This window comes from Papaver somniferum, unplaced genomic scaffold (assembly GCF_003573695.1).
Source record: "Papaver somniferum cultivar HN1 unplaced genomic scaffold, ASM357369v1 unplaced-scaffold_131, whole genome shotgun sequence".
Lineage (NCBI taxonomy): Eukaryota > Viridiplantae > Streptophyta > Magnoliopsida > Ranunculales > Papaveraceae > Papaver > Papaver somniferum.
Window position 1 is genome coordinate 136,542 of NW_020622270.1, and position 72,089 is coordinate 208,630.

The 72,089-nt window shown below is 35.5% G+C and overlaps 2 protein-coding genes and 4 long non-coding RNA genes across 28 annotated transcripts; 2 read left to right on the top strand and 4 right to left on the bottom strand.

Annotated features, from left to right (window-relative positions):
• Window positions 1–18,920: 18,920 nt before the first annotated feature.
• LOC113332392 lies at window positions 18,921–23,757 on the top strand. Of its 16 annotated transcripts, none has more exons than XR_003351484.1 (10): window positions 18,921–19,037; window positions 19,669–19,915; window positions 20,018–20,143; window positions 20,253–20,341; window positions 20,572–21,837; window positions 22,012–22,128; window positions 22,238–22,601; window positions 22,844–22,908; window positions 23,320–23,432; window positions 23,550–23,757. It is a non-coding gene; the product is annotated as an uncharacterized LOC113332392 (long non-coding RNA). The 16 variants fall into 16 exon arrangements; XR_003351482.1 differs by lacking the exons at window positions 23,320–23,432; window positions 23,550–23,757 and having other exon boundaries at window positions 20,572–21,141; window positions 21,289–21,493; window positions 21,768–21,837; window positions 22,844–23,266; XR_003351486.1 differs by lacking the exon at window positions 23,320–23,432 and having other exon boundaries at window positions 23,550–23,655.
• LOC113332391 lies at window positions 23,692–30,369 on the bottom strand. Of its 5 annotated transcripts, XM_026578939.1 has the most exons (8): window positions 27,492–30,369; window positions 27,135–27,269; window positions 26,961–27,048; window positions 26,615–26,787; window positions 26,297–26,377; window positions 26,141–26,184; window positions 24,335–24,579; window positions 23,692–24,244 (listed from the first exon to the last, which is right to left on the bottom strand). In XM_026578939.1, the coding sequence occupies exon 1, from the start codon at window positions 29,975–29,977 to the stop codon at window positions 28,868–28,870; it is 1,110 nt and encodes a 369-aa protein (XP_026434724.1). In that variant the 5' UTR covers window positions 29,978–30,369; the 3' UTR covers window positions 23,692–24,244; window positions 24,335–24,579; window positions 26,141–26,184; window positions 26,297–26,377; window positions 26,615–26,787; window positions 26,961–27,048; window positions 27,135–27,269; window positions 27,492–28,867. The 5 variants fall into 5 exon arrangements, with proteins under 5 accessions (XP_026434724.1, XP_026434723.1, XP_026434726.1 ...); XM_026578938.1 differs by having other exon boundaries at window positions 26,965–27,048; window positions 27,135–30,369; XM_026578941.1 differs by having other exon boundaries at window positions 26,632–26,787; window positions 27,135–30,369.
• A 3,027-nt stretch (window positions 30,370–33,396) lies between these two features.
• LOC113332265 lies at window positions 33,397–37,145 on the bottom strand. Of its 4 annotated transcripts, XR_003351413.1 has the most exons (7): window positions 36,699–37,145; window positions 36,327–36,396; window positions 36,018–36,183; window positions 34,448–34,516; window positions 34,181–34,350; window positions 33,813–33,894; window positions 33,397–33,595 (listed from the first exon to the last, which is right to left on the bottom strand). It is a non-coding gene; the product is annotated as an uncharacterized LOC113332265 (long non-coding RNA). The 4 variants fall into 4 exon arrangements; XR_003351415.1 differs by having other exon boundaries at window positions 36,018–36,396; window positions 37,050–37,145; XR_003351414.1 differs by having other exon boundaries at window positions 33,817–33,894; window positions 36,018–36,396.
• A 6,181-nt stretch (window positions 37,146–43,326) lies between these two features.
• On the bottom strand, window positions 43,327–45,207 carry LOC113332374. Its single transcript, XM_026578921.1, has 7 exons — window positions 45,081–45,207; window positions 44,878–44,964; window positions 44,528–44,758; window positions 44,293–44,439; window positions 44,158–44,211; window positions 43,884–44,030; window positions 43,327–43,809 (listed from the first exon to the last, which is right to left on the bottom strand). The coding sequence occupies exons 1-7, from the start codon at window positions 45,201–45,203 to the stop codon at window positions 43,426–43,428; spliced, it is 1,173 nt and encodes a 390-aa protein (XP_026434706.1). The 5' UTR covers window positions 45,204–45,207; the 3' UTR covers window positions 43,327–43,425.
• A 2,662-nt stretch (window positions 45,208–47,869) lies between these two features.
• On the bottom strand, window positions 47,870–52,493 carry LOC113332361. Its single transcript, XR_003351459.1, has 5 exons — window positions 52,440–52,493; window positions 50,847–51,662; window positions 50,446–50,518; window positions 49,521–49,636; window positions 47,870–48,187 (listed from the first exon to the last, which is right to left on the bottom strand). It is a non-coding gene; the product is annotated as an uncharacterized LOC113332361 (long non-coding RNA).
• A 7,444-nt stretch (window positions 52,494–59,937) lies between these two features.
• LOC113332257 lies at window positions 59,938–60,905 on the top strand. Its single transcript, XR_003351406.1, has 2 exons — window positions 59,938–60,451; window positions 60,591–60,905. It is a non-coding gene; the product is annotated as an uncharacterized LOC113332257 (long non-coding RNA).
• Window positions 60,906–72,089: the final 11,184 nt, after the last annotated feature.

Below are 72,089 nucleotides of genomic sequence, written 5' to 3' on the forward strand. Positions count from 1 at the left end.
ACCCTTCTTTTGAGAGCCCCGTTTTTGGAAACTTCAGTTTTGAAAATCTGTCTCTTCGTGAGGAAAGTACCCCTAGTACTTCAGCTGTGCCAGCGATGGCAACTTTGAAAGATTACATGTTCCCAACTAGGACCAACCGAGCTTCGTGCATTAAATTTCCAGCCAGTACGGCTAATTTCGAGATAAAACCTAGTATTCTTCAGATGATCCCTATGTTCTTAGGAAAAGATGATGAGAACCCTTATTTTCATATTAGGGACTTTGAGGAAATCTGTGGGACAGTTAGAATAAAATACCTCACCTATGAAGTTTTGAAACTTAAGATGTTTCCCTTTTCCTTGAGAGATAAAGCAACCTACCACCTGAGTCCATTGAAACATGGAAGGAACTTGTTGCTACTTTCTATATGAAATTCTACCCTAAGCATAAAATTGCAGCTGTTAGGCAGAGAATTAGTGCTAGTATGCAACAAGAGGGAGAGTCTCTTTATAGGTTTTTAGAGAGATTCAATGATCTCCTATCCAGTGTCCCCTCCATGGATTTGATAAAATGAAACTTGTTGAGATTATTTATAATGGTTTAGACTATTCGACGAAAGCCATGGTCGAGTCTATGTGCGCTGGTGAGTTCACCAGTAAAAATGTTGATGATGTTTTTACCTTCTTAGGAGCTATCCCTGAAAAATCCCAACAGTGGGAGTCTTGTGTTGAACCCCCTAAAAGACTCTTGGTAAATAGAAGTAGCACCAATGTAATAGATACAAGCTTCGAGTCAGATGCTAAGTTTTCTGCTTTGTCTAGAAGGTTAGAAGCTTTGGAATTGAATCAGCCTAATTATAGGTCTCTTGTTGAACCTGATGAAAGGATTAGAGCCGCTCAAGTCTCTAGTTGTGGAGTGGATCCCAATAACTCGTTTTGGGAAGGTCATGTTAGTGAAGAACAAGCCCATGCTGTCTATAACAACGCTAGGTTTGAGAACCGCCAGAAGTTTGACCCATACTCAGAAACATACAACCCTGGTTGGAGAAACCATCCTAATTTTTCTTGGTCTAAGGGCCAGAATCAAGGTCAGTCTAGTAATTCTCAGCCTCCCCCAGGTTTTGGTTATACTAAGAACTCTTCAGGTCAACCCCAGTTTCAGAACCCTTCGGATAAAAAGATCACAAGTTTAGAAGACACTCTAGCCTCGTTTATTAAAAACTCTGATAAGATCAACCTAATGGTTGCTCTAGGGATAGAAGAAAGTAAAAATATAGGTTATGCTAACTCCCAAGCTATTTCTGAGTTAAAAAACCAGGTTAGTCAGATAAATTAATCTTTGAGGGAAAAAGGTAAGTTTCCTAGTCAAACTCAACCCAATCCTAAAGCAGAGAAATCACACAATCATGTGAACTCTATTACAACCCTTAGGAGTGGAAAGAAAGTTGACAATAAGGTTGCCATGCCTGATAGTGAACATGTTGTAGTTCACCCTTCTGAGCCAGAAAATGAGGAGACTGATAGAGTCTCTAAAAAGACCAATGAGGGTCCTGATGAGACCGGATTTTTTCCCAGAGCCCCGTTCCCCCAGCTGCTAGTTCTGACTAAGAGGGAGTCCAACTTTAATGATATATTGGAGGTTTTTAAGCAGGTAACTATCAACCTTCCACTACTAGATGCAATTAGGCAGATTCCCTCTTATGCCAAGTTCCTTAAGGACATGCGAAAGCGTAAGCTCAGTGTCCAGAAGAAAGTCTTCATAGCTAGTCATGTGAGTTCTACTATTCAGAATACCACTACTCCTAAGTATAAAGATCCAGGGTCCCCTACCATTGCTTGTACAGTAGGTAAATACCGTGTTGAGAAAGCGTTGCTTGACTTAGGAGCCAGTGTGAACTTACTTCCGTACCATGTGTACCTTAAGCTAGGACTTGGTGAGATGAAACCTACCCAGGTAACACTTCAGTTAGCTGATAGGTCCGTTAAAGTTCCTCGTGTTGTGATCGAGGATGTTCTCATATAAGTTGACAAGTTTATTTATCCAGTGGATTTTATTATCCTAGATACCCAACCTGTCCCTGACCCATAGAACCAAATACCAGTGATTTTAGGTCGCCCATTTTTAGCCAAGTCTAATGCGATCATAAACTTTCGAAATGGTATTATGAATCTATCTTTTGGTAATATGACTATTGAGTTGAATATTATTAATGTCAATAAGATACATTATGAGCTAGATGACACGTGCATTGAAGAGGTCAACATGATAGGAACCTTAGTTCCGAAGTCTGTACCAAACACTGAATCGGAAGATCCATTAGAGAGTTGTCTAGCCCGTTTTAGCATGGATTTCGACGATGATAGCAACATTGAACAAGTAAATGCTCTGTTGGATTCCATTCCTATGTTAGATACCGATAGATGGAAATCTAGTTTTGAACCATTACTAGATACCGAATCTACCTTAAGCCCTTATTTCGAAGAGCCTAAATATCCTTCTAAGTTGGACCCCAATTATGCATTTGTAGGCCCATCTGAGATTTTGCCTATAACTTCCGATTTGGATAGTGATCATGAGATTAGGCCAGTAACCGTGCTTCAACACAATAAGGAAACTCTAGGGATGACCATAGAGGATATGAAACATATAAGTCCTATAGCTAGTATACCTCAAAATAATTTAGAGGATGAACCACCTGATTATAACTCAGAGAAAGCAATTGACCTTTTTCAGGAACCGGATGGTCTAGAAAATAGGAATATTGTGACTAGTTTATCTAGAGACACCCAAAACTCTAAGTTTGGGGGTAGTGAACTAGAAGAAGCTCTAGAGTATTTTAAATACTCTCCGGATTCGGAAATTCAATCCATAGTTAAAGGTCTTACGGAGAATAGTGATTACCCTAAATTTGGGGGTAGAGATTGTCAATTATTCCCAGTAGAAGTCCCTAACTTGGGACTCAATCCTAGTGCATCTGAGGTATCGCTTGAGTCTATTCAGACTCCACAACCTGATCCGCCTGATATTTTTCAAGAGGAAATCCATATATTAGAAAACCGTTTTTCGGATGAATCTATTTTTCAAGACACTCTTATGAAGCCCAACTGGAGGCTCTGGATAGATCCGGTTGTCTTGCAAGAAACCTTAGATGAGGATGTGCTCTTTCTGTTCATTTTTATGAACCAGTGCAGTTTTCTCATATTGGTGTTAGCTCTATTTAGTATTATGGACCCACAACTTTTTCGGATATTGGTATATGACTTTGGAAGGTGAAGATCCTTTTTGAGGTATTTGATGTCTGGATGAATACTTTAAACTTAGCACTTCTTGGGAGGTAATCCAATCTCACACAACACGGTAATATCTTTCCTCAACCCTTTATGCTTCAAGTGGTAACAATTTCTCCTCGTTCATGTTGTTAATTTTATCATTGGAAACATTGAGGACAATGTTAGATTTAAGTTTGGGGGTATGGGAAAATCTTTTAGTTGCAATAAATAAATACGCTCCAGTGCCTAGAGATTTATGCGTATTCAGGATGGCACTAACTAATCTAAGTGGATGGAAGCATATTGGTTGTAGGAGTTGAGGAACCAATCTGATTAGATTGAAACATCTATAGAGTCTATTCATAAAAGCACAGAGCTCAGGTGTTATAAATAACATGATAGTTGCACCATATCTCGTTCAGTCCTTTTCATTTCTTTTTTTTATTTTATTTTTTCATTTTAAACTATGTTTCTCTAAGTGATTAGGTGGGGCACACGATTCAAGTTGTTACCACTGCTAGGGTGAATTAGAGTGACTGAGTTACTAAAAAAAAAAGAGACCGGACCAGTTAGACCAATCGGAATAAGTATTAACACTTGGATAGCAATATGTGTGTGTTCTCCCTATTTCCGTCGCCTAAGCAAGTGTGGAATGCAGGACCCGTGGGAACTATCGTGTAATCTGCTGACAAGAAGCATGTGCTTGGATAAAAAAGATCTATTCATGCCGTTAAGTTAAAAAAATGGTTATTGTTCTGTGTAGTCAATTGCTGGTTCCCTTGTATTTGCCAGTTTATTGATCTAGATTTAAGTTATTGACCACTGGTTCCCTTGTATATGCCAGTTGTGTTGATATTAGTCAGACCGGTATCTCAGTCCATTAGGATAGGTTCATTCTGGCAGTAGCCTTCAGACATGTATGTGAAACATCGATCATTTGGTTAACATCAAAACCATCTACGTTTTTCTATTTCCATCTCCTTTTTCTATCCATATGATTAGTTTGACTCCGAATATGATGTCCATAGTGCAACTATCTGAGTAGATCTCTGTCACTTTATATGAATTTGAGTAAGCTCGAGTGTAAACTCGTGTACAACAATTGGAATTTCGCATCAGGGTACTTCCTCCTGTAGTCAGTGATTGTAAGCCAACCAAGGAGATTCTTTAGTGCCTTCCAAGGTTCGACATAGATTGCTAGGGTCTGGAGTAATGGTTTTGTGGGTACACCTCTGATAAACCCACCCGAGATTAACTCGGTCACTTTTCAAAAATAAATTTTGCTCGAGGACTAGCAAATAATAAGTTTGTGGGTATTTGATAGACGCATTTATGTGGGTATTTGATAGACGCATTTATGTGTCTATTTTGTTCTCAATGTTCTGTATTGTTAGACTCGATTAAATACTTATTGTGTTATTTTATATTTTTGTAGATGTTTTTGGAAAACTAAGCTCTTACTGCGAAATTGGCTCGAAAAGTGGTGTTTTACACCCTAGGATAGAGTACTAAAGACACCCCAGAAATGCACCGGAGGAACCCAGAAAAAGTGTTGGAAACACCCAAGAAAAATTACTAAAGGCACCCCAAGGGACATGTATTATTCGGATTCCAGCAACGGATAAGGGGGCGACTATTGGATAAGGGGTGACCTTCTTCACAAATTCAAAAAAATATTTTGGCGGGAAAATATTTGCTCTTCACTGGAAGATTTTCTTGATTGCATTTGGACGTGATTTTGTGCGATTCAATCGCTGAAACTTTGTGGAAAGATGTAATATATCATAATAGAGCTGGTATGGGTGATTGTTTCGACTGAATTTGGTTGGATAATCACGTGGAAGAAATCAGGGCAACACGGGTTTGAAAATGATATTCACGGATTTTCAGCAAGTTTGATGTGTGCTGCTCGTGTTTGGATGACACTTAGTCATTGAAGATGCGTGTAGAAACTAAATAAGGGAGTATCAGAAGCTGTTTACGCGTGGAGAATCATTTCAGGGAAGAAAATATTCGGAAAATATTTTCTTTTAACACCGAGTAATGAAGGATCATGGAGAGTTAATGAGCGTGATTTCTTGTCGTTGTTGGGTATAAATAGGTTCCCTGGGTGTCCTAGAAGGGGTGTCGAGAGTTTGGGTCGATAGGAGAGCTCAGGAGCGAGAAATCAAGAGTTGATGAAACACTTTTTCTTCTCCTGCTGATGATGAAGAACACCAAGAACACGAAGAACAGACTCGCAGGGACAATCATTTATCAACAGTGAAACAGGATCACAAGCGTGGGTCGTAGGTGTGGGTCTTAGAACCACAGGGACAATAGCACTTCTCTTTTATCGTTCTTTTGGGACGCTTGCTGTGGGTCGCACATTAGTTGTTTACACCATTTGCTCTTCTTCTCTTCATTGTAAACACCATTTGAGCAATAAATAAATATTTTGAGCGTGTTTTTATCATGATGAGATAAACCCAACACTGAGACGACGGAGGAGGGTGAATTTCATACACGGGTAAATTTATTTTATTCTTTTTTATGACTTTTGCATTAATTTAAAATTGCAATATGATTTGAATTAATTGGTTGTTATTTAATTTAATGATATATGCTTAGCTTAGGTGTTCTGATACATCATGCTTAGGACTTACAATCGATGTTTTGAAAATCTATCTTGGAAAAATCAGAGTCCATGTTAATTTTATTGAGTTTTAAATTGTCAAAGAATATATGAATGAACCCTGTGTAGTGAATTCGGCCAAATCCTTAGTCCTAGTACCTCTCGCCCATTGTTAATATTTTTTGTATATATATATATTTTTTTTAAATCTAAAAATTTCACTTCCTTCACAAGTCTGAAACGAACCCTTTTATCACTATCTAAAACAACTTTTGGAAAACCATCATTCAATCTGGACTAGGTCCCGAGGTTTTTCTGCATTTACGGTTTCCTCGTTAACAAAACTTCTGGTGTCTGTGTTATTTCTTTTCCGCATTATATTTTGTTATATAATTGAAATAGCACAGGCTGTGCGTTGAATCGATCAATTGGTAAATCCAACCTTTGGTTGTTGATTGAAATTGATTGATCCTTGAACATTGGTCTTTGGTACCATTCAAGTTAATTTCTCTTGTATTCGATTAGACTCGCAGATTGTTATTTGCTTGAGTAAGTATTGAATTGAGAAATCAAGATATAATTCCTTGATATACTTTTCTTAAGATTGAGTCTGACTGTGTAGTTGATTCTCCTGAAAGTATATTCGAGTTAGTCCATACAGATTGCTAAGAGAAATATTGGGTGAGGTTGTTAGACCCCCAATTTTTCAATCGGTTTACACTTGAACTACTATAAACTGATTCTGGGCAAAACTTGTCTAGGATTCATTAAGAATCGGTCTATGTGGACAATAATGTAATCCGACTCCGAATAAAAAAAGCTACAGAAAAACAAACAATTTTTAATTCAATAATCGGACTACATATGGTCTAACATGATCCGATTGTGGACCATTTCCACTTTTAATAAACTCTTAAAATTTAAACTAGCACGGTACTAGACTACCACATTGATCTTGTAACTGCATAAAACGAAATTTCTCTATTTATTAGTGTGAGATTCAAATATAAATGTGGTTTCGAAATGATAAAACAACTCTTTCCTCCACTCGGTATAAGCATCATGTGCCGCAAACCTGTCACCTATGTGCCTAGCGAGAAACTCATTGTACTTGGTGCAAAATTTCTTAACGTGTGGCGTCCTAAAACAAACGTGGGCTGCATCATATCGATAGCATGGTGTTTGGGCTTATCGCCCAACTTGGAACGAAAGGACCCGATGATACCTGGATACAAAATATACTCTCATGTTGATGTTCTTTTGGAAGATCCTTCACTATGTAATAATTTTTAACCCATTTGGTCTCTTCCTCAATATCCTTCAATCTTTCCCTTAGTTGGAATTGGTCTTCACTCCGTTTGTTTGCCTTGAATACGTCTTCTTGTTCCATCACAATAGTTGACGATGATGTGGTAGTTCGTTTGATTCTCTTAATTATGTCTTCAATTGAATTGGTAGCTGAGGATGATGGCGTAGTTCGTTTACATCTTCCAAGTATGTGTTCGAATGAGTTGGTAGTTGATGATGATGATTTTGACATCTTCGAATGAAAAAATAAAAAATGGAGAAAGATTTCTTTGAATAAGGTAGTGAATATAAAATAGGATATCCTCTTTATATATACAAGGGACTAACGGGTATAATTCAAAAAAAAATAATAGTCGTTAACATTAACAATCGGATTATTTAGACGCACGAATAGTCCGATTCTTGATTTCTCTACAATTCTGAACTTGAACCCAGAATCGGTTTATGTAAGCGTTAGCGTAAACCGATTGTGGTTGACGTTCATCACGTCAACCCAGAATCAGTTTATGTAGGTGTACAATATAAACCAATTTTTTGTAACATCAACTACAATCAGAATAATCTAGTGCACACATAAACTGATTCTGGGTTGATTTTCAGAAAATTTGATGAGTGCCTTCCAAAGATTTAGAGTTAAATCATTGTTGAGTTCCTCTTAGAAAAAATGAATTTAACTCAATCACTTGAATTGTTTGTTTTCGAGTTTTTTTTTCAAAACCCAAAAAGAAATTAGAATTCAATAGTTGTTTGTGATTGATTAGTTTTTAGTTTTTGTTAGAGCAGTGCTAGGTCGAACTCGCAAGCGTTGCTATCTCAAGCTTGTTTGTCAAGTTTAGTTGTCAAAACTATAAGTCTTGATTTCTAAGACTTGTTCATCTTCTCGTGCGGACCTTCGTAAGAATAAAGTTCCCCTTGTTATTCATCTGATAGAGATACTTCGAAGCCTGGTCATGGTAAAGGTTGGGATAATTCGTATCATGATTTTTGCCTTCATCTTGGAGAAGCGAACCTCCAGATTTCTAGGCTCGATCATCTGAATTCTGATATCCAACAAACTTTGAATTCTACTATCCTTCAACTGGAAGGTAGCTTTAGGTGTTTGCAGTTAATTTTGTTTATTTGACTTCGCCGTATTTTTAACCCTTTTTCTTTTACATTTGCAGAATCTGAGAAGCACTTTAAGAGTCAAGTCATTCATGTATCTCGTGAGAGAGATGGTCTTCGAACTGAAGTTTGTCAACTTAAAGAAGATATTCAAGGTTTGAATGAGGATCTGGATGAGATGGAGAAGGATGCTGCTAAAGTTTCGAAGATGTCTCGCAATAATACCCAGGACTACATGGTTAAGCTCTTTAGTGAGTATTGTGATAGCCGCGACATTCCTCATGCAGCTCTCAACCTTCAGGTTTTCTCTGATGATGAACAACAAGACGACGAGAAGACTATATCAGGTAGGGAAGATGATGGCAAGGACAATGAATCCGATGGAGATGATGGAAAAAGGAAGCTTGAAGAGGAAGCTTCCAGAGATGTTTTTATTCCTACGAATTCAACTGGTCAATCTTCCAATCCTTATATTCAACCTCAATGTGCTGATGTCGAGGCTGGTGCTGGTGCGAATGGCAAAGTTGGTGATGGTACTCTCGAGATAGAGGTCACTGGAGGTGTCCCTCTTTAGCAACAATCCTGATTCCTCTTTCTTTGTTCTCGTTGGTATACATTATTTTGCTTCTCTTGATAACTTTTACTTAAACTGGGCGCTCCTAAGCTTGGTGGCAGAATATTTTGGATATTCTTTTTCTTGTTCTCAATATATTTTTCGTTCTTTTATAATTACAGTTTGACATATGCTTTCCAACTTTCTAAAAGTAAAAATATTATGCCTACGTTTGTTCTCTTTGCAAGTATATACTTGTGAAGAAATTTCTCAAAAGAATAAAAGACATAGAAGTATATACTTGTCTCTTATTCTTTTGTGAAATTCCTACGTAACCTTATATTTCTTCGTCATATCTTTGTTAGTTACTTTATTTCCCAACTTCTTTCCGTAACAGTCTTACTACTTTGCGAGCTTTTGCTTGGTTCTTACATGAGAGTTTTCTGCCTTTGTCGAATATTTGCCTCGCCTTTTCCTTAAGGATTGAAAAATTTGCGAAGGTAATGCTCAGAAGAATACAAAATATAAAAGTATATACTTGCCTCCGTAGCATATTCACGTCCGTCTTCATTTAATTCATTGCCTTTATCTTGCATTCAATTCTGAGCTCTACTCGCTCTTTGCATTTCGCGTTTTCCTTGACATGATGTGGATTGGTTCACTTCGCAGAATATATCCGGTCTTAACTTGTCTTACTTTTGTTGCCTTAGTCTGATATCGATTTGATCACTTCGTTATCAACTTCGTGACTCTTCTCAGATACCATCTTTTTCTTGTGATATAAGATATTATGGCAGTTTTATATTTTTCTTGTCATTTTTTGTCTTTACGTGATGATCTAGCTTTGATATTCGTTCCATTTCATGTTGATTTTGTTTTTGATGTTATTTCATATTTGCATCTAGTTTGCCTCTTACGGTTATAGTTCTATTGTCTTCTGCTTGTGTTGGATTTTGGTCTTACCAGCCTGTTGAGTAGGACTTATTGTGCCCCTGTCTTCTACTTGTATATGGCTATACGAAGTCTTATTGCGCCTCACCTTGTTTTAAGGTCTTAGGTCGACGAAGTCTCAAGCGCTTGTTATTCTTTCAAATAACAATCCGTCAACCTCGCCTTAATGTTCATTTTGAGGTCTTACTTCGCGACAATACGACAGGCCTAGTTATTCCCATGAATGATAGCCCCGTGATATTGCCGTCTTTTGGTCACGCAGCTCCCTAATCTGGAGGATGTCGTCCCTTTATATTCCCCCTGATTGTCCCTTCAGGGAGGTTAACCCTAACATGCATGTTGGTCTCCTCCCATCTAGTTATTACGATAGTCAGTTGTTTTCGTGACTTCTTATCCCCTTTGCTCCGTCTTATAGTAATTATTTTTTACTTGGATGATATGGCACCTATGGACAATATTTTCTCGTGTTATTCATCATGGCCCTCATCTCTTTTAGCTTCCTTAGTGTTGTTTGGTTGACAATTTGGTCCTCATCTTGTTTCATGGGTCTCTTTAATCTCGCTTCCCTTGTTGTGTGTTCCTGACTACTCCGGCGTAATGCTTCCTGTCTTCTGTATCTTCCCTCCTATGTATGTCTTCGCCTTTCATTCCTTGTATCATCCTTATTTCATTATTTTCTTCATCTCTTTCAGCGCGATGATGTTGATTTTTGGTAGGGTCTCCTCTTTCTCTTTCCTAGTTGTTCTACAGCGCGATTGTCTTTGCCTTGTTGTTCGTACCGATCGTCCCTACGATGTTGTTAGACGCGTTGCTCTGGTATATTGTCTCCTACATTAGGATGTTCAACATAATTGTTGTTCAGTTGTTTCTCCACGCGGTTATCCCTGTTATGCGATCGGCTACGCCTTGACGTGCTTCTGTTTGTCCTTGATGCTGAAGCCGCACGTGTTTTCCTTGATGTCATACGTGATCTTTCCTCATGGAGCCTGTTGTTTTCTTACCTTAGTTCAGCATTTTGTCGCGTTAAGTTTGTTCTTTCCTCCTCTTCTCTTCGTCTTTCTTCAACTAATCTCTACCTTAACTCCCCTATTGTCATATTTTCTTGGTTTTTAGAAAACTGTCCTTCTTCCTGGGTTCTTTCTTCATTTTATACCGTTGTGGCCGTGTCTGTAGTGTGCACGGTCACTTCATCATAGTTGTTCTCTTGCCTATGTTGGGGTGGTAGGTGGTACGTATTGACCTTGGATTTGTATTTCACCCATGGGTGACGTTTCACCGATTTCGCCGCCTCTCCTTCTTGCGATTCCCCTACTCCTCTTGCTTGCTATTACGTGCTCTGCTCTAGATGCTATCCTTACCATCTTGGTACCTGAAATGTTATTTATCTTTTCCTTTGATAGAGTACGGAAAAAATCCCTTTGAAACCTAGAAGAATAACTTGCTGGAATAATAAGAACTTTAAAAAAAAAAAACCAAACTCTTTTCTAGATCAAAAAATCAGTCAAATATTTTAAAAAGAAAGGACACACTTGGATGTTAAAGCACAAACCCAACTATTTTTTTGAACCACTTTTGAAGCTTTAAGGGTGACGAACATTCCTCTTACTCATCCAAGCTATTTCTAGCGTCAAAATGTAATTGCAGAAAATCCTACGAACTACACCCAAATAAGACTATAAAGGAAAGCTAAGACATGTCATAAAAGAAATTCTATTTATATATTAAGAACATGAACTTTTACCGATACAATAAGGGAAAACCCTAACTTGGAAAATAAACAACTTTCTATCTCCTAAATTTCTCACACAAAACCTAAAGAGATCTCTCTCTGTACAAAGGCTTCTAGTCCCTCTTATAGGAAGGTTATATGGTGGAGAACGGTTAATAAAACCCCTTATTTTGGATCTGGGAGCGCGATCTTTTCGCACTCATGTTATCATCGCGCTCGTCTTCACGTGTTAAGTATGATTCTCGTGATGTCATCGCGTGCATCAGGTGTGACGTAATGGACTTCGTTATCTTCACTTTTAAATGGCTGTTTCCAAATGACCTTCTCGCGTATTCATTAGTTGAGCGATAGTTTATATCTACAGTTGGTTCTCATGAGACATTGTTTTACTAGCTTACACGTTGATTTTCTCTGCTTATTCCATCTTCCTGTTAGTTTGGAAAAGAAAACGCTAACACTTATGCAATAGTTTCTGTTGGGGTGCTGTAGGGGGGAAAAGAAAACGTCTAGGGTTGCTTGGACAAAAAAATTGTATTTCGATGGGATTCGGTGGTTTAGGTGTGAGAAGCTCAAGAAGAATTAATCAAAATCTTCCTGCTAAATGGGTATGAAGATATCGGAGAAGTGAGAATGTCCATTGGAGAAAGATAGATGATTCCAACGGTAAATTTTTATGCCAACCACCGACTTTAAAGCCCAAAATAAAAGTGTGTGGAAGAATGTAATTAACATGCTTCGTTTGTTGGGAAACTCTCATGCACCTGTAGTTTCTCTAGAAGAACTTTTCATGACTAAAGTCAGCTTTCCCCACGTCATGTTTGGCTTTTCTAGAACAAAAGTCTTTTAGAAAATCAACCTCTTTGCTAAACAATTAACATACTAAGCATAGGCAGTCTTTTGGAATCAGAGCTCGCAATCCATGCCACTCACCTAAGTTATTACTGGCAGGTGTCATAGCTTTGACCACAGATATTTTGAACACTTAAATTATGACGAGACAATGTTGAATATATCAGGTTCTTTAATGTCAGTTATATGACCGAAATATCATTCTTGCACTTGCCCATTTTAATTAGTATACGAACCTTAAAACACAAAATTGGTCAATTAATCCAATGACGATAATCTCCGGATGAAAAAGACATGTAAATTTTGATACTGTTTAAATAGATAAAAATGTAAAAATAGCCGGATGTAAACAATTTCATCCTACCAATTTTTAAATATTTTTTCTTATTTTTAATTTACATCAGGATGCATCCAGTTTCATCCTCGCTATTTTCTAGGTTTATGGCATGATGAATCCAGTTTCACCTTTGCTATTTTTTGGTGTCTATTTCACTCATACTAATTTTTACTCGTCCATTATAATCATGCTTTAAAAATATTTGGACAAATAACTTATTTTCTGAACTTAAAACAATATACATTTGCTCTCTTTTTGGCTCATCACCATTCACGAGATTCATCAACCGATTACACAAAATAAATTTTGCCTCTCCTATTTCTTCGTGAATAGCTGCTTCTTTAGTAACATACGCAAAATTTCTTTTTAAATTTGTGGTGGCGTGTGTGGCATTTCTTAGAGGCTTACAGCTTTTTGAAAAAGACGTCAATAGTAGAATCAGTTTAGCTTCACACTGACCGATTCCTCTTTCCCATTTTTTTTTTGATCGAAAGGGAAGTTGTATTAAGAAGTAGAATAATGTACATAGTTTCTACCAGAGGTAGATGAAAAAAAGAAAGTTATAGATTACATGAAGATAGAATCCCAGGTATTTAACACGGAACTTGAGAAACTAAAGTGAATATGATGTCCTGTTGCAGCTACCCAAGCTAGGACTGCAGATTTAACTTCGTTAACCAAGTCATCATCTTTTTTATAAAGATATTGAGTTTCGAAACGTCTGCAGTTCCTTTCTCTCCAAATCGTACTAACAATTGTTGTCGGAATCAAATCCCAAATATAATTACCAGAGCTTGAGAATAAATGGTGATGCCACATATCTGCTAAGATCTTCATAGAACCAGGCAGAACCCACACCCAACCTGTTTTAGGGATCAGGATAAACCATATATTGTATGCAATCTTACAATGGAGAAATAAGTGGTCTTGCGACTCACCACCAATTCCACATAAAGCACAAGAATTATACAAGTTCAAACCTTTGTGTAGAAGTACATCTATGGTATTCAGTTTACCATGAATTAGACTCCACATTAAGATATTGATCTTAGGAGGTATTGCAGATTTCCAAATAAAATGATGCGGAAAGTTGTCGACACGAATTCACTAACCAGTTTTGCATAAAGTGATTTGACTGTAAAGACCCCCGTGGTGTTGAGTCTCCATCTTCTCGTGTCTGGCAATATATCCCGAGCTGGTGGGTTGTCGCCAATAACAGTTAGAAGTGCAGCATAATCTTCAACCTCTAAAGAATGAAGTACTCTCTTGAAATCAAACTTCCAATTACCGTTCGAAGATACCATGTCTGCTAACTTGACGTTTCTATCTCTTGATAACTTATAAAAATTTGGATAAACAGTTGCTAGAGGAATTTGACCACACCATACATCATTCCAAAAGGAAATTCCTCTACCTGAATGTAAATACAATGTGCAGTTATCGTAGATTAATCCTGCCATTTCAGTAATGCTCCGCCAACAAGAAACCCCATAAGATTGAGTTATTTTACCGGGATTCCAAAAGGAGAAATCATCCCCATATTTGTCTACTATAATTTTGTACCAGAGTTTATTCTTTTCGACACCATACCTCCAACACCATTTAGCCAATAGTGCTTGATTCATTAGCTTAAGATTGCAAACACCAAGACCACCTCTCTCTTTAGTTGCACGGACCATGTCCCAATTAACTAAATGAGATGTCTTTGCACCATCCTTGTATTCCCACAAGAAATTACGCATCTTCTTTTCTAGGATCCTGATAACTGAAGCAGGGGCCTTAAACAACGAAAAATAATAAGTGGGAAGAGAAGACAAGATACATTTTAAAAGAGCAAGTTTACCTCCTCTAGATAAAGATATCCTTATCCAAACACATAATCTAGCATCAAACTTCTCAAAAATTAGATCCCAAATTACTTTCGAGCCAGACTTTGCACCAAGAGGCATCCCCAGATACATAAAAGGTAAGCAATCAGTTGAACAACCGAATTCCTCATCCCAGATAGCTAAGTCAGGTACATCCCCAACACCAATGAGTCTAGTTTTAGATGTATTTACCTTTAGACCAGCGATGAACTCAAAGCAATGTAAAGCAGAGAATAAGTTAAGTAACTCTTCCTTGTTATTATCCACAAAGAAAATAGTGTCATCTGCATAATGAAGGTGATTGACTATGATGCTTGTAGGGGAAACAGAGAAGCCACTGAATAAACTTTGATTAGCTGCTTTATCCATGAATCTAGAAAAACCTTTCATAGCAATATTAAACAGAAGAGGAGAAACCAGACAACCTTGTCTTACACCTCTAGTACTAGTGAAGTAGCCGAATGAAGACCCATTAATAAGAACCTAAAAGGAAGAAGTAGAGTAGCAAAACCTCAACCAATCACACCATTTCTTGATGAAACTCATTTGTTGTAATACAAATTCGATATATCTCCAGTTTATTCTGTCAAAGGCCTTCTCAAGATCAATTTTGCACACAATTCCAGGTTTCCAGACCTAAGTCTGGAGTCCACCAACTCATTAGCAATTAATGTACCATCAATTATTTGCCTACCTTCAATATATGCACATTGCACCGGAGAGATGAGCTTATCCATAACAAGTTTAAGCCTTGTAGCTAGAACTTTTGCTATGATCTTGTAGACGCTTGTAAGAAGACAAATAGGTCTACAATCATTTATAGTCTCAGTATGATCTTTTTTAGGTACAAGAGTAATGAAAGTAGAGTTATGTTTAGATAAACTCGGCTCGAAATAGCAAATGTGTATAATCAAAGTCTATATAGCAAAACGACTTTTGTCTCAGAATAGGAGATAGAGTAGATAGACTTTTGAGTGACAGATAAGTTCAAATCTACACATACCTTTTAGTCGATGAAGATCCACCAGTTCCTTGAGTAGTCATTCGTCTTGTATGATGATTGTCATGGAGTTCTTGAGCTCAACTACACTTTTTATCCTAGTCCAATACTTAGCTATAGTAGACTAGAAATCAAGACTTATAGTTTTGATCATTAACATTGACAAACATGCTCGAGATAGCAACGCATGCGAGTTCGACCGAGCAATACTCTAACAATCTTAGTTTGATTTTTGTTTGAAAATTATATATACATATTAAAAAGTGGATAAGTAAAATAAATTTTTTTTACCATAATAATAGTGAAAATTAGTAAATTTGATATTATATATATTTATATTTAATAGTCTAAAATTAATTATTTTTAAACTAATAAAGTTGAATAAAACGTTTTTCAGAAAATGTCTGTTTTTGTCATTTGCTACAACAACAATGGTTGAATCTATATTTTACCAAACACACTTTGATTTTTTTTTAATCAGTTTTGGCTTTAATTAATGTAGGAATTACCTATAAATCCTATTATAGTGTTCTTAGTTAGTGGCAGGTCCACCCACTAAAGCCCAGTAACCGGAGGTCCATAATTAAAAGAAAAGAGAAAAATGGACCCAATCTTTTAAGCCTAGGTCCTGCACACGTGTGTAACCTATTACGTGCATTTTAAGAATTCCCAAAATAGCCTTCACTATATATAACAGAAATAAAAACAGCTTTCCTCAATTTTCTTTTTCTTCTTAGATGCGTTTTCTCTCTCTCTCTCTCTCCCTCTCCTCTTCTCTGCTGCTGCCGCTTATGAAGTTTAAACCTAGGGTTTGTGAAGATGTTTAGTGATTTTACAGGTATGTTATTTAATTTTTCTCCAGTTCTTCTTTGTTTTTGTTTTGTTTCTCAACTGAATCATGAAAATTCGATCGATTTCATGATGTTTTCACTTTCTTTTTGCGGTTTTGGTAGTTCGATCTCATGATGCGTCTCTTGTTTTCATGTGCTGCTGATTTTTAGACTATGAATCAACAGTACATATTTGGTATACTGAAATATACTGCTCTAATCTTGTTGTTTTTTATAGTTTTGGAGATTTTTCTTGTTTGATCCAGAAGTACATATGTGGAATACTCAAATAAAAGTGTTTTGATTCTATTTTTTCATAGATTCGTTACTTGTTTTTCACATGCAGCTAAATTTTAGATTATGAATCAGCAGTGCATATATGATGTACTGAAAAATTATGCTTTAATTTTGTTATTTTTGTAGTTTTGGATATTTTTCTTCTTCGATCTAGAAGTATATATATGGAATACTGGAAAAAAAAAGTGTTTCGATTCTGTTTTTTATGGATTCATTACTTGGTTTTCACATACAGCTGATTTTAGTTTCATTTTGGTTGTTTTTTATATGCTTTTGAGTTGCTTTTGTGTATCAATCATCGGTACGTATATGATATACTGGTGGATTTTGATGAAACAAGTTCATATCTAAATAAAAAATCATGTTTTATGTTTATTTCATTAGTAGATCTGATATTTTTATGGTTTTGGTTTGTTTTTCAGTTTTTTTTTTGTGTATTAACCATCAGTACATATATGACGTACTGTTTATTTTTGTGTTTACTATGAATTTATAGATTTTTTCTTATTTTTTTGGTTTTATCCAGGAGTACATATATGGAATACTGAAATATGTGCTTTGATTCGGTTAGATTTTACGGATTCATCACTTCTTCTTGACATTCAGTTAAGTTTTTCTCTACCTGATCAGGTGCGTATTAACTTTGATTCTTCGTTTTTATTTACTTCTTTAAAAAAATGAGTTCGATAGACTTACAAAATGAGTCTTTACAGGGATACTAGGTAACCCTAGATTTGTTAATTTTCAAAGCACCAAATTTGAAATTTTGAAGTTTCGTTCAAAACCCTAATTTTGATTTCCTTGGATGAGCAAATTAGTTCTGAGCTACTAGAGGCATTATATGAGAAATTTCAGTCTGAATGTGCAAAGTTCTCGCAATATCAGGTCAATTAAGGAATGCGGGACAATTTTCAGGTCTTAACATTACTTTGTTCTCATTTACTTGATTTCCTCTTGGAATCCACTTTGAATAACGATATTTTACCTTGATTTGTTCTTATGGGTATTTTATTTTGCAGTTTGATTTTCTTGCTTCTAGCTAATTTAGGATATCGATCCCGATGCAATAGGATTTCTCGGAATGTACTGCCTTTCTATTGGAGCTTAACAATAATTTTTCTGTTTGACTAGATATTTCCCGGCATATGTTTAAGAATTACACATCATATACCAACTTGAACGAGTTCCCTAAGTTGCATGATGCTAGGTCATGTTTGAGGTGATTCACACTAAGGAAAATGTGGTTTTGGTTCTGATTTGATGCGATTATTTTCGACTTAGCAGACCATCATTCTCAGATGTGAATGATGAATACAAATACAAAGGGTAATATCCGCCATCAGACGACATTCCATGTACAAAAAACTTTGCTCTCATTTAGAAAAATTTGTAATATTGTAGGTTTAGAAATCATATTCTATTGTGTTCATAATTATAAGCATAAATTTGGTGCATATCAAAGCACTTAAATGAATCTTAATTAGAGATTGCATAGGACGGACACAGAAATGACATGAGTTATTGCGAGATAAATTAATCATCTTTTAGATGCCTATATGATAACGATGTTTTACTTGCATTTGATAGTCTGTGTTGCAGCAGAATTGAAATGACAATGGTGTTGATGTAGCTGTTGCAGTTGTGGTTTAAGCTAAGAATATTGTGATGCAGCAAGATAGAAGATTACTGAGAAGATGGAGCTGAAGGAAGTGGTGAATGGTTGACTGCAGAGGTGCTGGTGCTGCAATAAAGTAAAGTGAATTGAGGAGTACTCAGATTCCTAAGTAGTGTAGCAGATGTGTACTCATATTTGTAAGCAGTGTGGCAGATATGTACTCAAATTTGTAAACAATGTAGCAGATATGTACTCAAATTTGTAAACAGTGTATCGGTTATGTACTCAAATCTATGGTAGTATGTTATTTCACACGTACTTAAACATTGGGTATATTAGTCATTTCCATGTTTTCAAATAACTTTGGACCTTAGAATAAGAGTAAAATCTAGTTGGACCCTGCTATAAATAACCTTATGGGCTTAGGACCAAACAAGAAATTTTTCTTAATTAATTTCTTACCAAACGTCTAACTGCTTTTCTCCCACAGCGCAACACAGAAAAGTGCTTTTACAAAAGTGTCGGCAATACCAAACTAAGATGGTAAGTCTCAAACAGGCCAGGCCCAACAGATAAGAGTAGATAATTTTACATTTGAAGAGTTGCAAATGGTAGAACTAGAGTAGAAACCCTATATTTCCTTAATCTCTCTCAGCTGTTTTCCTTCGTCTCTTTGAGATCATCTTCTATTACGTTCGTTCTAAACCTAAGATGAGAGACGCTGTTAAAGTTGGGTAAGTTGATTTTTGATAATTGCTTGTAGTTTCTATTGGATTGATTAAAGTTTGGATTTTTATGATTTGGGGTGGTGCTAATTTGATCTTGTTGGGTTGTAGTGGTTTATTAGGTTAATTGCATTAAAGGGTTTTGGGGTTTTAATTTGGGGATTAGAGGGAATTGGGTTTAAATTCGATTAGGCTACTGTTCAATTTACATAAACGAACGAGGATGGTAGAGATATTTTTTTTTGTATGATTGGGCGGAGTTTATGTCTGGGGATGATGTCTTACTAACTAGTGTGCCCTGCATTTGACTGGAATTGTTCATTGGGAATAGACGTCGGAGATATAAGCTAGTGACAACTACAGTGATGGGCGGGACATTAGAAATTGTAGTCAAGTTTAGAAATAATGAGATAATGCCAAGTGATAGTGCTGTGAAACCTTAAGAAATCGTAGTGAAATTGGAAAAAAAATCGACAAATTCTAGCGAAAGTGCTGTTATATTTTGTTGTTTGTGACTGACAGGAATTACTTTAGTTGGAATGTCAATGCAATATTTTTTGGTTGTGTAGTAGTTTTCTTTTCTAGATGTGTATAATTACTGTCTTGATTGAGTAGTCGAGTTGATTTTCCCCCACGACAGATCTGTTGTGCAGAGGATGATGATCGTGGAATTGTTCACATAGTCGAGCATCCTGCTTTCAGTACAACAAAGAAATACACAAATCATGATGTTGTTAAGTTTCTAGAAATTGTTGGGGCAGAGTTTGGTGCGTGTCAAAAATGCTGCAGCGTCAGCTGATGAAACGATGTATGAATTGCTTGTGCCTGTCGACAAGCCTGAACTATTATCGCAAGCTATATCAGTCCTAGCAGAGTTTGGCTCTGAGGTATTGATAATTCGTTTTCGGTAATTTTTGATCTACCATGTCTAAAATGCAAATTTATCGTGAACTGCAATGTGTACTTGTTTATTCATCTATGCAATGTAGGTTCGAATTTCAGCAGAAGATTTGGAAAAAGAAAGAGGTGATGTTCTGGAAGAATATAGAGGAACTCGCAATGCCAATGGTCGGATGCAAGATGCACACTGGAATTTGATGATGGAAGGATCAAAGGTACTACTAGTCTGCTGTATCATATACTTGTCTTGTTGCTTCTCTAGGATTAGGCTGTATCTATATTTTTTCCCATAGTAGTCACACATCAATCGAAATGGGTATGCAGTAAGCATCTCTCCATGGGATGATGAACACATCCCGCATCAGATTGTCAGCACAAGGACAGATCCAGGGAAAATTTTGTTTTCGTACAATGTAAGGTTCTAGCTCATTCTAAACTTCTTTGTGCAAGATTATATGGAGTATGAACCCTACATATCTACTGCTCTGACTTAAGCTCGAGTTTAAGATTCCTTCATACATCTCTTTCTGTACTATATCGTCTACATTTTGTTGAAAGCCTAATTTTCTGGAGCATTGTGGAACAGACATTGTCCAGTCAAGGCTTCGCCTTTCTTATTCTTTTTTCTTTTAATGTTCAACAGGTTTTGTTCACTGGGATATGCTGGCCGGAAAGATAGCTGAAGTTAGTACCAGGATTGTAGCCTACATGAGGTCGTTTTCTGGTGACTGCTCACCTTGTGTCCTTGAAAGTGCCTTGCAGCAGGGGCAGAGCCAGCCAATTGCAAGGGGTTGCACTTGCACCCCCTGCCCAGCTGGCTCCAAAGCCCATTTTAGGCCTGATAAGATTTTTTTTTTAATTAACAAGCCCATTTTTGCACTTTTGCACCCTCTAGAATTTTTGGTTGCACCCATACTAAATTTTTGCACCCCCTTCTTATGATTCTTGCCTCCGCCCCTGCCTTGCAGGTTTGTTTATTACTCTGTAATCCTTACTGAGTCAGACCCAGATGTCTCGGGTGACTTTAGCCAGATCCAGACAAGCAGGAGTCAGTAAATGTTCATGGAAACACATAGCATTCGCAATTAATCTTTATCATTATGTTCGTATTTTTCTGCACACTGACACCAAAAAGATATCCGCTATATCTATGTTTTTTGAGAAAACGCCATACCGATTAGATGAGAGCACTGGTTACATTGATTTTAGTCAGGTACTTTGTTTTGAAAGCTGTTGCTCACCTTTTTCAAATTTAATTATTGGTCGTAACACAAGTTCACAAGCATAGGAGTAACTATCTGAACAGAAAGTAACGCTGAAGTTAATAATTTCTTTTATTTGTTCGGATTTCAATTACCAGTTGGAGAAAAGCGCTACACTCTTAAGGCCAAAACTGATAGTGCTGGTGCAAGTGGTTATTCATGCTTGTATGATTATGCATGCATTCGCCAGGCAAACTACAAGCTCAGTTGACCTTTTTTTTCAGTTTGGATTATTCTTTGGCGTCTTTGGGCTTTGGCAATGTAAAATCATTGCCAGTTGATCATACTCTCTAGTCCGCAGTGGTATCATTTCACTGAACTTTGCCATCTCGCTCATATATTCTCATCATTTTCGTAGGATAGAATAAGGATAATTTAAGGGCCAAGTTTTCCTATCTTTCTGTCATACCTGTATATTTACTTTTATACGGGTCTGCCTACTAACTGAAAATTAATCTTTTCACAGTTCGCCAAGTAAGGCTTTACATGGTTATTATCGTTGGAATTAGATACTGCTACCATGCACTCTCTTAAGTAACATTCATTTTCTTACGTTGTGACATGTTAACTCTTGAAGACGTTGAATGCGTTGGGGTATGACCTTGTTTCCGCTGGTACCGAATATCTTGGTCAATCTGAAAAGCAAGGTTAGTAAGGAAAAAGTTCCACTCTAACTCCTCCTTGTTCAGAAGGAACATTGCCGTGGCATAAAAAAGAGTGGAAGTTTTTTACTCTATGGCCGTGTCTTGTCAATATGTGGCATGTCCAACAGCTCGGTGGAAGTAGATACTCATGACTTTCCTTTTTTACGTCTTAAATAGTGCAGGGCATTGATGGCTCAAGAGTTTAGAAAGTAATGGAATTAGTTCATATTGCTGCTAACAAGAACACTGTTTCCGAGGATGTGTCTGCCGTGGTTCCTTGTGGCATACGAATGGGTAAACTTTTCCTTTAAATTTAGAGTACATTGTATTGAATATTGACATACAATTTGGTAAACTGCTAAAATCTGGCTTAATGAATTTCCTTGTCTATTTTGTGATTCAGGAACTCCTGCTCTCACATCAAGGGGATTCCTTGAGGAAGATTTTGCTAAAGTAGCAGAGTTCTTTGATGCAAAAAAGTTCCCTAATTTTACCTTCTTGTCTTGGATGTGTGCTTTTTATATGTTGAGAGCTTTCCAACCACATCTATCTGCTAAGTATACTTGTTTCGCATTTCTGATAATAATATGTGACATCTGTAGGTGGAAAATTGAAGGACTTTATGGCCGCAGTTGAAAATAGTGCTAGCATTCAGTCTGAAAATAAACAGCTCCGTCACGACGTCGAGGAATACGCAAATCGATTCCCTACAATCCGGTTCTGCAAAACAACAATGAAATACGAGCAATGAATTCCACTATTATAAGGTGCATATATTCTTGCCCTTAGAACCTTCACTCACATTCGGCACACACTTGAGCACCGAAACCTTTCTGAGAAGTCTACCAGTTATATCTAGTTCATAATTGTACTGGATAAAGACAACTTTGTATTATGCTTTTTGCTTTGTAGTCTTAACAGACAACTTGATACACATGACTGTGGAGTCAAAAAAAAAATAAAAAAAACCGAATCTGCTCTAATCTATTTGGCATTCATGTTGAAACAGTAGGCGTATATGCTTCAATAGTGCAGTGGAGTATCTACAGAAGGCGAAAAGACAAACAGAAAGAGGTATAATGTAGATGAACACGCAAGAAGAAAGCACCACCTGGTTTAAATTTCATTTTCTTCACTCAACAACTGGCTTTTATGTGTATTAAACTTGATTGATTATGATGGGAATATAAAGCTTGTCCCGAAATTTAGGATTAGCAGAAGAATGAAAAAGAAAAACCAATTGGTAAGATTGGTGTTGCCCGGATTACTCACCCTGAGCCATATATGAGTGCCCCAGGGACGAGATGCGTGTTACCAGAGGATGGCCGGTTAAGTGTTTCCAAGAGTAACCAAGCTTTCCAAGCCTTACCAATTGGCTGATATCATGTCCGACAATATTTCCTTATAAACTATATTAACAAACCTGGAATAACGGATGTGGGACTATTAATTTTGTTAATTTTTAATTTTGTTAATTGTGTCTAGGGGCCAAATAGGGAGACCATGGCACGTGAGTGAATATATTAAGACCCCCACCAAACAGGCCAGGCCCAATAAAGACGAGTAACAAAAACAGACTTTACATCTCACTCGTTCGGGTAAGAAATTGACACGAAGTATTTACTTTTTTCTGACTCCACTCCCGATTTGCATATCGGTATTTTGGTCTGTCTAATTGGAGATCTGACTCGGAATTATTTTGGTTTGTCTAATAGGAGATCAGACTCATAATTATTGGAAGCACACAGCTGATTGGGTTCCGTAATTCAAAATAGCTGACAGCCACAAACCTCCACCATATGTGTGCGTTTCTTGCTTAATATCTGAAGAGAAGTGGCAAGGGTTAAAAAATCTCAATTAGATGAAAACCCAACATGTAAGGTTAACAAAATGATTCGTAAATTACAAGACTACTTCAGAGTTCGATCTGCCCGTATCATAGGTACAACAAGACTACATGTCGAAGCTAGAAATTAAGCGTGTTTTTTTCTTACAATTCTTGTAGAAGGCACTATCTTTGAGTTGTTGCCATCCATAGGTTCTTCAATCAGACCCGTCGACCCCATCAAGACGAAAGAAAAATAGAGCCTCCGAAAGCATGAGTCTAAAACCCCTAAAGGTCATGTCCAACCGCACTTTACAGAGTGAATGAGCACATACATAGAAATAGTAGTTATCAATGCAGAAACCCATTCACAAAATCGCAAACTCTCCTGTTAAAATCGAACTAAGCTGGAGTAATCAGTATGATTTAAGTACACAATTAACTACTGTTTAGGAACTATTATCATCCCCAGTGTGATTCTTTTCATTAAGAGGCGACAGGAGTAGTTGGAAGTTGATCTTCAACCCACTTAAGCTTAAGCTCAAGTTCCGAAGATTCTGCAACATAAAGTCTCACGCAGACAGCCTGCACAATCACCCCATTTACATAACTTAGTACAGCTTTCTCTAACTAGACTCCTATCAGGACATGTTGTCCTTATCTTAGTCGACTCACCTGATCACGCCTTTATTACTTGTTGCTACCTTTCTGCTGACGCTATCTTTTTGAAGATTTAAGTGTGCATTTCCTGTTTTGCCATCTGATTTGAACCGATCACCTTTGTCAAAGACCTCTAGATTGAGCACACCAGCTGACTGAGTAACATTCAATGTCAACTCCTCCTTCAAAATGGGATCAAGGCAACTGACAATTATTTTGGCCTTGACATGTTAACTTTCTCTCCGATTTATTTGTTCCTTCTAAAACATGAAACCCAAAAATTCAAGAATTAATAAACAATGCAGAAAACTAGAAAGCATATATAATAGAAGGAAAGTGTTACTTTGATCGAGAACATGAATATGCCCCCTTAAGAAATACTGTACCTTTAAACCTACATAGTGGCGATTCTAAACCTAGGTTTAATCGTATTTTATGAACAGTTTCAACAATGAAAGAGTCGGACTCATAGGAGACTTTCCAGAGTTTCCTTGCAGCATATTTTTACGGCTAAACAGTGCAAATGACAATCAGTATACAAAATGATCAATGGAAGTGGGAATACTATAATTGAATCATATACGTAAGTGCTTGACTTGTGATGGTTCCACCACCACCAAGGTGCTTTTTCTGAGAACATTTTGTGCTGTCAAAAGAAGAAAAAAAACTGACAGAAATGAAAGAAAGAAAAATCCCCTAATAACTGTGTTATTATCATGTCATGAAATTGTGAATAACTCTACAGCCCGACCATGCAATCCATGTGTGATAATGACTAAATGAAGCCTAGAAACACTATTTCCAGTGAGAAACAAACTTATGAATGAAAGCTTGATAGGTTTAAAGACAGTGCAGGACATGTAAAGGTATTCAATGAGATACCTGTCAAACAAATTGACATGAATAGGAAAAAGATTCACTTTCTAAGTAATTCAGTAGTTTGGTTGCCAAAATTCTAAAGTCCAATCAATTTTTCCTTCATGTTAACAGTTCTTAATTACTGGAAAAGAAAGACAAGTTCAACTAATTTTTTATCTATTTCCCAGTGACACATCCAGGTTATTGTTTGCTAATTAAACAATTTAGTTGTCACCTTATCGGCAAAGATGTGCATAAAACTGAGCAGAATTGTTAAAGATGTTTCCTTGGTTGTATCAACTGTGGAGAATTGTAAAAGATGTCTCCCATGCTAGAAGTTCAGACATATTTTAAAGTTCAATCAAATAGAGAGCGAAGAGCATGCAGTTTGAGAACCAAATCTTAACATAAAGAAAGCCATCTGACTACAACAAGCTCATACAACAGGAAAGTGAAGTTCGTCCGTCAGGGTGTCTTTTTTATCTTAAACTAGAAGACAACAGTTACATTCTTAACATTTGTGCAAGAACAACCATCTATGTGTCTTCGGAATTGGGGCTCTATCCCTTGCCAATTTCAGACACAAACTTTAAATATTAGAACCACCAATAAATCTTATGGTTCTACCAATGCAATTTCAAGCTCAAGCAAGGGTGAATCTGAAATTTATACGTTCTTGGTCAAGTTTCATACTCTTTCCTAGGAAACAAGAATAGCACGTTGAAAGTTCCCCCACAATTACAAAAGACTAGCATTATATAACAGCCAAGCGGGCTAAATTCAGAGAATTTTATTGGTCAGTCAAGTCTTTGTGTGTTCCGTCTTATTCTGCTGAAATAAGTTTATTTACACTAAAGTTTATTCTTAGATTTACATGTATAAACAATAACGTGAAACTAAACTTCCTATAGTCTATAGAATGAACTTCTAAAAGCTGAGAATTATGAGAGAAATTAAACATACCATCTCAGACGAACTTTGAGACGCTTCAAAGAGTCAAGTAACACCTGGAGAAACCCGATTATAAATTTAAGTACGAGGGGATTGTTTGATTCCTACTACAAGACTAACTAGAGAACAAATGTACCTCGTACGCAAAAAACTAGAGAAAAAATGTACCTCATATGCATTCTGAAGTTTCTCGAAGGCCTCCACAGCCTTCTCATCCCTCATATTTTTATCAGGGTGGACCAGCATTGCCTGGACAGAGCAAAGTTCAGTCACTTTAGTCTTTTCAATAAAATTCAGTCACTTATTCACTGACCTTTACATGAACCTAATAAGTAAAGGTTCCTTTTGATAATAAAAGCTTAGTTCATACTAGTTCAGAAAATTTCCAATTATCAATTTGCCAAAAATCATCTCAGGCACATGACCCCTGAGTTTTTTATCGCATCCAGTAAATTATTCAAGAGACGATAATTTCATGGTGACTACCTTTTTGCTGTACTCACACTTGAGTGACGACATATCAATGTTCTCATAACGAGCCAATACCAGGGCTGAATAGAGATCGGAAAAATTTAACAGCCTACCAACTTCTTCTTCATACGTCAGCTCAATCTCAGACCCAGACCCAGTACTTGAAGGTTCTCCTGCATTTCTATCCGCTGCAAAAGGAGATGAATTCATGCACTCAGCAAAGAAGGAACCTAGTGAGCCTTTCATATTGTGCTTACGTTTAAATGATCTTCCATGCTCGCTTACGTTGTTTTAAGAAAGTGTATCAGAACATAACTTGAGATAAAAAATACATTCAAGGCCAAAAGCAAACCAAGCTAACCTACATGTACCCAAGCACAGTAGAAGAAATTTATAGCTGTTTGTCAGAGAGCAAAGCATTCACATTCACTTTTTAAAAAACCCCACTCCTGCATTTAAAACAACCTAGGTTTGAACAAGCTTAAGAAAAATGAGCCCAATAATATCAATTGAAAGAGAATACGAAACGACCAACCTCCAACAACTATGACAAGTCCTGTTGTCCAGAAAGCTCCCACATATCCATAGAGAAACAGTTGCAGAAATGGCAATTCCCAAAGTTTCAGGTTTCAATGAAGCCCACAAAAAGTGCTAATACAAACGCAAGCCCCTGTACATCATGAATTTGCATAGAAACAACAGTTGGCTTAGAGTAGATCCAACGTAATAATTGACAATGATCAAGGGAAAGAAGCATTATGTTACATAAGAGATAACCTATGAAAGGAACCTTGCTTTAAAATCAAGATTCATTCATCTGTTTTACAAGTTCCAAATAAACAACTAACCAAGAAAAAAGACTCTGTGCCAGGGCAACAGGAGCATAGCTTACCGTGATCATAAGAAACTTCCATATTCCTATCATTACAAGTACAGAGAAAATGCTACATCAAATGATGGCAAAAAAGAATGTTGTACCCAATCGCAAAAACAAACCGAAGCACCAGAGATACAAGCATAATAAGATTCCCCGAATGCATGAGCCACCTGCAAACAATTGGGCATGCTTGCAAAATCTTGAGATGAACATGATTGTGGGATCCTGTAACATGGTTGTCATACAAGTAAGCAATGGCTTCTTCCTCTCTGGCCATCCATTGACTACCAAAGGGATAAAACTAATCTCCCAAATTTCTACCAAGCATGGTATCTGAAGACCTTCCTGAACTTTCTCTCATATTTGCTGAGTGAAACCATGCCTTACGCTGTCCAATGGAATTCACAAATTCTAGTCACCACTAACTGATGTTCTGTTCTTTCCAACAAAATCAGAAGCATCAGACCTGTCCACATGTCCATCAACTTCTCTTGGTTCATTAGAGATAGATGCTGATTGCAGAATATCCGCCTTTGTATTTACCCTCTGCTTATCTTCCACATAAGTTTCTTCCAGTCTCTTTTCGTTATCTTTTTCCTTCTTCCGCACTTCTTTTCTTATTCCATCTCTTTGCATTTGAACCACCATTTGGAAGTTGCTCACTACTACCAACTTAGCCATTTGGTTCCACTACATTGTTGATTGCCCTTTCGTTCCATGACGTGAAAAATTCCCAACTCAAGTTTCCCGTTAGGACCTAGTTAGTCTATCAAAGATGTCATTCACAGCAATAAAATTTTAAGGGTTAACTAAATACCTGTCATTCAAAGCTAGAGGCAGTTTAGAACTTCGACCATGATATACTAACCAGATGAATTTAACTAAATAATTGCCAAATTGTATCATAAATAAATGTAAACCGTCCAAAGCATGGGTACTGTTCAACAATTCAAATAACACTACCACTGTTAATTCTATCAAATCATCCTTCATTAACAAACCATATAGAAGTTGATACAGATAACACATTCAACAATATGCTTTCAAGTGATGACTAAAAATTGAATGCTGAATTTTGAATTTATCTTTGATTAAGGAATATAAGTGTTGTAACTTTCTTACATAACAAAACAAGTCAAGATTAGTGCCTCGTCCTTTTCTTTTTAGGGTGAAGGCCACCCTTCCGAAGATTACACAAGCATGAAACTATCAGTGCTTACTAGAGTTATACAGAAGAAGATAAAAAGATAAAAAGAAAAGAAAAGATTGCACCTCTATTGGAGACCAAAACGTTTCTAAATTGCTGAACTTTGTTTATTTCCCTCCAAAGCTAGTATTGAACAAAAAGCTGAAGGTACAGTGTATTGACAAAAAGGGCAGAAACTTCTCGCTCAAAGTCGTTGTTGAGACTCAACAAGCAATGCATTGAGCATCACATGAATTGCAGCTTCATAAACAGCTCCATCGTAATGCATCCCATCCACTGTACACCTTCCCCCACAGTTCCCACTCAATGAATTGATATCCAATAACAGTAATGGTCCCCCATTTTGACGTAAGAGCTTACTCTTGAAAAGCTCCCTCTCATAAGCATTTCTCACAGAAAAGTTCATCTTTTCCCTTTTCTCCTCCGTATTCAACATAGATTCTACCAATGTTGGCATCCCAAGCCAAAACATATGAGGTGACTGTATAGAAATTGAACCTGTTACAGGCCCATCATTCCCAAATTCTGAAGAAAAAGGTAATAGCATCATAACCAATTGCCTCGCCAACCCTAAAGAAACTCCATACTCAGATGCATTATTGATATGCAACATATCCCACAGCCCTGTCCCCATAACCAAAACATCAGGATAGCGACGATTCCGCTTATATTCCATGAGTAAATTAGTTAGATTTGCAGTATAAGGAGCCCAAACAAAATCCAATTTTACCCCAATCTTCTCAATTACAGTCTGATAATCACTGTGACGTTTGAATAAATCCCCTCTTGCTAATTCCATTTCACTTGGTTCCAAAACCAACTCCAACAAAGAAAGAACAAACAAACGAGCCTGTGAATCCCCGGCAACAACCACCCAAGACCCGTTAAGCAGATCAGAAGCATCAGAACGACCTAATTTTTGAAACCCACAAGCAATTACAGGTGTAGACTTCGCCCAAGTCCATGAATTTACAAAACCAGAAGAAACATTACTTGGTTTTTCATCAACCTTGTTCATAATTGGTTGTTGTACATGATGATCCCAAACAATTTCATGAAGAAACGAAATACATGAAGTATGATTCTCTAATACAAGAGATGATGAAAAAGATGAAACATAATTAGTAACTATAGGAAAATAAGGAGTAAGATGAACACCTACTGCAAGACTGATGAACAGAGCTCCACTGAAAAACAGAATTTTATTGCGACTGAGATGATATCCAGCTAAGCCCATTGGAACAAACAGAACTATACAAGCAGCTAAGGCACCAAATTGAACGGTACCCACCATTGATATCAGATCCTAACTGAATCACATTATTGGATAATCTAGAGAAATACAAATTAGGGTTAAGCTAAGGAAATAAATGAAGGGTTTGAAAAGTGAAATGGTGAGTTGCTTTCGTTGCTGTTGGGTGCTGGTAGAGAGAGGATTCTTTGATTCTAAGTTCCACAACAACAACAAGAGATACTTCGTGGATGAAAAATACGAAAATCCCCCCAAATCTGTATACCCAATCAATGGAGATATGAAATTAGGGCACAAGATCGATAAGGGTGTTGAGAAATTGGTAACTTTGTAATGGTGGATCTTTCGATTACAGAATTTGATTGATTTTTTTCCCAAGATTTTTCAGAGAGAGGAAATGAAAACTGGTGGAGTGTGACGGTGGATGTGCGAGAAGGAAATGAGGAGCGGAGATATATTGGTCCAACCAACAAGGGACATAGTTAACGAGCGTTTAGCCCAAATGAAAAGGTTATGCCCATTTGTCACCCACTTTAAAATTCTAAAATACCTTTTTTTTGTTTTTTTGTAATGTATTTATTATTAGATAAAGAGTGTTATAAGAAACTAAATTGAAAACAGGACGAGCGAAAATCCAACAACGTACTATTACATTAGTTGAACATGCTGTCATGCAAGCTTATCAGTGAGCCTCACGAGGAATTAGTCAAGGAATCCGAAGCGGATATGGGGTTGATTATATCGCAAATATGCACTGTATGAATGCTGAAAAATGTACATTCTTCACTGTGATACGAAGGAGTTGCTTTGAAGCTAATAGAAGTCTTATTTCTTATCTTCTCAACTGTAATCTTGAACGCACCTTCCTACCCCGACATGGTAGTGATGAAATTACTAATAAGGCTCAAATTGCTGAAATTCTTGGTGGGGGAACCTGGGAAGGAAAAAATCTTCTTATCAAGGAACTTCCAGAGAGTATCTTAAATTCTTTGGAAAACTTATTGTACCAAATCTGGCACCCAACAACATGCACAAATTAAAATGGATTCAAGACATGGCTATGTTAACATATAATATGTTATTTGGTACTCCTAACTTTGATTTTTGTGGTTTCATTATCAAAAAGATGATAAGAATCTGGATAAGTGGGAAAAGCATGGGTTTTCCATGTCATATTACCAGGATTTGCAACAATTTTTAGATAGTTGTCAATGATTCTCAAAGTCTGGTTCCTAAACCTCACATTTATTCAATTATCAACAAAATGAGGGGTCAAGGAGAACGTAAAATGCATGCTAATGTTCCTTATGGACGCACTCCACAAGATCCAGACATTGAAACCTTTTATCGAAGGATTCAAAGAAGAAATAAAAGTCTTGAACATCAACTTGAGTATACTTCAAACAAATTTTCAGAACTTTCCCCAGGTCTACACACGATTGCTCGATGATACAAGGACACTGATGACCACGAAGAATTTGAATTAAGTGATCTCAGCTCCAATTCCAGCTCTTAGTTCTTTTTCTTCAAAAAGAATGTTCTCTTTATTTGTTATTACTGTAGGATTAAGTTAGTACCGTTTTAAATACTGTGTTAGAGAACTGCTCGGTCGAACTCGCAAGCGTTGCTATCTCAAGCTTGTTGTTCAAGTTTAGTTGATCAAAACTATATACTTGATTTCTAGTCTACTCATAGATAAGTCTCGGACTAGGATAGAATATGTAGTTAAGTTGTAGACTTCACGACGTTCATCAATTGAAGACGAAGATCTACTGAGGAGATCTTTGAGGAACTTCATCACCAAAAGGTATGTGAAGACTAAACTTATCTATCAGTCATAAGTCTATTATATTTTATCTACTAATGAGACTAAGTCGTATAGCTATATATACTTTTACATTATACTCATTTGATATTTCGAGCTGAGTTTAACTCGCTTATCTATTTCTCGAAATAGTTGATGGAAAGCTTTGTCTTAGCTATGTTCTTCGTATTTTTGACAAGTTTAGTTGGAGACTAAATAATAAGTCAAAAGATGATCATGTGAAAATTGCCTTGAAACATCTTACCTGATTTGTGTGAGACAGTCATTTGATGTCGACTTGGAAAGTTTCGTATTGATCACTCGATAACTTGAAAATTACTTGAAGCTAATAGTATGTGTGATGTTACTATTGTTGTCTTTTAAGGATATTTCAATAATTGAAATGGGAGTTTATAACAAATAACCATGTATGGATATAACACAGTATGCGTACCTAGTATGCGAACTGTTTTGTAGTAATTCAGGCCCGGGAACTTCGTATGCATACCTAGTATGCAGACGGTTTTACCTGTAAAGTTCCGGGAACTTAGTATGCGTACCTAGTATGCGAACGGTTTCATCTGAGTTGGGTCCGGGATAGCTGGTCGCGTACCTGGTATGCGAATGGTTGGACAGACCAAGGTCCAGAGCTGGTGTTTGCGTACTTGGTATGCGAACTCAGTGGTTAAGTTCTAAAATTGGTTAAGTATGATTCTCATACTCATGAACAAAAAAATTTATGAATTAAGGAATGCAATCTTTGCAAACCGTGGATTAATGTTCATAAATTGATTCATGTATTAGTACTTTGTACGATTACGAATCAATCCGATTTTCTTTCAATTTGTTCATATATATTTCTATAAGATAGTGAACAATTGAATAACTCTATTTGAAACACAATTAGATTCATTTGATTATCTATCATGATTGATTGATCATCATATTTGATCTAGAAGTGTTAGACGAACAAGGTTAAGATAAAAGTGTTCATATGGCTAACTTCGGTTAACTGTTTTGAGCCAACTTAATATACACGTTTAGGTACGGTTACCCATATCTAAATGAAGGTATATTTCATTTGTGTGTAACAAGCTAAGACCATCTAACGGTGGGAATGAATTCTTATTTTCTAAGCAAACTTAGCTTGAATCTTAAATCAGGATTTCATCTAATGGAGAATATTGAATGCTTTGTTACTAAGCTATTTTAGCTTTGACCGTAAGCAAACCCTGATTTGACAGGCTATATAAGGAAGAAAACCATTTTTAATGATTAGCAATTGCATATTCAGTTGCAAATCGGGGTTGCAACAGGGCGAACTTTTACGAAAGTAGATTATGTAATATTTCGCAACGGCCTGAGAGCTGTTGTGAACTTTAGGTCGCAACAGTTTTAAACAATTGCAACGCTGTTTGTCGCAACAGTGTTAAAAGAGATGCGAAATTTGGAGGTCGCAACATTTTTACAGTTGCGAAAGTGGAATTTCGCAACAACCTGCAGCAGTTACGAATTTTTATGCAACAAACAAAAAATAGTGGTTTTGACTGGTCAAACCTGGTTTTGACGTGGTCAAATCAAGTCAAAATCAGGTCTTGAACGTCAAAACCACTTTTTTAAAATGAAAAAAAATCTGATTTTAGTTCTTCATTTGGATTTCATTCTTTGCAACAATTTCAGGCGGATTTACAGTGAAATTCTTCAGTTCTTAGGCAAAACATTCAAAGCATAGAACCATAAGTTTCTAAGAGACGTAACAATACATGGTCATTTCATACATTGAATTATAAACACTAACCGTTGTTGAACTTAGGTAATTCATGAAATCATAAACTAAAGAGTTCTCCCGTATACCTCTGAAAAGGATGACAAAGAACAAGTTAGGCAATACATGTGAATTGTTTAAGTTCCAAGATGTAGCTAGAAGTATTTCTTAAGTTCCAAGGACATATACAAATTCTGTGCAGTATCAAAAGAATGACAAGTATATAAATATTTCCTATGTGTAATAGCAGTAGTATATACAATCTGAAAGGCACAAGACGTGAAGACAAGCTCAACATCATTCATTACCTACATGCTCAAACAAGTATAGTTTCTTGTTGCTTCATAACCAGCCTTGTAAATAGTCGCACTTATTACTCATATCTGCGACCTGCATATCCCATATACACCATGAGAGTAGCCATTGTCAAAAAGAATTGCAACAGTAATACGAGGACACAAATAACAGATTTCCCATATGCTTAAACTACAAAAGGTTAGCTAAAAAGATTAGTGGTAACATTATTTTTTTGTGGTTCTAAGTGATTTCAGAACTCGAGGACCATTGTTTTTCTTCCATATCTAAGTTTAATAGATCTGAAAAATGTTAACTAAAACGAAAACTAGCGGCAAATTATTTGTTTGCCTGTTTCAAAGTAGTTTCAGAACTCACATACCTATTTAGCCAAACCAATAGCTTTTAGGATGATAAGTTTCCTTCATTAGTCGTACCCCACTCTTCATCAGCTTTATTACTGTTCACAAGTACAGCGCCATCTGTAGAATCAACATCGACCTCAACAACCTCTTCTTCCTGGGTTCGCTGCTCTCCGTTCTCTTCTACCTCCTGAGACAAGAAAGTGAAAAAAATCAACATCTAATTACCATCACAGAAGATAAGAATAAGAAAATGGAGCACAAGGATAGCTTGTGAGGCAAATCACCATTTCATTGTTTGGATATTTGAATTCTCTTTGTAGCTTAGATAATCTGCAGCAGGAGGATGAATTCCTCTACAGGGAACAACCAAAAATGTTAGCAATGACTGCACAGTGCATACAACAAGCATATATGTCCATAAATAATGGCTCTTATTAGCCTATGCATTTTGAGTAAGAACTGCAAACAAATACTTAAAACTGAAAACTGGTAGTCGCTTATTAAGATAATATACTAATGCCCAAAAAATCATACCGGGATAACGTATTTTAAGGTTACAAAATAGTGTAGTGTTCGTTTGTTCTCGATAACATGTGAAGAAGCACGTGAGCATCAAACTAAACACGCGCACTAACGAACACCATAAGGGTAATGTAAAATGGACACGCCGCTGCAACAAATCACTATACGCATTTCCTTGCTTCCTCTAGCATATCAAGCACAAGCCAAGTTTTGACATAACTCCATTACGATTTTGATAGAGGAACAACAGAACTCTCAAGTCAGGATCACGACATTGACACTCATACAAACGGCGTAGTCCTGCTTAGCATGCTACTGATTCCTATGAGATACATTTTATCATTTCTTTATTGTCACAAACAGTCGACACTAACCATTTCACAAGACAATATACCAACTATACTTGCTTTTCAAGAAATCTCATAGTAGATGCTAAACGGCAGACGACTCAAAGTACCGTTAAGTAAGAATCTTAGAGTAAGAGACTGATTGGAAATGTACGTCAGCAATATATAGATATTCACAAATGTTAGCAAGTGCAAATGATAAAATGATTTACGCAACGATACGGACACCCAAACTATGATCAACTGTAGAACAATCAAATTAAGATTAAGAAAGACCCCATACGTAACACAATAATTATCCACCTATTAATTATACATCAAACTGTTAATTTTATTATATTGATATAGGCATATTGAAATTGTTCTTAATATGCTGATCAACATCAAAGTTTGTTCGTCCCTATTAACAAGACTACTATTAACAGGACTATTAAAAATTCAAAATATACAAAGTTAACTTTGTACTTTACATCCCACAAGTTCAATAAAACAAAATCAATCAAATTATGACTGCAACCACTGAATATGCATTTACCGGCAACCAGAAACAGTCCTACATGGAGTACAAATTTGACATTTCAACCGCAAGACATAATTATTTAGAAAACGTAACCCTTTGCTATTGAAATGATAATTTAAAGTCCCAAGAACAGAAACTCATATTTCACAAGTTGGGTTTCAAAAATTAAGGTCAAATCTTAGACATAATCTTAAGATTCTTAAAAAACCAGCGATTGGGAGACAAGCACGTATCATTTTTTATATGTGGTTAACAATCTTAGATGTCATAAATGGTCACCGTATATATTAACGGAGTTACTCGGACAAACCCATCATTAAATTTGCAAAATAGTAAACAATTCTTTTGAGTCATTTCATACATAAAACTAAATCACTACAACTACTGAAGTTAAATAGTATCACAAAAGCATCGTATAAAAGATTAAGTAATCCAAATTGAACTTGACTGAGATTGAGATTAAACCTCATAAATTGAGTAGATGAAATCTGCCTCCTTTTACTCTTTGGATTGAAAACACATATGATCCAACCTGAGTAGGGAAGTAAAGGATGACATTGGTTGTGTTTCCTCTCCACAATGATCCAAACCCTTTTTCCTTGATTATTCGTCCAAAACACTCTCCAATTCCCTTGTAGGATTCAATGAGCCAAAACACAATAACATTTATCTACTGAAAGGCGAATTTTCAAAACACAATAGACATGTATCCACAGCACCAATCAAACGTTCCACAACAACTGAAGTTAACCAAGATAAAAAAACACAACATACCCATGTGCCTCATTAAATTTCAAGATTTTATCCATGTACCAGTTCTTTCACTACCTATCATATCTCTCCCCTGCATCACAAACAAAAAATTAGCCACATCATACATCACTTCCCTCCAAGCTTTCAAGGTAACAGTCGTGGACATCTTCCAATCACATTCATATGCAGCAAAAATCAAATCTTTAATTGATTATACTGCAATAACAAATTGTATCATCAACTAAAACAAAATTAAGACATCTTTACCATCAATTTGACATTATTGCAGTAAAATCAAACAAATCATAGCTTGCCTTTATATCTAATTGAAAAGATAAATCAAAACTAGGGTTCGACTTACATTTGAAGGGAAAAAAAACCTCCCAAAATTACCTGAAAGAGTTGATGACTCAAGTGGGTTTCTAAGAAATCTTCTGAAAAAAGAGAAGGGATTTTGGGGGAAATCTCGTGCCAACAACACCCACAGAACAGAGAAAAACACTTGCAATCGATTAACTCTGATTTCCCTCATTAGGTCGAAAATTTGTAAATTGTAGATGATTTGAGAATAAAAACATGTTATGGGTAATCCAGATTATAGCATGGTGAGCATATATCATCTTAGATTATAATCGGGTTAAAGATTTTGAAGTGGAAGATAAAAAAATTTGAATCTTGGGTTTACTTCATAAAAGTGAAATAAAAATGGAGAAGAAACAATTCATCTTCTGGCAATGAGGATACCTTTCTTCTTCGACGACAATGAAGGTTTGGTTCTGATGAAGATGATAACGATGTCGGTTGTAATAGAAAGAGGGAAAGTAGCCAGGGAAAAGGAGAGAGAAATAAGAGAATGAGATGGAGAATGGTTGTTTACGATAATAAAAGAGATAGAGAACTGAGTCAGATTTCTCAAGTATCTGAATGGGCTGAATAGTGAGTCAGCCAAAAAGTGTGGGCAGCCAGACTCCCGATCGCACACATACAAGTCCAATCTGTTGGGAATCGTAGCAAATTTCAACAGTTGCGAGGTTTGTAACAAATATCTACTGTTGCAAAAATTTGGAAACTCAAATTCGAACTGAAAATTCGCATCAGAGACAGAGCTGTTGCGAAATCTAGTTACTAATCCTTGAATTTGGTGTGGTGACTCTAGCAACTGGAAAAGCTAATCCCGACACTTTCATGTGTTCTAGTTGCAAAACTAGAGTCGTTCTCCATTAACCTAGTGTTTCCAAAACCCTATTAGGTCAACAACTTGAAGACTACATTTGGGATTCGCGAAGCCAGATCCAACTATTTTCTTTGTAGTTGTGTACTATGATCTTACTTCTTCTATCGTATTTGAGTACTATCTCTCTAAGATTTTATTGAGACTTATCTCCGATAATTAAGATATAAAAAATAATTACATCAGTTACCCGTCTCAGACTTTTGTGATCCGGCAGTAACTTCTTCTACTACCATATAGTTAAGTTATTGTGAGGTGACTAATATTACTAGGTTGCTCTTCAGGAGTATAAAACCAGTGGATTAGTTGGTTCATGTTCACCTTGATTTATAAAAAAAGAGAACAAAAGAATAAAGGATACACATGTCTTTGGGAGACAGACTTGTTTATAAGTCTTTGGTTTTACGTCGTAGTAACTATTAGTTGTGGGTGAGATCATCTAAGGGAATCAAGTGCGCAGAATCCGGCGTGGTTCAAAAGGCGTAAGGAGCGTGAATGTACCTTAATCGGTGTGAGACTTGGTTAGGGCTCAACTACATTCATGTCTGAAGTTAACTTGTAATAGGCTAGTATCTGTAGCGGCTTAATACAGCGTGGTGTTCAAAGCTGGACTAGGTCCCCGGGTTTTTCTGCATTTGCGGTTTTCCTCCTTAACAAATTTTTTGGTGTCTGTGTTATTTCTTTTCTGCATTATATTTGTTTATATAATTGAAACATGTTGTGCATTATTCAATCATTGATATCTTTCTTTATTAAGATCGCTTCATAAGTTGGTGCTCTCGGAATTATACTGTATTTTTAGTCCATACAAATTGTCGAACGAATTATTTGGTGTGGTTGTTATACCATCGCTTTTTCAATTGGTATCAGAGCAGGAAAACACGCTAAGACCTCATAAGTACGTGCTATGGACAGAAGTGCCATCTCTATAAACGTCCCGCCGGTCTTTGAAGGCTCGAATTACTTATGGTGGAAAATTGTTATGCGCGTCTCCAAGCGCGTGATTTTAAATAATGGGTTTGTGTAGTTAATGGATATAATCCTCCAATGGTTACAGTAGATGGTGTATCTATTAATTGCAAAGAATATTGGTGCGTATGATGATGTTGAGATTCTTGCTGCAAAGCAAAATTCTGACATATTAAATGCAATCACCCATGACATTATCCCAGATCTTCAGCACCATGTGACTATGAGCACTCGGTATAAATATGCTTTGAGATATCTTAGAAACTGTATTTGAAGAGAATACCTCTGAGAAAGAAGCTAGGCTAAAATACCTAAATTTTTTATTGGGAAAACCTTCGAATGGCTGATGAAGATTCATTTGATGATTTTAATCACAAAGTGTCTGAAATTGTTAATGCATTTTTTGCATTAGGTAAGACTATTCCTAAAAAGGACATTGTGATGAAAATTCTCAGATCGCTGCCAGCTAGATACGATTCTAAGAAACATGCCATCGTTGAGGGAAATAACCTTGAAGAACTTTCCATAAATACTCTTGAAGCATTTTCCAGAAATACTCTTGTTGGAAAGCTAAAGATTTTTGATCTTGAACTAAGTAAGACAGAAAAACTCGTGTGTCGTGCAATACGATTATTGCACCTGATGTAAATTCTCTATATTCTAATTTGATTGATATGAAGGATGATAATTTCTTTAACTCTACTCTTTCATTGTTCGTATAACATCTAAAGAAAACGCTTAGGCGAAGAAAAAGAAAGTCCCGCAAAAAATCTTCCTCATCAATCAATGAAATAGATAAAAAAAGGTTCATAAAGATTATGATAATGGAACTTGTTCCAAGTGCTACATATATGGTCATCATATATTTAGTTGTCCCAATAAGGAGGCGAGTGAGAAAACAAAAGCATGGATGGAAACCCTTGACTACTGTCTCGAGGAAGAAGGATGTGAAAGTTCTCTCACTTCTGATTTTGAAAAGTATATAAGTTGAACTTTGATGCAGTATACAAGTTCCTATAAATAATTCTCCAAGCTTTGTTTTCTTTGATTTGAGCATTGATTCTCTGTCAACTATGATTTATGACACAAACCCTAGTCTTTATTTTGTAAATCAAAGTTGTCAAGACAAGTATAATTTGATTGACGGAAAGGAAATTATTTTTGAAATGAAATATATATTTGTTGAAATTCCAGATTACGTAAGTCAGATTGATAGCAGAGACTTGGGTTATGTACATGATGGTGGTTATCAAGGTTCTCCAAATCTTGTTAAGGAATTTTATGCAATATGCATTGTATGAATGCTGACAAATATAAATTCTTCACTGTGATACGAAGGCGTTGCTTTGAATTTAACAGAAGTGTTATTGCTTTTCTTTAACTGTAATCTTGAACACACCTTCCTACCCCGGCATGATAGTGAAGAAATTACTAACAAGGACAAAATTGCTGAAATTCTTGGTGGGGGAACCTGGGAAGGAAAAAAATCTTCTTATCAAGGAACTTCCAGAGAGTATCTTAAATTCTTTGGAAAAATTATTTTACCAAATCTGGCACCCAACAATATGCACAAAGTAAAATGGAGTCAAGACGTGGTTATGTTAACATATAATATGTTAATTGGTACTCCTAACTTTGATTTTTGTGGTTTCATTATCAGACAGATGATAAGAATCTGGAGAAGCGGGAAAAGCATGGGTTTTCCATGTCATATTACCAGGATTTATAACAATTTTTAGATTGTTTCCAATGATTCTCAAAGTCTGGTTCCTAAACCTCACAATTATTCAATCATCAACAAAATGAGAGGTCAAGGAGAATGTAGAATGCATGTTGATGTTCCTTCTGGAGGCACTCCACAAGATCCAGACATTGAAACCTTTTATTGAAGGCTTCAAAGAAGAAATGAACGTCTTGAACATCAACTTGAGTATGTGTTAAAGCATAGCTCGGTTGAACCCACCAAGCGTTGGTATGTCAAGTTTGATTGTCATATTTTAGTGAATCAAAACTCATCTAAGAGTCGCTTGATTATTTATTAGAGACAACTTCTTTTAGGTTAGACTAGAAATTCTAGGAATGTTGAGACATACAAGTATTACTCGAATATTTAAAGAACGTGAAGAAGCAACAAACTATAATGACGACATCATCCTTCCTCTTGAGGTTAGTTATATTGACTTGAACTGTTTCATTCCTAACGTATCTTTCAAGTTGTGATATATTGAAAACATAATTGCGAAGTTGTGTATGAGACATATTACTCTAGTAGTGAGACATGATCATATGATCATAATATTAGGGAATTAGACTACGAAGTATAACGCATATCTTTTGGACTTCGTAGATATGACATCGACATAATCTTATATTTTTGTTATGATTATGTGAATGGATTATATATGGTGAAGATTTCATCATATGAAATAATGTTTTACATTCGTTTAAAGGAAGTACATTCATGAATTTATTTAATTATGAATCAAAAGGGAATAACTAGGATTATTGGTACGGCTATTCATTGCAAATCTTTGGATTACCAATATGTGTGAGATGGTAGAACCGATAGTAACTTTGTTATTTATCTTGGTATAACTAATCACAATGCCGGACTTATGATTTTGTATGACTAGTTTTAACTAATTAGTGTAACCGATCCTAAGTAATCACCATGAGATGGTATGATCAATATTTGTAATTGGTGTGACCGATCCTAGTAATTAGTGTGACTGATCACAGAGAGTTGTGTAATCGATCCTTGTAATTGGTGTAAGCGGTCCTAGTAATTGCTGTAACTGATCCTGGTAATTGGTGTAACCAATCCTAGTATAACTGGTGTGACCAATCACAAGCAATACCATCAATATATAGTAACCGGTCCTGGTAAATGATGTAACTGATCCTGGTAACTTGTGTGACTGATCACAAGTGTTTCCATAAGTAAGGTATAACCGATCCTTGTGTTTGTTAGAACTGATTGAACCCATGAATGTGTTTTGATAGTTTGATGAATCACATAGTAGTCTTGGAATACAGACGAACCAATTCTAAACTTGTTTGGAAGTGTGGAATAATCGACTCCAAGAATGTAAATATGAAAGAGGATTTACATAAATAAATGTCAACATACTTTGGATAACCAAAAAAGAAAAGAAAAAAAATGTCAACATACTTTGAACGTATACAATACATGTTATCTTTTATTGTTCAAAGATATTCCTAGTACATAAGGAGATCTTGTTCAAAATAAAGTAAGAATCTTTTAATTAAGGTTGTTAGTTTTATATGCTTTAATTACCAGCAATTAAATGCACATCTCTAGAGAATAAAAATTAGTAATGTGCATTTACTAATTGGATATTTCTATTGAGAAATTTCGAAAATATTGGAAAACGCATTTATTGGAATTGGGAAAACCGAATGGCATTTATTGCATATCTTGAGTAAAATTTCGGTTTTGGAAATTTCTTGTTGTCCAAACATCCTTGGTCTATAAATACCTAAGTTTGCATTTCTAGCAAATTATCCTAAGAGTCAGGCGAACTTCATCTTTTTGTTGTTTCTGGTGCAGCCGTCTATCCGGAGTGGAAAGTACCTTAATTAGGCGAAATCTCTTACGACCGCTCGTTTAAAGACTTCTGTAGGATCAAAAATCTCTACGAGTACCGTTGGTGGGAAACTAGATAATTGCAATGTTATTAATTTTCGATTGATTTGATTGACTAACGGTTGTTGAAACTTTTATTGCACATAGTTTGTTTATGTTTGAGAATCTTCTCTTCTGATATATTAATACATTTTTGTCACTAAAATTGACAAAGGAGGATATTGTTAGAGAATATCTTCGTTGAACCCACCAAGTTGTCACTAAAATTCACTTAACTTAAAAATGACCCCACCGCTTAGTAACAATGAATATAAGTTGTTAGCAATCTTCTAATATAGTCGTTGAAAACACAGCCGACTGCCTGCCCTCTGCCAGATCGAGTAGCTAGATGACTCTTTATCCAATTGATCGATAACAAACTTCCAAATATTAAATAGAGTCATTCAAAACCTAAGCAACCACATGGACACTCCTTATTTTCGAAGTATCAAGTTTATGTCACATCCAATTTTTCTCACAAACTTATAGTGGGCCAAATTTTGGGCGACTACCGTGTTGGACAGGGACTATCGCATGGTATCCTTACCTGATAACTCTGAATGTCAAATTCACTCGACAAAGCCCATCCTTAGCTAAAATCGACTTTAGACAACGATTTTGGCGGGTCGACTAATTAAGGTTTTCTTTTAGTGGTAAATATTTCTAGCATGTAAACAATGATCCGCAATAAGTACCTTTTTTTTCTTCAAATATAAGACCCTCAAAAAAGACATCTCATTTAGTCTAGCATTGTATGATTTTGATTTCTCAAATCGAGAGTACTCTTTTGGCAGTACATTTTTTCCCCCTAAAACACCAAACTATACTCTATCCATATAACTTTAACCTAGAAGGAAGGGTTTCCCAATACTCATACCGTGTCAAGTAGCTAAGGATGATAATCTGAAATCTCCCTCAATTGAGCTATCTGTGTAATTAATTAAACTTTAATCTCGAATTCAAAATAAATCACAAATTTTTCTAGCCTGCAACCTGCGTAAATTAGGATCTTCTTTACCGTTCGTCCAAAATTCTTGATCATTTAAAGGGATTGTCTATCTACACATGCTGAATAGATATTTAGACGAATATTTAATAGTAAATAAACCTAGTATATATAGATTCACGAGTTCTTATAATAACGTTGATTAAGAAACCTCAATTATAAATAAAGGCAAGAGTTTATAAATAATAATGTTGGGCCAAATGTATAAAATTCATCAATCCTGATGTTGAAATTTCAAGAAATACACTTTTAGATCATGTATGTTTAATCACTGACACTTATCATTATAACCGGGGCCTCCATAGTAAAAACCGTAACCATTTGTACCATATTTGTCGTCGTCAATCTTCAAACCATAGCAATCTGGGTTCGTAACTTGTATCACAATATTTTCTGGGTCCTTGGCCATAAAATTTTCATTAACTACTTGAACCCAATTAAAATAACTCGATGTTTCCAAACCACCTTCCGAAGGGAAATGACCGCTGCCCATTTGAGTCGATGTATGTCGTCCTTTACTTTTCCAATTAGTGATTTCTCCACCCCAAATTACTCGTGTTGCCCTTTTTGATAATTCTGTGAAGAGAATACTTGGATAATAACCAACAAAAATACCTTGTAATTGTACCCACCAGTGTCCACGACTTTGGTCCTGCCAAATCATGAATGTTTACTTTTAGAAGTTGATAATAGGATATGTGAGTTTGATCACTTCTATTTTGTTACCTTGTGTATACTAAAGGTGGCATCTTTTTGGCTACCGTTGAAGGTGGACACCTCAGTGAAATTGCATCCAAGGCCAATAATTGACGATATGTGCACAAAACCATCACAAATGAGGTCGTAACAACCCGAGCTCTTGTATCCATCATTCTAAAACAAATTAAAATTAACAGCGAGATCTTTTTAAGAAAACAATACTAAAAAATAATCAATGGCCTTCCAAGACATCTTTGTCACCAGGCGATATCATATAACAAAAGAGGTGATTTTAACTTACCGTCCAGGATATGAAAAACCTGGTATAGTCGTCACCGTGTAGTTTCCGAGAAACCTAATTAAGAAGGTGGAAGTTTAATGGTACCCTATAGGAGGTTATAAATTCGTTTATATATTATTTTGAATGGATACTTACTTGCCATCCAGTTTCAATAGTGTCGGGACCGGCTTTAACCCAAATTTGGGATGTACTCATTTCATCGTATATTTCAGTAACTGGTTGCCAAAGATTGATTTTTGCTTGTGCTCCTAGAAAATTTCCCCCCACCTCAATGGTTGTGTACTGTGAAAACACATATGTGGATTAATACTACTATATATGCACACACAAAAAATAAATAATAACAACAATGATATGTGACTATATATACCTCATGACCATGGCCGCGATCAACATCGTCTTGTGATGTCACATTAGTCTTATAAGGTGAAAATTTTAGAGGGATATGTTTACGCGAAAGTGTGGGATCGTAGTTTTTTACTTTCCTTCGAATAGGGATAGTTCCTTCTGGACATATTCCATAATTATGCCAAGTTTGTGTAAGTTGATATGTCCCGAAATTATCCGATTTCATTCCTTTCGGATGCGAACTTGGTGCCATCTGTTTCATTAAATAAAAATAAGGTAAATTCTTAGGAAGTTTTTTCGTAAGAAATTTTTTACAATCTTGAAAACATATATTATGAGGAAAAATATATAAAGTAAAAACAAGTATCAAACCTGTATTGTGTGATTACAAAGCAAAGGATGACTAAGACTCGGTTGTCTATAAATATCATAACAATCAATAATCTCATCAGTTTCAACCTGTAAGATAAAAATCAACGAGATAAGTATGTGCGCAAAAGTTAAAGTATACGTCTGGAAGCATCAAATTAATAGGACATATACTCCTCGGTGTAACTAAAAATAATACATTTCACCTTAATTGTTTTGATTATTGATTTATTCACTACATTTTGAATTATTTTTCCTTGAATTAACTCCTCATGAGTGAGACTCATTAATATGAGAATCCAAAATACTAAGTCGATAAACGTCAACATTATAATTATTCAGTAAAATTCACAAATGCAATATGGTTTATGGAAAAGAGTGATCATAAGATTATATATATGTAAGATGTGTATGATTCGTATAAAATCTTATTCATTTATGTAGTATCTGATTTTATATAGATTACATCTTTATTTAATTTTGATATATTAATATTCAAAAAGATATATGACATAAATTTCATAAGATTCTTGAATTAAAAATTAAACAATAACTAGTATGTAACCCGTGATGCGCATTGAGTGTAGAAATCCTATAGATTCTTCTCTCTTCTAGAAGTTATAAACTTTATAACAAAATATAAACAACAATAAACCCTAGAATTTTTCTGCTTAAACAAACATAAAAAGCAAACAAAATGGAAACAGATTTTGTTTCACTTTCTCAACACAATTATCAATGTGATGATCAACATCCAAGTTAGAAAAGTCGTGGACGTCCAATTCAATGGTCTTTTGCAATACCACACCAAGTTCGTCCTCTTGACTGAATTCCACTAGTTGTTTCCCTAATGAATCAACCACATCAATGGAGTAAACGGAATGCACATCAGTTGGGTAGAGTATAGCTTCAAATATGTTTAAGTGTACTATCTCCTTGTCAATTTACATAGTAAGTGTACCCTTATCAACATCAATCTTCGTCTACACGGTCTTCATAAGCAGCCTCCCAAGAAGTAAAGAAGAAGATAACCGATTCTCATTGTTGTTCATATCCACCACAAAGAAATCAACCGGAAAAATTAGATCATTCACTTGCACTATACGAACATCATCTACAAGTCCCTTTGGATATATGTTGGACCTGTTTTCTAATTGGATAATATCTCTTGTCTCTTTCAACGGTCCAAGATTCAAAGAGTCATAAATATCAGCTGGCATCACACGTATAGAAGCTCCCAAGTCAAGTAAAGCATGTTCAAACCTTTTGGTACGAATAGTAATTGGCACCATGAAACCGTCGGGATCCGTGTACTTTGTAGGCATCTTCTTCAATAGCATATCCGACACACTCTCGCCAACTTTGGTAATTTCATTATCAATCAATACATCCTTTCGTGTGCACAATTCCTTCATAAACTTGGCATACCTTGGTATTGTCTTGATGGCCTTTATTAACAGAATGTTGATTTCTAGTTTCTTGAAGATGTCCATGAGTTCCTCGTCTAGAGTTTCTTTCTTGGACTTAGCAAAATGACTAGGAAAAGAAGTGGAGTACTGAAAGTAGGTTACCTACCATCTCTTGTAACTTTGATTTTGATTCTTAATAATAATTATATATTGATTTATTATCTTATTTCTTTTTTTTTTCCGAAAAAAGAAAAAGAAAAAGAAAATTAACTTAGATATACTAATTGGTTGGGATGTGTTTGTGTTTTCTCGAAAAGAATAATAACGGGAGTCTAATTTCAATTATTTTATTTTTTAGGGAAAGAAAAATGTCACAAAAATCTGATTTTATTGCATGCATTATAATAAGTCTTCACCTACTTTGATTTAATTTTGTCCTAAAGTTCGATTTTCGGCGCATTTCTCTAGACCGAGTCTTATGGTGTGTTTTTTTTTTGGACAATCAACATATTTCAATTCATTCAAATAAAAATCGTGATTACATGTTCACTTACAAGAATAACAAAAACATCAAAATACAAAATAATCAAAAACCTAATACAAATAAGGACATCAAGTACAAGTAGATCGCGAAGAGAAAGAGCGATAAACCGCAAAGATATCCAAAAGAATTTTATCTATAAGGGAGAGATGATGGTAAATCCGGAATTAAAATCCGACCATTTAATATGATTACATTCTTCTTCTTCAATAAGAGATGCTCCTGATACAAAGGAGTACTTTGCCCATAAATTTGTCTGTCGATCCACACAAACACGGATGCCGATACAAAACGATGTCGTGCTGAATCGTTGATGTTTTTGAATCAAGAATAGCAAGCCACGAACTAGCCATTAAAATTGGAAGAACTCGCCCCACAACGACGAAGAAAAATCGTCCCAAAACGACGAAGAAATATGTCAAAAGACACTAAAAACGATGTAAAAACATCTTATTCAATTACCTACTACCAAAAACTTTAAAAAAAAAAACGAGTTCTTGCTCAAATCTGGTCCAAAAGGACCAAATCTGAGCAAGACGGTTCTAGGGTTTTTTTTTGATTTTTTGAGAAAGGGAAGAGGAAGAGAGAAGTGCGTTTTCTTGCAAAATCTCACAAAACTGATAATTATGGTGAAAAATTCAATCTTCCAGATTTATGTCGACTCAACACTTGGAAGACCCTGAAAGTGCAAATTTTTTATTAGAGACTTCCAAAGAAACAAGTGAAATAATACTTGGGAAAAATACGGTTTAGTCCAAAAACGCGTCAAAAAGTATAATTTAGTCCAGGTTGAGTCAACCAGGTACAAATTAATCCAAAAGTTATTTAAAATATGAAAAATACACAAATAACCTTCCTGATTTACAATTTAGTCCAAATATTTACAATTTAGTCCAAAGTGACTCATGATGATGTCAGCAACTTTAAATAATATAAAAATAATTAAAAACCAATTTATCTTTTGAACCGTTCATCCAAAATTCACAAACTTTATATATTCGGAAAGCTCTTTCCGAGATCTACAAAAACAGTACCCATATGACTACACAACTTTCATTTTTTTTAAATGTTAATTTACACTAGTGTGTACAACTATGTTTGACGGTGAATATAGGCAGTGAGTTAAAATAATGCCTACCCATCAACTGCTACCTCTGCATGGCCTCTAATAGTAATTAACAAAGATTCAGTGAGACAGCGATATCCTTGTTCAGGGGCGATAAGATGTGATTGGTAATCATCTGCTTCATTAATTATCTTTCATACATTCTCCATCACGAGTTGCTTATCAAATTTCAATTTTTTCAAAACTGCAGGAAGTTGATTGTTGAAAACATTGTAGATTTTATCAGCACCTGGGCGTCTGCAGAAAAATGTGAAAATGAAACAAAAAAGTAGGCAACACTTTGTAAAGATAACAAAAAAAGTAGAGAATAAAGAAAAACTGCAGTTACATATATGTCGTCAAGATGTTCTTTGTAATTTCCATCGAAAAGAAACATATACAAAACGAGATTGATCAGGTTATTTCATCCCATAAGTCACCCCCAATGTATGAGATTGAAGTCCAATTTTCGACCGTAATCACAAAAGTCAGGTCAAGGGATTCATAATTCAAAAACTATGGTCAGCTTCAAAAAGAATCAACATGTGCACAACTATGTACACATTAACAATAAACATATATAAAACTATCTACACATGTCGGATAAAGAGTGAACACTTTTCGGGGAAAGAACGACAACTAACAAGAATTGAGAACATATAAAGCTATAAGTATGCCAAAGGTGATATGAAATGAAAAAGTTGTAAATAAACTCAAGCTATTATGTATCATGCTCCTACAGAAATCTTACGAAGATCAAGACATTGTTTTACCTTAGCATTGCAATAAGATTTCAAATTGAACATACAAGATTATGTTTATACTTCAAGTACCAAAGAGATCTTAAAGTACTTCATTCTTGAGATAAAGCTATCATTGAAAATTTGCAAGATATATGTTAATAAAAAATGTTAAAAAATGATGTTGTCTTCCTTATTTAATCACATTTATTTATTAACATGTGTGCTTATTAAAAATCAACAGGTGTGCAATCATGTGAACGTCAAAGATCAAGTGTGACAATTACGTGCACATTAAGAATCAACAAGTATACAATTATGTACACATTAAGAATCGAAATGTGTATAACTATGTACACATTAAACAACATGTGCACATATACATGCATACAAGTATGACATAATTCATCAGTGTACAAGTATGTACACACCTACAGAAATGGCACAAATCCAACATTGAAAACTACAAAACAGGTCTTGTGTCCATGGCATGATGCATCGGTGTACAATTAATGTACACGTCTACAAATCTAACAAGTTTAACATCCACGCTCACACAAAACAGGCTAGATCTATTTTCATCCATGGCATAATACACTGGAGTACAAATTTGTACACGTCTACAAAAATCTAATAAAATCCAAGAATAATAATATAAACCAAGAAAAATAAAAGCAAATTTCAATTTTTCAGTTTAGTAACTGCTTGCAGATCTTCGGGATGAGAAAGTACCACCCCAATAGGAGGATTGTCAAAAAGGTCAATATCAACTACTCTCACGTCTCTTATTTCCAATGTTAGTCGATCCTAACCAAACAAAAGAAACTGAATATGCAAACACTCTTACATACCTGAAATTGAAACACTAATGCAGAGATTGGACCAACATCAACCAAGTCGTTGGAGTTTAAACCGTTCATTACCACCTCCATGTATGACCGCTTTGACATTCCAATAAATGCTTCATCTGTAAGATGAGAATTCATCGACTAGTCATTTTAGAGAATCACTGATTTATACAAAATCATAAAGACCAAAAGTCCAGACCCAGAAATGAAAAAAAATTGTTTACTAAAAATTATACACATGTAATTTTTGTTACTCGTGTACAACAATGTACACTTGTATTATAGGTGTACTAATATGTACACATGTAAGCTCTATCACATGTGTAAAACAATGTACACTTATAAATTGAACCACACTTTCAACAAACCAAAGCTAGAGGTCCTTTAATCCCTGACATACAATGAAAAATGCTACTTCCCTTGCGCAAATATATTTCATATTATTTACCTTATGCTGGGAAAAAACTCATGTGATGCAACAAAGGTACCAAGATGAATTCTATTACTCATGTGGTTGATCACCATGTCTTTACTTCAACTACAATCATATCACCATCTTTGCTTCCCCTATTAGCATGTGAAAGCAATACATTTCCTATCAGGAACAGTCAACAACTAGCATAAGGTAGGTATATGGGAAGTGTACGACTCCAAAATCATTATGCAATACATCAAGTAGGAAAATACTTAACAATAAACATGTGTACAACTACGTACACATTAACAATCAACATGTGTATATAGTTGTACAAATGTTGTCCGCACGTGTATCCAAGACCTATATATATAACCAAATGAGGGATGAATATGTAAGATAAAATTTAATAAATTAGATATCAATTTACTACTTATTGAAAGTAAGAATCTATGCTATTACAGTTGGTAAAATGGACTATAATGCTAGGGAGAAAAAGGAAAAAAAATCTACCTTTATTTATCACTACCAGTCCTTAGTGTAGCAAGAATCTTCTTGGATGATGGGACATCTTCAACAAAGCCACCTACAACATATAAGCTCTTAGAATGTGCACACACACCAGAGACTTGTAATACAAAACAATAAAATTCTACTACTGGTCATATTTACTACATATATTATTTTTTTTTCTTTTCTTTTTTCAGGTGGTAGTATTTACATTCATTGCGTCTGAATCGTCTGACATTTGTAGTGGGAGATTTACATTCACAGTCTTGAATGAAGAACATTTGCTATAAGTAATCTTATTATCGTGTGATTCAAGCGGCCTAATTATATCAAAAAACTGGATAGAATATTTATTTTAACATGGACAAAAAACTCATTTGAATTATTTTTAATAATCCGCATACCGTAAACGTTCAAGCATCGCAACCCTCTGTCCTAACAATAGCAATTCGTCGATAGCCTTTCTTTCGTTCACCTAACCATGATTTTACAGTGAATAAACAGAAGTCTAAACTCAACAATATGAACATAATGAATTAAGAAAGATTCAAGAAAGAAAAATCTGGGAACCACCCCATCAACATCATTTTTTAAGTGCATCAGTTTGTTGTAAAGCATGCACTCTTCAACCCACCATCCCAACACCATCAACACATCCATGTTATTGAATATTTTCATATGATTTGCATAAACTAGTGCATATATGTTGTACAAACATATGTACTTACCTACTAGAACATTTTTGTGTCCTTTCATTATGTTCTTATACAATCTATCTCATAAAATTTACAGCATCAGCAAATACACGTACAAGTACCCAACATCACCCCCAAATACTCCTTCGTGGAGTATCGATACTAAGCAGTACTTACCTACTTCAAACACAAACTAAGCATCAGTACAAACACTCGTTCTCACTAAATTTCCCATATTAAACATTGTCCTTATGCCATTATCCAAACTCTATCATGCCACCACCACATCCACTAACAAAAGATTGCCTATTAAGTTGATAATATTCTACATCAACAAACTGATCTCAGATTTTCCAAATTATATAGCTAAGTGAGTCTTCTTTTTTTTCCTGGTACAAGTTGAGGCATCAGTTATGCATTGCTTCCAAATGGACAAAGACTATAAAAATGATAACAATAACTTATCTCTATGACAAAGAAGTTCAAGAACCCCCGCTCTAAACGGCATAACCAGCATCCTCTAGCCTACACAGAGTTATCAACAAAATGTCAAATAAAGAGTTTAATTATATAATAAAAAATTAGGTTCATATATTTGGTGACTATTAGATTATCCAAGCTAGATCAATACGTTACAAAGACAATTCACGATGGAATATTCAATATTGTCTAATTAATCACTACTTAAAGTAGCCTAATTAAGCACTACTTGAAGGATTGTGCAATCTAGCCCAATCAAGCACTACTTGAAGAAAGAGAAATTACAGGAAAACAAAAAGAAATTTATACATATTCTTTTCAAAATTTATCGTTCCCAAATCAAAATCGTTACATAGTAAAAATGTGATTTAATATCTTATTTAATGAAATTATACAACCTTCAAATCCTTCCAATCAAAATAAACTTCTATTAATTGAGTCTAAATCATTAAACAAATTAGAATCATGCGATATCTACTCAAAAAATTGTTCTTCAAGTTGAACCTGAAAAACACAAAAAGGCTAGATATATCATCTGTTTTCTTCAAATTAAGCTTAAAATAAAATAAATCCAAAACAAATCGCAGATCTCTCAAAATCTAAAACCTAAAAAAGAAATTAAATCGAAAATAGTAGGCAAAAAACAAATTAATCATAAAAATAGAAAACAAGAAACCAATCGAAGACCAAATTAATAATAGTAACCAAAAGACAAACAAAAATAAAAAAAATCGATAAAAGATCCAGATATGAAAAACAAAATCGAAGAAGAAGAAAAGAAAAAATAAATAAAAACACTCTAATCAAAGATCAAACACTAACCTGAAGAAAATGAATCTTTAGTTTCAAAACACTCAAGACGAAGTCTCCCCTTTATCTCTCGGCCATGAGAATTACCCAAAATTTCTTCTTCATATATGAAATGGAAGAAAAGAAATGACGAAGAAGCACCAGGTTTAGTTGTTGGGCATATTTGTCATACAAAAAATCCATTTTGACCTGAATCGTTCGAAAATGGACCGAGTCGTCTAGAATTAGGTAAATTTGGATCTCCTAGTACTAGGCTTGAGAAGACAGGACTAGATTGTCTAAATCCCAACTCAAATGGGAGTAAACGTTAATTTCTACATAATACTTAATGTCGAGCATGAGTTGGGTCGACGCTCAACGCTATCGAATTAGTGGTTTCTTTCGGAGCATTGGATCTACATCGGATCAACGGTTATTTGTAATGCAAAATGGTCCGACGGTTTGACACAATTCTGATTAATTTTTTTTTCAAAGCATTGGATCTACGTAAAATCAACATTTATATTAGCGCAAGATGGACAAATCAAGTTATTTTGCTTGATGGTGAACGTCAATTGGATTTGGGATTTCTTTGGGTTACACGCTCATTTTCACCGGACATTAGAAGATGACTTGGGAAAAATTGTGGAAAACCCCTATTTAGAAGCTTAGAATAACTTGGATTCCATCTGGTGACGTAGGCATGTGGGGACAGATGGCATCCACCAACCACACTTGATTTTGAAATCCTCCTGATTTAGGCTTTCTATTTTTGTAATTTACGTTATTACGGGGGAAAATTTGGGGCCAAAACTATAAAACACATATTTATTTATTTTTGATGGAAACATGGGTTCAAAAAATCCCTAAAATTTATTAGAATACCTCATTCAAATTGAGGTTTGAAAGATTACATTGATCAATTACATCAATAAACAGGACAATACAGATGGTACAAGATTTACAATCGAAATATGAAAATCCTACTAAACTTCTGCAGCCCTTTGAAGGATTGAAAATCCTTATAATGATTTTAAACCATTTTGTTTCTTGATCATCAAAAATATCAGATGCTTCCATAAAAGGGAAGTAATATGCCCAAATTAATTTCTTTAGAAACGATCTCCATATCTGACGAAGTAGATCGTTTTCACCCGAATAATGCAAATCCAAATCCACCAAAAGAACCTAACTAGAGAATATGAAAACAAGTCCTGATAGTTTTGTGAAAGACCGATTAGAGAACCATAAAAATTGTTTAGAAACAATTTTTTTTATTGGAAATAAATATATACAAGGAAACAGACTTGATCCGTCCGGTAGATCTGAAAATTCAAACCAAAACCGGACGGATCAAGGATTTAAGTTTTTGAAGAAAGTATTCTTTTTTTCCACTTTGGTTTAGAAAGAAAAGGGAGAGAGAAAGGATAAAAATACATCAAACGTATGACGTAAGCATAGAAAACGATCTAAAAAACTATGCCTAATTTTATTTTCACCTTAGTTAATTTTAAAAATCAATTAAAATGTCAAAAAAAAAATAATGGGCGCCCTTCACCGCTTATCCACTAGTATGCACATATTTTTACCATATGAATTTGCCATGTCTTTAGAAAAGGTATGGGTCTGTCACTGATTCCACCAATCTAATCGTATCTACAACACATCGTAAAATCCTTCCATGGTTTAATTTTAATTATAAGACACATGGGTAGTTAGGCCAGTAGAACTGAACAAAAACCGACCAATCAGATGTGAATACCATATATTTTTAAGAACTACGAACATAATTGGGTCTGTTTAGGGGTGTCAATATAGTACAATTTTTTTTGAAGCATGAAATTTTATTAAAATGCTAAAGGGCTATTACAAGATTGTATATGATACGCATATGATCAAATACAGTTAGACCGATATGCTAAGAAATCACAGTAACATGGTTTTGAGCTGAAATGCGAGAAGCATTCTCCAGATACGAATTGCAGCGGTAGTAGATGGTAGTGGCGAGAATGAGGTTGTCAAGGATCTGTGGGGCTTCGACGAATGCTTTCCACAAGAAAAGCTGTATTTTTGATGGAAACGGGTCATATGGCTGTATCCATAAGAACTTGGTTGGTGGTGATGTGGTTCGTTGCAACTGATCCGAGATGCTGGTTAGTTCTTTGTCTCCAGATGATGCGGAGTATTGCTCAATTGATTTCTGCATATCCTCTTGATTAACGGCTTTGTCCATTACTTCAAGCTATGATTTTAGTTTTGAGTGTATGTTGAAGTAGAATCCAATCTTTGCCCTCGACAGAAGAAGCTAATAAACAAAGTACTACCTACTAAAGATACTACCTACTGTTACTTACAAATGAAAACTGAACTGAAAATTGCAAGCTAGATTACAAACTAGACTGACTTAAATTAAGGAAATTAAAAGAGTACAACTTTGCTGGAGCAGTAAAATAACTAAATTGAGAAACAGATTGTCGAATTCACCGGCGGACTCGCAACCAATTAGGTTTTATGCTTGCTGCTAAAAGATACAATGAAGCTGTTGTGATCTAATCTTAGGATTTCAAACACCCAAATATTTCAACATATGTAGGTGCTGAATATGACACTTTGTCAAGACTGACAGATGATTTGGAAATCTTTAAGAGAACCACAGTGAGAAAATGGCTTGCCAAAGGTTCCATTTATGAATACATTATATGAGGTTATGTATGAATCTCAAGTCGAGTATTGTCAATCTAGATGTGTGAAGGAACTGGAAAGCTTTTGGGTAAAATCTGAATAAGTGAAAGTATGATGGGCATGAAAGCACACTGGTTAAAACTCAATATTGTTTCCCAGGGACTAAAAAAGTTAAACCTAAATCATGAAAGGCCTCCAAAAAGGACTCAATTGATACCAAAAACAAACTATAATAAACAGGCCATGATCTTGGAAAAGAAACAAAGTACGAAAACACGAAACCATCGCAAAACACCTTCTGAAATCCAAATTCACATAGAAATTTGTAACACAATGCAAAAGACACAAGGCAAAGAGATGAAACTAACAAAAAGATCACCACCAACAAAACTAAAAAAGAAAAGAAAAAACTTTAACCTGAAACTAGTCTGGTGGATTTAAACAATTGCCTTTCAACATTCAAAACATGATCATAGATGAAACCAAACGGGTAACAAAGAAACATCACAAGCTAAGGAAAGGCTTTGCAGGAAATCAGACAACAAACCCAAAAGATACAAGGTTTTACAAATTACAAAAAAGTAAAAGAGAGATCAAAAGCAAGAGAGTCCTAACATATCAAAGTTTAATAAAATAAGAAGGTAATTTTGGTTCCCCCTGCGAGATAGACATGGAAGTCAAAACGTCTCACAGGGTTAAAGAAACTCTAAAATTAAACATCAATAAACTCTGGGAAAACAACAAGAGATGATTACTGAGAATTTCAAACACCATATTATGATAATAGACAAAGGATGTTCCTTCCGCGATGAGATTGAGGAGGTACCAGTCTAATATTACCTCATAATTGAACAGAGAAGAAGTTGTTGCATCTGAGAACCATACCGGATATGGTGTTGATGAAGACCGAAGCCCCTGAAACTCAGGTGAAAACCCAAATCTCATCCAGTAGCACCAAAATTAGGTTAAAATCACAGGTAATAGGTGGGGTATCACAAAGTATCAATCAAGCAAACCAATTGATTTTGTAAGCCGGTGAATCGAGGATTTAGCCGATGATGATTGCTAAATCCATGGCGGTTGTATTTAGGGTTTTGTTGTTGAAGGTGAAGATTGAGTTATGGAATACGGTTTACTATCTCCGTTCTTACTCGAAAAGGTTAAATCAAAGATGAAAACGGAAGATTGGATTGCTACTGCCCAGATCTAAAAAGATCTGAGCAGTTAAGGGTGTCAGAAAAAAATTCCCTCCCTGCCGGAAATCGCTTGTTTTAGAGAGGAGAGAGAAAAAGAAAAAGCTGGTTCGAGAAAAAGAAGAAAAATCTTATAGTACAATGATGTATTCTTTAGTTGAAATTAAACATAAATAAAAAATAATCTAACTTTTTAGCAACAACAACGTATCCTAAAAAGTTTTGCTATGATCATGATATAAAGAAAGAAGAAACGGAAATAAGGAGCTTGAAAGAAAGTCACACGACTGACAGCTAGTGTTAATTTTTAAAATACTGCGAATAATTAATCCACAGCATAAGAGAAAGAATAATCCTAAAATCATATAATTAACCGAAAATGGATCATTTGTCCAAATATTTTTAAAACATGTTTAAATGGACGAGTAAAAATTATTATGGGTGAAATGGACACAAAAAAGAAATAGTAAGGATGAAAGTGGATTCATCCTGACTTAATCTTAAAAAATAGCAAGGATGAAACTGGATGCATCCTGATGTAAAGTTAAAAATAAGAAAAAGTATTTGAAAATGGGTAGGATGAAACTGTTTACATCCTGACTATTTTTACATTTTTGTCCATTTAAATAGTATCAAAATTTAAATGTCATTTTCACCTAGGAATTGTTGATTTTGGTCTTTTTAAACTGTTTACATCCTGACTATTTAAATAATTAATCCACACAATGCATAAGAGAAAGAATAATCCCAAAATCATATAATTAACCATATTTTATTTTATTTTCAGAAAAGAAAAACAGGTAAACCTAAAAGGGGAAAAAAAAAAGTAAACATAAAAGGGAAGATCTAATGACCCATCCCCGGACTTGGCACAAAACCTAAAAATCTTGCACGTAAACTTGAGCTATATGCTAGTGCACTCGATCTACATGGATCCCTTGCAGATATCGGTATAAACTTTTGTTTATTACTAGGTCCTGAATCTCCGGATACTAGGATACGAGCTTTTGGAAGGACTTCAAAGCGAGAACGCGGCAAGGATGATGATAAATATATCTTTGCCTTTTGATGTGATATGTCCATCAATGCCGAAGCTGATTCACCGTGGTGGACTGGCAGAGTTGAGATACCAGATCGGGATGCCACGATACCGCCTGTCATGATTAAGATGAGTAGAATAGTGAGGTTGAAAGAGAGACTCACAGGAGCTATGGAGAAGGTAGCCATGGAATCCTTGCAGAGATGGTTGTTTTTGAGACACAAATTTTTTTAAACGATTGGTTATTTATACAAGGAAAAAGAAATATTGATTAATTAATGTCATGCTTAAACAAAAGGAATGTTCAATCAATGTTTTGATTACAATAAAGATATGTGGTACCAATTTGAAATCCGTTAGTTATAAGGAAAAAGAAATACTCCTAATTAATGTTTAGATTACATTTCATTAATGTTACCGATTTGAAATGGAAATGTTTAGATTACATTTCATTGTGCGAATTTATTTCAGTTCACGACTTGCTTAGTATTTCTCGTCAACGAATTTATTTCATTAATGTTACCGTTGAAGTATCCCACGTATATGCTATCATGGTGCAACTGAAATGAAGACCGTGGACTAGATTCAAGATAAGTGAAGTGAAGTGCAGTCAAGTCAAGTCACCTACTAGAAAATAGGATCAAGTCAGTTGTAAATCCTGCATTCTAGATATACTAGTTTTACCTTTAGTATCCTATCCAATGTAGTTAATATCGGATATCGGTTCATCTCGGCCGGGACCGATACACTGGTACGATTTTATATCGGGGATATTATCGTTGAAATATCGGTATAATATCGGTTCTAGATTTAAAGACTATAATTTTATATTAAACATTTTCTCCACACATTTTCGGATAAGATATAATAGATAACATCAATTTTATCAAAAAAATAAAAGAGTAACTTTAGTAACTTGCTTCGAGAGCTACATGCACCTCTACTACCACCTGGAAGACTTTCTTCGCCAAAATTAACCTTAAACTTTATAGAAAACGACCAATACCGTCTCATATCGGGAAATGTAGGAAAATTTCGTATCGACCGATACGGCCGATATTTGACCGAAACGGCCGATATTCGACCGATACGGCCGATATTATCGGGCGAATATCGTATCCCCGATATCCTTCTTATCGTATCGTTCTGGACCGATATCCGAAATATCCCCAATATATCGGCCGATACGGCCGATATTGACTACATTGATCCTATCATCTATAAATAGGATTAACTAAAGCGAATGTAATTATCCCAGAATGACCAAACTCTCTGGAGATTATTAATTCAATTCACCCTACGAGGTTTTTATCCGTGGACGTAGACGTTAGGACCGAACCACGTCAATCGCTGTTTATTTGTTTGTGTTTGATTTCGTTTGCTTAATCGATGATCCGTCTCGATACCCATAAATTATTACTATGCCTCGTCAATGAAGAAAATAAATAAGGACATATCTTCTGGTGAACTGAGCATGTTGGGCTCTAGTCTAGTGCGAGTATCTCTTTCAGTTAGCTGTACCTTTTTTTTTTCTCTCCCAGCATTACATCATTAGTCAAGTGAGTCTTTGCGGCCATCATGGTGGGGCAACAACCTTTTTACAATCGGTCCTTCACTCCTTCCACGGCCACCGTGAGCTGTGTCATGCAGGTTGTACCGTAAGACACAGCCTTTGAAACCCCTCACAAATCTATAACGGTTGAGTTTTCAGACGGGTGAGTCGCGATTTTTCGTTTTATAAACCCCCATAATTAACCGTAGGTGTACCTTTGAGCATCATTTTTCTTTTTCTCTCTATGTTTGCTTTCTTGGTCTATTATGAATTTTCGTTTTACATAAGAAAAAATATGCCTAAGGTTGACGTTATACTTGCCGACTAAATATCCGAAAAAAATTCTGAGAGGAGATCCAAGAGTAATATGGGATTCCACTTTGACATTGGAGGTGTAGGTAAAGTGGGATCTATCTGCCCTCGCATTCAGAAATTTAGTCCGGATTTCTTGCCGACAAGTGTAGTATTTTCGTCTTCATAATCGTGTTTTTCTCTGTGAATATAAAACAGTTTGTACAAACATATTATCAACAAAAGGTTGAACATTTAAAAGCAAAAACTTACGCCCATGGAGCAACACCAAGTCAATGCATAGCGGCACTGATATAATAGTCGGTTTTATTGGAGATTTAGAAGGTGTTTGGATACTCCCAGAAATATGATACAAAAATTTGTTTTACGATCAATCTTTTGCTTCTAGAAGTATATATGCAACTTTTTAAGTGGTATCCAAATATGCTATTACCAAAAACTACAAGCAACAACTTTTCCTCATATATTATATAGGGATAATTAGAGTTTGGTATTAGGATTTAGACCAAACACTAAGGGTTGGTACCTGGACTGGACGTTGACCTTCACTGACTGTTTATGACTAGATTTTAATTAATTTTGTAAAATAAAAAAAACTATAAAATTCTAGCTTACAAATTCACCCCTGAAGTAGGTCTAGGATCCGACGGTTATAATCTAAATACTTCAACCTACGGTCTAGATTAATCCATTCTTTTTTTCTAATATTATATTAACTTCGGTTTATTCACATGAGATTCTTCTCTTCTCTCTTTTTTCTCTCTCCTCTCTTAATTTCCCTGGTACTTCCATTTCCACCATTATTTCTCTGCTCTGCTGTTTCTTTTTTTTTGTTATTTCGTTCAAACCCATCACAGAAAAGTATGAGGATTTGATTTATTTGAATCAAATGATAAAGAAAACTATTGCTGCAGAGATTTACAATACAAGGTTTGATTTTGATTTTGATGAAAGAAGAAGGAAACAAAAGATTATATGATTTATTATTATTGTTACGAAATTCATTAGAGTTCGGTTAGGGTTTTGATGTCTTGAAGAATTGAGGTTTCAAATGAAAACTGAAATTAGGGTTTCGATTAAGCTCGTGAAATTTGATTCAATAAGGGTTTCAGTTGAGATTCAATGGGGGTTTAAGTTGAGATTCATGACACAATCGATTTAATTTGAGTTGATGGCATACTCGATTGAATATGGGTTTCAGGTTTTAGTTAAAATTTCAATTTGGGTTCATGACCCTTCGATATCAAATGCTCAGATTTTGCTACTTGTAAGTATTGATAATCATGGTTTCTTTTGAGTTGATTACATACCCGCTGATAACATACATTTTGATATCAAATTCCCAGATTTAGTTTGAGTTGATGACATACCCGCTGAATTTTTTTTATTTGATTTTTCTGTTTCAGAGATTAGACATGGGTTTTGATAAATTAGGGGTTTAATTCTGGTGGTGTACGGTGTGAACAATAAGAAGAATTAGAAGTTGGGTCTTGTTTGATTGATAATGGTGACAGAGAAGAATGTAAGGATTTTATTGCTTTTATGGTCGCTGCTTTTGGTTGTGATGTTCAATAATCAGTAGTCGAGAAGCAAAAATGGTGAATCAAATGGAGACATGAATCTCAGCAAGAAGAACAAGTTGGTAATTTTGTAAATGTTAGGAAAAATAAAGGTTGTGATAATAAACTGTTTAATAAAAAAAATTATATAATTTTTTTTAATAATTATTAAACAAAAGTTAGGACTTAACCTAGTCAAGACCGGTCAACGTCCAATCCAGATACCAAGCCCTAACGTTAGACAAATGTTAGACCAAACACTAGTGTTGGTCTAAAACTGAATACCAAACTCCAATTAACCCCATTATATAAGGTATATTCCTCCCAAAGTTAAATTAAGTTTTTGTTTGGTCTATAATGCACAACACAATCCCCACAATCAGTAATCTATCGAGAAGATAAAATAAAAAAACTCGATGTAGCTTGTGCAAAAATGTGGATGAGGAGGTGGGTCATTTGTTAATGTATTGTAGATTAATTCTCCAAACAAGTATGAGAATACTTCATATCACAATATGCGATATATATAATGACACTACAAAGCAACAATGAAAAAGCATCTAAAAGACTGGTTGGACCGTAAAAGAGAACGAGGTCAAAGAAAATAATCAAAGTTAATAAAATAAAATTGGAAGGAAAGTAAAGATGCAGTGAATTCATCAGCGTCATCATTAAATGAAGATGTTGAACTTGAAACAGAAGTTAATACTGTAAAAATGGTTGTTATAAGATTATAATCGAAAAACCCACCATCTATTTCTGCTAGGAGTCCGTTTTCCCAACCTTAAACCATCTCTTATGACTGGAAAAATATGATTTTCTAGTCGTAATTGCCTGCCTACGGCTAGTAATTCCTAACCGTTTGTAATTTTGTTTTCCACAATAAAGTTAGAAATTGCTTTAACGACTAGGTATTTCTCAATCGTAATAGATAAAATTCTCCGCCTGTAATGTTTATGTCCTGGCCGCACATAGCAAATTACGGAGAGCAAGTTTAAATTTCCAACCATAGAAATTCATACCTGCCAGCTTTCTTAATAAAACGGTTGGTATTATAAATCATACCTGACAGTTTTATTAGTAAAACAGCTTGGTAGCATGAAGTCCCCAAAAAATAAACGGCGATTTTGCAATAACGATCAGGAATTTCCGTCCATAATTCATATTTATAGCTAGGAGTGCTCATTTCCCAGCCTTATGTCATACTTACGGGTGGGAGTGCTTCATTTCTTAGCCGTAAGGACGTGTTATGGCTGGGTCGGCATTATTTCCCAGCCATAACTGCAAAAAAATAAATATGTTTTAACGCATTTTAAGGAATTAGAATCAACAAAATTGTAATTGGCGGATTTAAGTACGAGGTTTTCTTAACTATTTTAATATGTTTCATCATATGATTCTAAGGTTTTCGAAATTTTTTAGAAAAATATACTTCTCTTTCTTCTAAAAAGAAAGAAAAAAAGGAACTTCAAATTTTTTATATTTAAAAAGAAGTATAAACTAAATCATTAATCATAATTAATTTTGTAATTCGAATAGAGAATATATACAAGTTATGGATTTCATAATCCTATTTTTTCATTTTAATTAATTTTATAATCATATTCAAACCGAGAATATGTACAGGTTAGAGCAACCGTAACATTGTTGCCAAAAGCTATACTTGTTGTCAAAATCTTATATTGTCAAATGAAGTTTCTATATATGAAATTCTTTTTCATCAATTCTCAAATATAACATCACGCTATTGTAAAGTCCATCACATGAAGCGCAATCTTAAATAACGTCCATTACTAAACGCATTTTTTAATTATATTTTCAAACTGTGAAGTGATTTATAAACCCGTCTAGTGTGGAAGGTTATTAAAATTGCGTTTATAAAACGTTTTTATAAAACGAGTTTCAGTTAAATGGAGTTCATGATTACTTTTACAGAGAAACTCAATTGTAAACTACTTTGTTGAATAGAATTCGATCTCCCAGTACGTCACACAATAAAATTTCCAAATAAAAAACCATATATTGGGAATAGAGAACCTCAACACCAAAATTGCTCTTATGGACTTCGTAGTCCTATTTTTTTCATTTTGTGAACCCAAAAACTCGCCTATCGCAGCCCGGATAATAGGATTCTTCTCTAAAATCTGAATCCACACAGGCACACATCTTAGCCTTAGGCACATACCTTAGGCCCGTGCCCATGCCCGTGCCCGAATAATCCTTTTAAAAGAAGGGAAAATTAGGCTAAGGCCCAACCCATGGATAACCCATAGTATAAGGCCCCTAGTTAAAAGAAGTTTAAATCTAGGCCCGAGTTATTAAAAGACATCCATACCCTTTTCTATATTTTCAAACCCCAAATTATATAAAATTTAAATTTAAGCTCAAAATATTAAAATATACTAAACATGATGTCACAACCATCTTTAACGACCGCCACCACCACCAACCACCACCTCCGACGACCGCCGCACCAACCACCACATCCGACGACCGACACCACCAACCACCACCACCAACAACCACCTCCGCCGGCGACCACCAGCGCCTCCGACCACCACCACCGAAACCACCACCAACCACCACCTCCAACTACCGCCACCGCCAACCACCACTGCCAACCACCTCCGCCAGTGACCACCAGCAGCAGCAGAAACCACCACCAACCACCACCTCCGTCGTCGGCGGCCACCACCGCTGACCACTGCCTCCCACCAATAATATATGGATGTGTAATCTGAAGTTACACATGCAACGAGCATGTGTATCCAGAAGTTACACATGGGTATGGCATGAAAGGGTTACACATGTGTACGACATGTGTAAGCAGAAGTTACACATGCATATAACATGTGTATCCAACGGTTACACATCCATATGGCATGTGTAATAAGAAGTTACACATAAAAAAATAGACATAAAAAAGTAAACACAAAAAAAATACATGTATCACACTTTAAGATTTATTTACAATAATTTCTTAGCATTAGTTACACACGTATCTGTCTAGTGTAATTGGGAGTTACATATGCATCTATCTAGTGTAATTGAAATTTACACAACACTATGCACACTTTCAACAACATTTATCCTACAGCTACCACCATGACTTATTTCATCATTCTCTACAAGCATCAATTCCTGACAAATCCACTGCAATAGCAACATACATTGGAAACTCTGCACCTGTTTATTCTAACATGCATCTAGCATGCAATATTGAGTTCTCAGACTCGGGCCATAACTTACCACATATCAATTCCATCGGAACCCATGTCCTGCAACTGCAACCAACACCAACTGAGTACAAATCTCAGCACCAGCCAGCTTCATTTCCTCTATTCCATTACCACTGTCTTAAGTGTAGTTGCACCAGTACATGTAATGTTAACTCCTAACATACATCTACCTGAGCATCATTAACTCAAACCATTCTGATTCTTCAACCAGTGCATACCTGAGCTATATGATAGCAATAACAGTACTCGTTCATTACAAACCAATGCCAAATCTGCATCTGTACAACTTGCACACTCCTACAGCTCTCTATGAACTTTCATACTCTGAAATCAACACATCCATAACCTGTTCAGTACCATTTCATTACAAAAGATCAGCATACCTTCCACTACAAATTTCATCAAATCATTGCATATGTATAATCAGCTAACTAAACACTCATAAACAAGCATGTATAATCAACTAGTACACATAAAATGCATGTGTAATTTGGAGTTACACATGCATATAAAATGTGTAATTTGGAGTTACACATGCATATGAAATGTGTAATCAACAGTTACACATGTCATATAAGGTGTGGTGGCTCTGGTAGTCACTCCAGCAGCTGCAACCATTCTTCAGTATAGCACCAGCCATCACTCTGTAAGCACCATCACCTGCACTTCCTACCACAACCACCACACTTGTATATTTGACAACTGAATATAGCAAAATCATGAGAATCTTCCTAGATGCTCATATACAAATCACCTCCAATACATGAATACTAGATACTTCAGTTGTAGAAGGCCAAGGAAGTACCTATTCAGATATTAACGAAGACTCACAAACATCAAATAAAACATACAACTACAGGCCAGGAGCAAACAACTAAAAAAGGATTAGTTTCACATGAACATCATTCTTGGTTCAGTTTAAATATGTCAATATATGTGATGATATCAAGTGCCAAAGCTAGTCTATCAGTCAAGTCCAGTGAATTACTTGTAAAAGTTTCAGAAAAATAACAAAAGGTATTGGCATTTAAAAATCGAAACACAAACCTTCATCCTTGCACTTCTGATACAATTAAGCAAGCTCTATGTAGTTTAACGTAGTCAATCCACTACAAAAGAAAAATTCAGGAACAAATAAAATAATCAAAATTATTGCCAGCACCATTCAATATTTTCTAAGAACTGTATATGCATATCTCATCAAATTAGCATGTGTAACTTATAGTTACACATCTAATTAGCATGTGTAACTAGTAGATACACATCCATTTAGCTTGTGTACCTATAAGTTACACATTTAATTAGCATGTGTAACTACTAGTTACACATCCATAGTCTACCAATGCTAGTTAAACACGCAGACTGTCACGTAGAGTACACACAGCTGCAAACTGATAAACAAGGATATGGTTATAGAAATCACATGATATCCTTCTCAGAGTCGATAAAAGATGAGATTATAGATGGATACCATATTTAAAACATGATGTGCATACAAATATATTTCATACCAAAACACCACCACTAAGACAAACAGAATGTAAAGTAGATCCAACTTACAGTGTCTAACACAGCTCCAACATCCATACCAAACCTCTAAGCTTCATACCAAAACACCAACACTAACTCCAAATACAAATTATCCATACTAAACCTCTTAGCTTCATACCAAAACACCACCACTAACTAGCAATTACACGAAGATAAGACCTTGGGTGTTTTGGAAGTAATGTCTGAGCAATGGGGGGAGGAAAGTGCCTGCAATTGCTTTTGTCTCAACAATTGGGTGCTTTTGTTTGCTTAGCATGTGTAGTTAGGAGTTATACATGCACCTGACTAGTGTAACTGAGAATTACACATCCATATATGACATGTGTATCCAGCAGTTCAATGAAAACACATATGTAACTATAAGCTACACATTCAATTAACATGTGTAACTCCTAATTACACATGTGTATACGCAAATTATACATGTGTATACGCAAGTTACACATGAAATTTGGATGTGTAGACGCAAGTTACACATGTTGTGCTTCAGAATTCTAAGACTCATACACTTGCACAGTAATTTCTAAGTATCAAACTATCCATACACATTAATGAAACAACACAGAACATGTCGTATTGCTATAAATTTGTACACAGAATACAAAATTAATGAAACAACACAAAACATGTCATATTACTATAAATTTGTACACAAAATACATTTATTCATAAAAAATGTTGAAAATAAAGCAAGTTATGTCAAATAAGAAAGAAAGAATCATCTTACTTACCACTGACTTCAGATCCTCCTCCAAAACTTCTCCAATACCACCAACTCAACCACTACAACCTCCTCATCTTCCACCAGAACCTGCATATCCACCACCAACACTGCCACAGATTCATCAATCAAACGATGTGTAGGCGAGATAAGCAAAATAAAAACAAAAACAAGTCAACAACAACAACAAAAACAACAGAAACAACAATATCCTAAACGCATACCTAGATTTAAAACTTGTTGTTTCAATTAAAAACGAGAGAAATCTTATTGATTTTCAGATATTTTCTCGTACGACGAATTCATTTCTGCTGCTGTTGAAGATCTTCTTAATTCCATTGTTGAATCTGCATAAAAAGTAAGTAATTAGGGTTAAAACTACATTAAAGATCTTCGATTGATTCAAAAAAAAATCAGGTTCTTCTTCTTCTCATATATGAACAGAATCAATCAAAATAAAAATCAAAAACCTAATCGAATTAATCGAACTAAGAAAAGTAAGAATGATGAACCTAATCGGAAATGATTTCTGCTGCTTCGAATCGACTGAAACTTAGATTCGATTCAAAATCTTCAAAAAAAACAGTCGATCCAACGAAAACCTAACCTGATGCAGCTTAAAAACCAACTAAAACCTAGATTCAAATGAAATCGATTGAATGATTGATTCATATTTGAAGATTAACTGATGATCAGCTGCAAAAACTACTGGATCGATTCGTCTTCTTCTTCTTCACAGATCTGAAACGCTGGAGCCGAGAGAGAAAGAGATGGAGAAGAGAGAGAAAGAGAATGAAGAAATGAAATATCTTCTGATATATTCCTCTTGTATACATACTAAAGGGTAGTGTTCCCATTATTAAAATTCATAATAATTGATTATGGGCCAGATCTGAAGAAAATTTGATGTTTTGGGCCTAGTAATATCATTTTCTGAAAGTATGGAGTTGACAATATATGATCCATTTAGTGGGGCTTCTATATATTGAACCCATATAGTAGGGGTTCTAGTATTTTTCACTTAAAAGAACTCCTGACAGAATCTTCATATCCTCTCAGGTCTTCATTTTCATCATATCCGAATCCCCTCTAAAACCTGTAAGCGCGATTCTAAAACCTAACTTTTCCCCGCCCAGATCCTGTAACTCCGATTCTATAACCTAATATTGTTCCCCCAATTTTTCATTTCGCAGTTTGTATATGCACTTCATTGATTTGGGATAGGATCATCTTAATCAATGGGGGAGATCAAAAACCCCTTTCTCTGTGCTCACATCTTCTTCATGTGTCAGGGAGGATATACTTGGGATAAGGATGGAGATGAAGATTTGATTGGAATGGTTGATTGTTCATTTGTGAAGAGAAATTTGATTCTTGTTTTTGAATTGTCTAGTTTTTTTGAGATTAAGGGTGATGTGTTTCGTGAGAAATTTGGGAGTTTAAGAGATGGGTTTGTTAGTAGAGATAGTATATTTGAGCTGGGTTAGTGTTAATTTTGAAGAAATTTGGGAGCACGTTCAGTTGATGAATTCATTTGGGTTGATCAATTGCTCTTTGTTGGCTGCACCACCAGAGTATCTGACCTTGACGCAAGCATTAGCATAAGTTAAGTATAGTGTTATCTTTAATTTCAGCTGTTGTATGATTTTATGGCAGCATTCTTTTCTGTACTTGCTGAGGTAGAGCGATCAGATGTAGAGTTCCCACCATTTGCTCATGAATATGCTTGTGTGCAGTTCCTAGAACCTAATCAAGAGTAGATATAGGCTCATCTGTTAAGCTCCAAGTCCCCAATTAAATCTGTAAAATGGACTGGAGATGCCTGACGGGGACTAAGTCAGGCTTCACCCATCATGGGTAAGATGTCTCAGGGTCCAGCTTTGTCAGACGGAAGTTACATAGGTGCACATAATGTTAGTGTTAATTTTGAAGAAATGTTGAAAAGGAGGAGTGGGGGTTTCGTTCCACGGATGTGATAAGCTTAGGTTCTAGTATTGTTCCTTTTGGTTTAGTGTATCCGAAAATTGGTTATTCTTAGTTGGCTGTTGATGCTTGTGGAAAGAAATGTCGTGCAGAATTTAGTTATTAGATGTGCCTGGAAAACCCTTAGAATGCAAATGTTGTGAATTTGATTTGATTGAACTGAAAGTGTCTAGAAGAAGACGTTTGTGTAATTCGGGTTTGTTGGAAAGCAATAGAAGTTATGATGAAGGGAGAATGTTCTGGGGGAACCATAGTGATCAGCGGAGGAAAGTATGCTTAAGGAGGTGAGGAAGAATGACGAGATTGTGAACGTTAGGGACAAGCTACGGGTTTTGTCACTAATAAGTGGATTCTCAGAGGATCATTGATTGGGAGAAACTTGAGTTCACTCCTGGAAAACCTGGTTGGCAGTTACTACCAGAAGATATACTGATACTAGTAGGACTAAACTTCTTCCTGCTACTCAAGAAAATTCTTGTCAGGTCTGAACTCCTCCCAAGTCCAGACACATAGGGATGCAGCAATCACATAGGGAGTCAATGCTGGCGTTCATCTTATAAGCAAAAACAAGACTTAAGAGTCAGTACATCCGTGTTACAGTCGTCGACTATTTCGCTCTGTTTGCTGAGGCGCATAAAGCCAGAGGCTCTGCCATTTGTCTACAGGAAACTCGCAGACAGATGCGTAAAATATTGAGCAATTCCAACACTGGTGTTCAGTCTTGCAAGAGTCAAACACTGACATCCATTGAAGTACTCCACGCCCAGGGTATGTAAACTTGTTTGTATTCATTCAGTAACAAAAATACATTCAATAAAGCACTAATTATACAACTTCGTGCAGTCGTCGACTATTTCATTCTGTTTACTGAACATGTAAATCAATTGAACTTGAAAAATGAAAGTATCAGTTCTTCATTTGAGCTAGAAAATAGAAGTATGAAGCTCATGTAAGTATTGTTCTATTTCTATATTATATCCTAGAGGCAGAGAGAGATTTCAACATCATATCAGGCACATCATTCATAGTTTGTTTGATACGCAACTAAGAACCAGCAGTGGGAGAAAGCTGAAGCTAAAAAGAGTAGCGGCAGCTAGCTAGTTTTGTGGTTCCTTTGGTGAAGTGTCCACTCCTTCATTACTCGGGGTTGTAGAATTGTTAAGCCTTCTGTCAGGATCACTACCATCATCAGCAACTGCGGTCTGTAAATCTGTAAAAGAGTTGTCAGGCCTTCCGGTATTATGACTGGCAGCAGCAGCAGTTGCAGACTGGAAACTTGTAGAACAGCTGTCACGCCTAAGGCTACTATTGCTTTCATCAGCAGCAGCTACACCATGTAAGTCTGCCAACGAGGAAGATGACCACCCAGGGGTAAATGTAGAAGCAATTTGACTAGCAGAAGATGATGACTCATGACTGAGTAATGACTTGATTCCCAGACGCGAAGGCACATGACGCAGAGGTCGAGATGCAGACGAAGCTAAATTCTCACTATTGCAGGACTTGTTTGATTCGTGTTTGTTGGTGTTTCTAATGATGACATCTCACCTCCTTTTCTTATTCCTTCACCATCACTTTTCTTCAAAGACTTTGTATCCAACATCATATTGCGAGCGATTTCATTCTTGCGTTTCCTGTTGTGTGCATTATCTGGTTTGGCTATGTCTTTAACAGATTCAGAACCACAAGCTTTTGTGAGATTAGTGTAGGATCTCGATGGACCATCGTAAAACTTAGAAAGGCTTCTACTGCAGTCAGACACCTCAAGCGTCAGAAGTATACAAGGTAGGCTTCCAGAGGGCAAATGCAGGGTGCAATAGAAATACCAAATCACTGCTAAACCCTAATTCAATAAAATCTAATCAAGATTTAGTAACCCAATTCATCTAAAACCTAAATTTAACAAAAAGATTCGATCTTTGACTAAAATTTCTCTAAATTACAGAAACCCAGTTCTTCATTTCAATAAATTTATTCTCTGAATCACTATAAAGCCCAAACTACACAAAATCAAAGGATTCTTGAATCGAAGTAATCAAGAAAATCAAAACAAAACATAAAACTACAAAATACCATTAATCCTCTATTAACAAAACGAAATTGTACTCTAAAGCCAGCAATAACCAATGAGGGGCAAATGCCACCCCTAAATCAAGAATCAAGAAAATCAGTACTTACTTCCGTGGTAAAGCGCTATCTAAAGAACTCAGTGAACCAAATGCACTACTCTGAACTTCACTACTCCCACCATCTCCCTCATCTTCAATACCCATTATTTCTTCATCGCTATTTATTCCAATTGATGAAGAACTTTCAGAATTTTCCTCCCTTTGTTCCTCTTCATTACCCTTTACTCCAGCTTTCCCTTCTTTCTTATTACGATCCATTACTACTCAGAAAAAACACCTACGAGTCGAATTTCCGTATAAATTTCTAATGTGCAAAGAATGGACAATGATCATCCAAAGAAAGATGATTCTTGAAATGAGATTGACTGAGAGGTCTTTCTAAGATATGGGTTTTATGTGTAGATTAAAAGAGACTAAATTTTTAATAAAGATGAGTTAAGTTTTGGGTTTTAATCCTGCCATCAATGGAGTTTTTCTTAGGTTTTGATCTTCTCTGAAACAGAGGAAAACAGAGTATTCTGAAACGCAGAGAGAGGGGGAAAGCAGAGAAAGTGAAAGTCCTTTTATAATCAATCAGGGGTAAAATTGGTAATGACGAATACTTATTGTTTGTTGAATATATTCTGGTGATGTAGTGATATTGCGGTTATTGTAGCTACGTTACTACTTGTTTTTTTTCTTCTGGGTCGTAGTTTAAGGTGCAGGCAGTTATTTAAGAAGTGTTTGCGACTGAAATAGAAGTTGGTAATATAGAGAACTATAATTTTGGGCATACCAAAATCTTCTAAGGCATATTGAATGAAGACAAAAAAGGTTGTGAAATAGCAAAATCAGATAACCCCTTAACCCAATTTTTTTTAATGGCAAATCTGCCTTTTACGTATTAGTGTTAATAATCTTGATTAGTGATTAAATATTTTGTTTAGTGATTAAAATAATTTTCAGAATTATAAGAGTTGTTTAGATGAAAAATTTGAGGAAAAAAAATCAAAGTTTTGGTTTGGTTAAGAAGGAGAGAAAGAGAAGGAAAAAGTGAGAAAATTCTAATTCTTGATTCAATGGAGGATGAGGAGGGTCATCATTCATCTAAAAAACCTAGGAAAATACATATCAACTACAACAATGATCCAGAAATGGCTGATTTCTTAGATTATGAGAATGATTTTACACCCACTCAAACTCAAGCTCAAACTCAAACACAAACTCAAGATGATGATTTTTATGAGCCAAATCCTGATGATGAAGACATTGATGAGGGACCCAATGCTTCTAATACACAGGTACACTTATATACTATACTTAATCTCACTTCTATAGCTCTCAATTATCAAAAGTTAGGTTTTTTGAATCATGGTTCGGCGAAACAGGTTGAGGTTCGGCTCACATCTACGAGCCGAATCTACCAATTGATGAACGGTTCGGCTTACTGAATCTGTTTACTGAATGCGCCGAACCTATAATTTCCAATTCCAACCCTTTTGCTAAACACTAGTTCGGCTTATATGAAAGTTTCATAGTAAGCCGAACAACATCCTGAATAGCCCGGAATAGAATCATTATTAATTCGGCTTATATATCCAAAATCGTATGTGCCGAACAGAATTTTTTAATTTCTGGGTTGAAATATTGTTACTGGTTCGGCACATATGGAGAATATTGTATCAGCCGAAACCTCTTATGTTCAAGGTTCGGCACATAATATGATTATCGTCTGAGCCGAACA

What these genes read in the sequence shown, in the direction of transcription:
- LOC113332391 (XM_026578939.1), bottom strand. Translation starts at nt 29,977, where the DNA reads ATGGTGGGTACCGTTCAATTTGGTGCCTTAGCTGCTTGTATAGTTCTG.
- LOC113332374 (XM_026578921.1), bottom strand. Translation starts at nt 45,203, where the DNA reads ATGTTGACGTTTATCGACTTAGTATTTTGGATTCTCATATTAATGAGT. An exon ending in CAATAATCAAAACAATTAAG is followed by an intron (nt 44,965 to 45,080) that starts GTGAAATGTATT and finishes TTTATCTTACAG; the next exon opens with GTTGAAACTGATGAGATTAT. An exon ending in GGTTTTTCATATCCTGGACG is followed by an intron (nt 44,031 to 44,157) that starts GTAAGTTAAAAT and finishes AATTTGTTTTAG; the next exon opens with AATGATGGATACAAGAGCTC.